Source organism: Theobroma cacao, chromosome 1, assembly GCF_053813885.1.
Source record: "Theobroma cacao isolate CCN51 chromosome 1, ASM5381388v1, whole genome shotgun sequence".
Taxonomy (NCBI): Eukaryota; Viridiplantae; Streptophyta; class Magnoliopsida; order Malvales; family Malvaceae; genus Theobroma; species Theobroma cacao.
The window spans coordinates 18259746-18331834 of NC_142639.1; the positions used below are offsets into that span (position 1 = coordinate 18259746).

A 72089-nucleotide genomic window follows, 5' to 3' on the forward strand; every position below is an offset into this window, starting at 1 on the left:
AGGGTTTACTCTAGTGGTGGTTTTCCGTGTCAATGATTGTCTGCCGTAATAAGTATGTCCTCCCATAAGTGGTATGGGGTGTTTTTTTTTTTAAATGTTGGGGGTTGGTACATGTAATCATTATTGCTTAAGGTTTGTTGGTTGGTTTGGTTGGGAGGTTCTTCAACCATTGTTTTCCCTTTGCTAATGTTCATAATCAACTCCATCATCTTAGCCAATTACTCTTTCATCTCTTCTTGAACCTTTTCCATTTCGTCCATTCACACAGATTGCTCATTTTCCATAATCCTAATTTACAAATGGGTATTGTATGAGTGACGAGTAGGTGGCTTTGGTGGTCGAGCTATCTTGAGGACCCCTTTTCACCATAAATATGAATTATGCTTCTTATGTAATTGTGCAAATGTATGTTCATATGAAAAAAAATCTGGGTTATGCAAATGCATGTTCTAAATATGTTCTGGATACTTGCCACATGGTGATAAATAACGAAGGGAGATTCTCTTTTGTCATATGACACGTGGCAAATATCCTTATGTGATGGATGTATAATGCAAGTGTATGATCATAAAAAAACAAAAATTAAACAAGTTAATATAAATATAAAACAACATTTGGCAAATATCCCTATATGATTGATGCATGATGCAAATGTAAAAATTAAACAAGTTAGTATAAACACAAATAATACAAAGCTAAGGTTCAATATATGTAGGGCTTAGATTAGACACAAAGCTAAGGTTCCCAAATTGTTCCTTACTATTGTCCACTTTGAACTAGTAAGGCACCTGAATCCTCAACCATTGTAGGCTACCAACAGAAATGATTCAATCTGAGTGGAAGTATTTCACATGCCCACATGGAGCTTATCACCTCATGAGAACAGGGTACTCTATTTCCTCCTATAAAGGATAAAGCTTGGGTTGAAGGCTTATGCATACATGGAACTATTGTGTGTGAATAAATAAATTATTTACAAGGAATATGAACAAAATAATAGAAAAATAAATAAATAAATAAATTTAAATTACAATGAATTAAAAAGCTTAAGATAACGAATAACTAGTTATAGACTCGACTCTCTTGCTTCCTAAGTGGAGTTGCCAAGCTATCATAAAGTGCTGAGTCTTGAAACTCAACAGTTCAACTTTAAAGGAGTCACCATCAATCCTTTTTGCTTAGGTGTGATTGATCACTTAGGTGAATCTATTTTTCGAATGAAATCCTAGGCTTGACTTAGGCTCATTTAAAAAAAAATAGGTCCTGGACTACAAGATAGATTTAGGTTTGGGAGTACAATTACGTGTGAGGAAAGTATTAGCACCCTCATAATACCCATCTAATTGGTACCTAATTAATTATTCATTATATATTAACCTTAATCAATACTTAATTTTATTCTATTCCTAAAATAAATAAAAACTCTTTTATATTGAAATTTTCCTTGAAAACTCCAATAATTATTACAAAATTCAAGAAAAATCTCTCACCTAGAAATTTTCAAGAAGCTATTAATCATAACCTCCTTGAAATTCCATCATTAGGGAGTTTTTATTTACATGATGTAAACCCCTAATTTTTAATGTCCCAAAAAATAAAAATAAAAATAAAATAAATTAGAATCATATAAAAAGAAATTTACCTAATTGGGCTAAAAAACTCTAAAAGAAAACCAAACTGCAAATCCAGATACCAAAAATCAAATCTAGATACCAAGCATGCACTGTCAGGAATGAAGAACACTCTCTAAACCTTATTCAAGAAGTTAGGACACTTTTTTTACTTTTCTTGTTTATCTCTCCCTTTAAATTAAAATAGTTTCTTTAGAAATTAAATTGATTCTCTTACATCTATAAGAAATTGAAACCCAAGAACCTAAGAATTCAAGAACTATTTTCTCTTCTTAGTTTTCCTTCCTAATTCTTTTCTCTCCCTATTCTTTTTATCTCTTCCTTTAATCAAAATAGTTTCTTTAGAAACTAAATTGATTCTTCTAGATCTAAAGAAATTGAAACCCAAGAACTATTTTTTCTCTTCTGCCAATTGTTTCTTCTCAGTTTTCCTTCCCTAATTCTCTTTTCTTCCTATTTTTTTTCTCTCTATGTGTTCTTTGACCTTGATGCTTGGATATATTTATAGCCAATGTGTCTTATTTCTTCTCGAACTGGTTTCTTGAGTTTTAATTTAATCTAAGTTAATCTCCCTTTAAATTTTCAATTTGATTAGGAATGGTACAAACATATCCTTTTTTTTTTTTTTCATATTTATCTTCCTTCACTTTTTTTATTTTTTATTTTCAAAATTCAATACCTTGGACAAAATAAGGTGTCCACATCCTTAATTATGTACCTAATAAATCTCAAATTTTTATCACTTCCTAATTCCAAATGCATATATTGCTTTTAGAATAATATTAACAATTCCATTAAGTGTGCTTCAGGTAAAATAAGTTTTTCAAAACTAAAATTAATAAAATCTTATTTAAGATCAATAATATCTCAAGAAAAATTAAATAAATTGGCTATATTATTAATTGAAAAAGAAATATTAGAAGAACTTAATTATAAAAGTTTAATTAGAAATTTTACATCTCTAAAAACTAAAAGAATAAATTTTTTTTTCTTAATTTCAATAAAGAAAAGCCTCATTTGAATATTTTGCGTTAGGACCTTCAGGTTATTAAGTTGTCTTTGGTGGAGGTGGGAACATGTTTAACTTGAAGTTGATCTTGGCTAACTTTTTCTTGAATAAAAAAATAAGTTAAATGCTAATTGTTTCATTTTTGTATGAAACACTAGAATAACACAGGTGTATATTACACTCAAGTTATCACATTAAATAGTTAGAACAGACTTATCTTTAAGCTGTAATCAAAGACATAGAGCAAAGATTGAATCTAAGTTATTTTAGAAATTGTTGCTACAATAGCTCGATACTCAGCTTTCGTTGATGACCAAGCTACAATTTTTTGCTTCTTAGAATTGTATATGATTGGTGTGCTACCAAGATAAACAATGCAGGCTAAACTTGAGGTTTTATCATTAGGATTCCTTACTTCATTGGAGTCTGAAAAGGTAAAGAGTGTAACTTGAGATTCTTTGTTGATAAAAAGGTCATGAAATAAAGTAGCCTTCAAATATCTGAGGACTTGTATTGTTGAGTTAATACACATACAAACACACGTATCGCACAAGTAATATAGTAATAAGAAAAGTATCGTCTCCAAAGGGAGTTAGCTTAATAATTATTGCTAAGTAGTAATATTAAAACAAATCAATTTTATCCAAGCATACTGAGATTTAAGAATTGAAGTAAAAATAAAATTTTAAATAGCTAAAACTAAACTAAGAATTGCAACAAAAATTAAATGAAGAAGCAGTGGAATAAAGCTTAGGATTATAGGTTTAGCTAATGCTTCATTTGGATGCTAGATTGGTTAATTATCTACTTTTTATGAAAACCAATGTTAGTCTAGGATTCTCTGACATATATGATTCTCCGTTGAGCTATCATATAATTGCCTAACTTAATTAACCCTTTATATGTCTATAGGGAATTAATTTAAGCTAAGTTCATTAAGCCTAGGTCCTAACAATTGACTATATATGGTTAATATGTGTACGTTTACCATATTAACTAATCACCCACTCAATCAATTAAATGGAATTAACATATATTATCCAAATCTTGGTTTATTTAGACTATCTTTGTCAAGCATCACCTAAAAACCCAAACTCATCTTGTTGGTGATCAAGCAACAGAAGAGGAAATGAATACGGATTTCAATAAACATCGATAATTCCATAAAGACTACGTAAAAACAAATCCAAATATCTAAACTACATAATAGCATCCACCATAATCCTAGATAAAGAAAACTAGCACAAAATATCCATAATACAAACTAGCATCTCAGCAAAATCAAACATTTCAACAAACAGAGCTAGAAAAAAATAAAATCTAGAGTGAGAAAGTAGCAGTAGTAGCTTTTCCAAGCTTGATCTTCAAGATTCCCTTTCTTCTTTTCCTTCTTTGTTTTCAGCCTTTTTTCCCAAAAATGAGGTCTACTCTTCTTTTATTTTTCAGACTCAAAAGCCCATTTTTAAACCCCTGAAAATAACCCTTTAATTTAAAAGATTAGATGGTGCAGATTAAAACACTACATGTCAGTATCGTGATGCCAAGCTTGTTGTCCCGTGGTGTTGTTTGGCTGATAGGGGTAGCACCGCGGCATTGGGTGCATGGTGTCATGGAGCCAAAGCTATTTTGTTGGTGCCTTGTGCATTCTAGCCTTTACGCTATCCCTCATGACGTTTAGTCACTTCCCATATGATTTGGACCATGATCTGATCAAAACTAGGTGAAGTGATAAACATAAAAGTTGTACGCCTTTTGCTTAGATTTCTAGTGGTCCACAAATCAAGGCAATTAGACTTCAATAGCTCAAGTTGTGCTTAAAAACCGCAACATATTCAGAGTCTTTTAAAACCAACTTGCATCATCTATTGCCATTTAAGCTCCATGTTTTTGCACCCCTTCAACAATTAAAGACTAAATAAGTAACGACTGAAATTAGGACTTTTTGATCAGAAATTAACTAAAATTACTTAAATGAAAATGCTATTGTGAGACCTCAACCTCTATAGGCTTGTAACTAAGCATAAATGTAATAATACGAGCCAAAGGTAGTTTCATCATTTTCTCTAATAAGCTCCCAAAAGAAAGTTTTATGATATTTTAAGGTCTAAATAGGCATAAGACTACATAAATGACGTGTAATGATGAAAACACGAAGAAAATTAGAAATGACAATAATTTTCACAACAGGGGCAAAATGGTCATTTTGCACCTGAGTCAAAACTTTTAAAAGTTTCATAAACCTGAACGTGTCTAGACAATTATGGACTTGGTCCTAGTGTTAAAGAGTGAAAAGATTGCACAAAAGGTTGCATGAGAACAAGCTAACTAGTCAAGGGCATTTTCGTAATTTTAAGAGAATGGATAAGTTTGGTCTATAAATATCCTTCTTCTAGCAGCTTCTTCTCCCATTTTTCCAGTAGCTTTGTCTTCTTCTTCTTCTTCCCTCTCACGTTTCTTTAAAACCTCCATGGAAACTTGATATTTAGCTTGCATGATTTTCTCTCTCTAGCTTTAATTTTCATACCTTTGTGCCCTTTTGACTAGAACCCTTATATTCTTCTACTCTCTCACTTCAAAACCCTTGATAAATCTTATTTTCATACTTTGTCTCACTAGTTGGGCGTTTTAGAGAGAGAAAGAGATAATTACTCCATTGATTTGGAAGCTATTAGAAGAGAATTCGATTACAAAGGAGCCCTAGGGTGAGTGATGAACTAAACTTGGTTTTTTAGTTATGGATAATGGCTAGAAATTTAGATTATGAGTTGTTTTATTGTTGAGGATGTTCATTTATTTTATAGTGATTTAGATAGTGAACATAGATAGCCATTTGAAGGGACAAGTGAAAGTTAGCTAAGAGATAGCTTTTAGGGTTTATAGTATGTGAATTAACATAATGGTGATATTAATGTGATGGTAGGTTCCAAGGAAGCCTCATCATTCCATTTGAACAATTAAGCGAATTAGAGTTAGCAAAAAGCTCAACAATATACCGGTGAGTGGACTTGCATTTCAAACTTGTTTTGGGGAATAGGAATGATTTTATCCAACTTGTCTTTGAAAATGTATCTTGGGAACAAGCCTTTGGTGAAATGATTTTATATTGTGAAATTGTGATATATAATGGATTATGTGTTATCAAAATATGATATTATGCATGATATGTATTGGGTGCTTATTTGTATGTTGATGTGGACCCGGCTATGTGCGAGTAGAAGTGCACATAAGCCGTTGCTGACCCGGCTATGTGCGAGTGGGAGTGTGCATAAGCCGTTGCATATGAAATGATGATGATGGGAGGGTGTACTATATATATATACATATATGGTATATGGTTGTAAATGCGAAAATGTGAACATTTGATTTGTTGAAATTTGGGAGTTTGCATGTGTTATAGGCTACTTTTGTTATTTAGTAGGATGGCTTTGTTTGAAGGGAAAAAGAGACTTTTTTTCTTGATGTTCTGATTTTTGCTGCAGCGATAAACTCTCGGATTTGAGAGCCTTCACCAGAAGTGGTTCTCGTTGCAGCGAGAATGAATCTCGCTACAGCGAGATAGTCATTGTAGCTTCTCGCTACAGCGAAAATGAATCTCGCTGCAGCGAGGAACTCTCTGTTTCATGAACTGAATTTCGCTGCAGCGAGAAACCTTCTATTTCTGGGTTGTAATTTCGCTGCAGCGAGATTTAGAGAAAAACTTTCTGTTTTGGTCTCCTATCTTGTCTAACTGCTGCCCTATCTTTCACTTCTTTGCTACCATATCGGAGCATGGACTTCCAACATTAAGGATTAAATGAGTTAAGTTTAAAATGGGGAGGTTTAGTGAAAACCCTCGTTCGGCTAATAACTAAATCCCAATGTCGCTGCAACGAAAATTCGTTGTCGTATTTGACTTGCTTGCGTATCATTGAAGCTTTCATTCTTCAAATGGTTCGTTATGTATGGGTTCATGATTTTCAAATGATCAATCATTTAAAGACTTGATGAGGGGTTTTTAATATGAATGGAACTAAATTGCATTGTTTTAAAACAAGTGCATCATGATTTTAAATTCTCCCTTGTTGTTGCTTGTTTCCTTCCTTGTTCACTCACTGGGTTTATACTCACTGTTTTCAACTTCATGTTTTCAGATCACGAGACAGTCGGTAACTAGGACGAGGTGTCCTTGTAGACTTGTATCCATATTTTGGTAGGTGTCTCGGTATTCAGTAGTTGTACATTCGTCCGAGTCCTTCCGCTGGAAGTCGAGTATTCTTTTGTTGTATATAGACAAACTTAATGTAAATTATTAAGATACATGTTGTAAATAATGTTTATACACTTGTTTGGTATGCTAATATAAGGTGGCAGTGTTTAATATTATTTTGATTCTAAGTTGTGAAATATGACTTAGCAGTTTATGATGGAATGATGAATATGTCAGATTAATAGGCTTGCTTGGGCTTAATGGACTACGTCTATTGGGCCCTTGCGCCGGTCATGGCCCGAAATTTGGGTCGTGACAGCTATAACATAGATTAAGCTATTACAAAGAAAACATATAAAAACTACCTATAAATTACTTAAAAACTAAAGGACTTGCTTTATTTAGTTCCAAAAATGTGCAAGATAACTTTATATAATAGATTTGTCACACCCCTAAACTTAATATTTTTCTAGTCCTCGAGCAAAACTTAAAAACGATAAAAGAACATGAAAATAAAAAACATTTGACTACAAAATGGTTGCACCAATCCAAAGATCACTTTTAATTCCTCATAAGTTACCTTATTTCCTCAGCTCAAAGCAAAGCATAAATATTATTCAAATTCACATATCCCCAAATTGTAAGATCATTTTCAAATGGAATCCCATGTGTGTGTAGTTTCTTGCAATGAAAATTATATCATTTAGATAAGTTTATGCTTATGCAAAATTCAAATTAGTCAAGAGTTTCTTATGTTTGCTTTTCATCTCTCTTTCCATTAATGTAGACTAACATTTACTCAAGGATCCTTAGGACTTTATCAAGCTTGTAACGTATAGCCAAGGTCAAGGTAGGATATAGGATATTATGTGGCTCAAATCACCCTAAATACATAATCATTCTAGGACTTAAATGAGCTTTATTCTTCACTTCTCCTAGTCACCCTTCTTCTTCCTTTTCTTTACCCTTTTCCATTCATCAAACAGTTTATTCTTTTTTCTGAATTCACAATTTAACACCCCCAAAATTTTTTTTTTGTGGTAGATAATAAGGTGATTATTTTCACAAATTTTGAATATTTCCTCAAACCTCACCTTTTCTACCTTTTTCTTCATTACATAGCTTAATTACACTCTTAAAATGATCTATATACTTATGAGTGATGGATGTTAAAGTGGACATTTATTTAAAGGCTAAAGCTATTTGACTATTCGTTTAACAAAGAAAGGGAATAATTAGGCTAATGAAAGGGTAACTAAGGATAAGATATAGTACAATAAGCTCAAAAAGCTCAAACAATCAAAAGATGGCCTAAGTCATTTCCCTAACTAAGTGTAGCTTAGGATTTCACCTTGAGAAAAACTCAAACAAATTCTAGAACTTAAGACATTATTCAAAAATTAACACTTATATAAACATTCTCAGAATATACGCAATTATTCAAAACAAGAAACATGTGCTCAATATGGTGGAAATTCACATTCTACAATGATGCTTAATTACAAAGTTCAACATAATACTCAAAAAATATTCACACTTACTCAGAACACAAGGATAACAAGATAATTATTTTTCTTCATTGGATAAGTAAATTAAAGCAATTGGTGAAACTAATCATCGTGGTCAACATTTCAAAGAAAACAAACTTGCTAAAATTAAACCTTAAACAATTTACTGAAATTGACACTAAAAACATGCAATGTAAACATAAAAAAAAATAAAGTTTAAAATTTTAAACTCCCCACCCCTAAACTTAAAGCTAACATTTTCCTTAATGTTAGTAAAAGTTAAGGAAATAAAACTCTTTTGATCTTACTCTTCTTCCTCCTCCAAATCATTATCATCAGTCATGGGATCCTTTGGTAAGGATAGAAATGTGGCCATGTCTATGCCCATGTGTAGTGCACAAGTTCGTAACGTTTGCTCCATCGCTTTCACACACTTTCCTCTGTACATTACTTTACATTCCAAACACTCCAATCTTTGAGGTATGGTAAAGTGTGTTGGGTGTGGTAAAGGTCTTGGTGCACCGGATAAACTCCCACAAGTAGCCAAGTGCTTATAGAGTCTATGAAAAATGCTGGGATCCAATGGTGCCTTTAGGTGCAAAAGTTCTTCACTGGACCACTGCATTCCCGCTTGCTTGCAAAGTGCTGTGATGAGTGATGGGTATCAAATGCCATCCCTAGTTGAACTAGCAGAGTGAGAATGTTATAAAAAAAAAGCTTGCCAACATTAATGGATTTACCAGTGACCATGGCATAAAGCGAGATTGCTTTATCCTTTGTGACATCACTCAAATGTTTCACCGAAAGCATTTTGGCTATGAGGAAGTGGTACCAAACCTTGAAGAACTTGTTCAAGGCACTAACCTTGAATGAAAACGAGACCTCTTTGGATAGTTTCTATTGTGTGCTAGGGTTACAAAGGAAGGTGATGACCTCATCAAAATTCACATTGCCATCCATGTATTAGGCATACTCATCATTCTCAATCTCCAGTATATTATAAAATTGATTAACGGTGAGGCTATTGAAAGGCACTCTCTTACCCCTATAAAATGTCATTCCATTTTCATGCTTATATGCGTTAGCATAAAACTCTCTAACGACTAGCATCACTGCCACCTTAGGTTGAGCGCAAAAATTCTCTCGATGTCTCACTTCAATGCTACTCATAATATTTGCATAACGTATATTGGGTATATCAAAGACTTTCTCAAGTACTAGTGATTTTTGAATTAATGATTAAGTATGGTGTGTAAATGCCTCAACTGACACAAATTCAGGCTTACACATCCACTGCCACTAGTTCTAGCATGCCATTATTCAATTTCAATTGGCCATAAAATTCAAATCACCCAACTAACTTCAAATATGTCCTCAATCATTTTCACTTATTCAATTCTCTCAAAAGTCTAAACTAACAACAAGAATACCACCAATAATCACCAAATCAATAGAAATCCTTTAAATGTGCATAAAATTAGTACTATTCACAATGACTAACTAATCCAATTCTCACAATCCACCATAGAATTTCACAAAACTTCAAGCATAATTCCAATAGTATCAATAATATGCAAAGCCCATCAAGATTAAACTAGCATATAAGTAGTAATATTATTTTAATGAAACACAAATAATGAAGTATCAATAATATAATTGTGAAAACCAAAGGCAATTAGGAAAGGTTAAGTGCTTGTTACTAGGCCATTAGCGCTTGTTGAAGACCATAAATGACCTTTTTTAATTTGTAGGCATAATTTAGATAAGATTTATCTAGAAAGACTTGGGGTTGTTTAATGTATACTTTTTTTATAAGATTATCTTGAAGAAAAGCTTTATTTTACATCTAGCTAATGTAGAGACTAGTTGTTAAAGATTGCTAAGCATAACACAAGTCTAATAGTAACAAGCTTAACAACTGGATTGAAAGTTTCATTACATCAAGTCTTGACCTCTGATTATAACCCTTAACAACAAGTCTATCTGTATACTTTGACACTAAGTCATCTAAATTTCTCTTAATTCTAAACACTCATTTACATCCTACCATAATTTTCTTGTTAGGTTTAGGCACAAATGTTCAAGTATCTTTTTTATGCAACATATTAAGTTTATTACGCATAGCTTGTTTACAGCTAGAGTCTTTTTATTGTGTGGGTAACATAAGAAGGTTCGATGGATAAAGGCAAGGGATGTTTTAGTAACTAGTTTAAGTTGTTTTGGTTTAAAGATTTTATTTTATGATCTAGTTACACTATAGGGTGAGTTCTTCAAGAAACAATTTTAAAATTAATGAGGTCTAAACTTTTATCAAAATGTCAAGGTAAAGAAGATTCTTAAATTGGTGTGAATTTTGTTTAATGAACAAGCAAAGAAGAACTTTGTTTAGTGGTGGATGCATGATGTGCTGAAGGTTTAGTGGAAGACTATTTCGGCTTGATTTTGAAATAGGTTTTGTTGAATGATTAGTTTTGTCATAGAATTGATAGATGACATATTACAAGAAAATAGACTTTTACCAACAAAATTAAATTTGTCGATACTATTCTATTGAAAAATCTAGACGGATCATCAATACAATACCAATGGAGATAAGCATTGCAATATGCCAACAGAACACTAATAGAATGTTGACAAAACTTACTGAGGGTATAGATTCCATCAGTATGCGGTCGATAATTCTTTGGTGTGCTATAAAAGCAAAAGGCATGAAGAATATGAATCGAAATACTCCATTGGTATATATTATACTGACAAAATTTATCGACAAAAATGTTGATGGGTTAAGTGTTCAGAATATGGATTAACGTACTGACAGAAATATCAACGAAATATCTATCAAAGATGGCTATATAAAATGTTAAGGGAGTATCGAGGGAAATATTGATGGAATATCCGTCGGTGATGGCTACATAAAATGTCAGGGGAATACCAATGGAAATACTCATGGAATATCCATTGGTGATGGCTTCATAAAACATCAAGGTATTACAAATGAAAATACCCATGGAATATTTGTCGATAATGTCTACATAAAACATCAAGGTTGATGACGAAATATCCATCAGGGATGGTTAACAACATGTGATTTTATGTCAAAAATTTTCGTTAGAAATTTCGTTGATACTTTAAATTAAATGACCCAATCGATTTCCTTTCCTCCCTCTCCCCTAATTTCTCCTTTTGTTTTCAAACTTTTCACTCTCTCATTTCTCTTTCCTTTGCCTAATCAAGCCTCACCACCCCCTTCGCCATCAATTAAAGCTTCCTCAAACGTCACATATTACTGACTCAACTCCTCTATCGTCGAACCCAGATAGCTCATTATTGAATTCGCGATTTGCATGACATGTCTACCTTATGCATGCCGAATCCACCACTAGAGTTTCGAGCCACCATTGTTGATGTCACATCAAAGTATGTGACATTCTATTCTTATTTATAATACAAGATTGCTTTTATTTTCTTTAATCACATATTTGATTGTTATGTCTATTACTTTTATTGCTAATAATTACCAAGATTATGCAAACTAGAGAAGACAGATTATGGTGATTGGTTTGGAGAAATTATAAATTTTCTTTGGTGTTGAGGGGATTGTGCTTTGTTGTAAGAGAATTACCCTTTATTCTCATGCTTGACGTAAGCATACTTCATTAAAATCTAGTAATTGTATTTTTTGAATATAGTGAATTATAGGGGTGATGTATATGAGTGGGGGGAAAATATTATTGTTTTGCATATGCGAACTTGTTTGTTGAGATTAGAAGTACAATACTAGTGAATTTGGAAATGCTATAAGAACTTAGTTTCAAGTGGAAATGCTATAAAAACTTAGGCATTTTTTTCCATGTGATGAAGTATGTCAAAATGTAAATATTTATAGAACCATCACTTAGATGATTTATATGCATAATATGGTGAAAATATTAAACTAAAGTAAAAAATTAAAATGGGAAACAAAACTTTGACGCATTAAATAAAATATGTTGTTTTGAATTATATATTATAATTCTAGTAATTACTTAAGTAGTTTTTTTTTCATCTTATAATGGACAACATCATCTATCCGTTATAATTATCAAAATGGAACAACATAGGAGTTAGATGTATTCTTGAGTAGGTTTAAGTGGATTCTGCAAGCCAAAATTTGTGAAAGATGTAGAAGAATTTATTTCATTTGCCGTTAGTCAACATAGATATGTGAGTGGGAATAAGATTAGATGTCTTTACTCTTGGTGTATGAATAGCAAGCTGTTAATTGTAGATAAGGTTCGGGAGTACCTATTTTGTAAAGGTTTTAGCAGTGCATTCATAATATGGAATTCACATAGTGAATCATTCAATGTCGGACAATCATCGAGAAATTTTGTTGTTGATAATGTCGAAAAAGTAATGTATGAAGCTAAAGTGGAAAATTCATATATTGAAATGGTTATGGACATTTTACATTTGGAGTTTCAATTCAATGTTGAGAATGAAAATGAATAGGTGATTAATAAAGATCCGAATCCTAATGTTGAAACCTTCTTTTCATTGTTAAATAATGCTAATGCATCTTTGTGGTTCGAATGCACTAAGCACACAAAACTATCAATTATGTCTTAATTATTAAATGTCAAATTAGAGTTTAACATGAGTGAGGCATGCTTTAATCATTTGATGTATCTAATGAAGGAGACATTGCCATTAGATGAAGCATCTTTGGAAAACTTCTATAGAACAAAGACAAAATTAAAGGAACTTAGGCTCAATTATACGAAAATTGATGCATGTAAGAATAATTGCATGTTATTTATAACGAAAATTTTGCATTGTCTTATTTTTCATGTTATGGTCATATTTGGTGTAAACTACATAAACCAAAGGGAGGAAGGGAGAAGAAAATTCCTTATAAGATTCTACAGTACTTTCCACTCATACCAAGGTTATAGAGGCTTTACATGTCAGAAAAAACCATAAAACATATGACATGGCATGCCACACACCAATTTAATGATGGAGTACTTAGGCATCTTGTTGATGGTAAGGCTTGGCAATACTTTAATCGCACCCATTAGTCTTTTACTGTAGAGCCTCACAACATCGTACTTTGTTTATGTTAAGATGGTTTTAGTTTATTCAGTCTAGCAACAAAAATATATTTTGCATTGCTGGTTATGCTCACTATCTATAACTTACCTCCATGAATGTTCATGAAGCAACCATACATATTTCTTAATATGATAATCTTGGGGAAGACAAGTCCGAGACAAAACATTGATGTTTTACTGTGACCTTTGATAAATAATGTGAGACCTTGATCTTTATAGACTCGTAGCTAGAAGTAGACGTGATATCATAAACTAGAGGTAATTTCATCATTTCCTTAGTGAGCCCCTAGAAGTATGCTTTCAAACAATATTAAGGCCTAAGTAGGCCTAAGGCATAAATGAATGATGAAAATAAGGATAAAATGATGAAGAAAATAGAAATAATGATGATTTTAAAGATAGGGCAAAATGGTCATTTTTAATCTCTAGTCGAAATTTTAAGTTTTTGTGAACCTGAGTATTTCTAGACTATTATAGACTTTGTCCCAGTGTCAAAAGAGTAAAAAGATTGCACAAAGGATTGGAGGAGAACAAACCAACTTGTTAAGGGCATTTTCATAATTTAAGTAGAGTTTGGATAAGCTTTAGCTATAAATATCATTTTTCCAGCAGCTTCTTCATTTCTTCAGTAGCTTCTTCTTTTTCTCATCCCAACTCACCTTTCTTTTATCCTCCATGAAAGCTTCTCTCAAAGCTTTGATCACCCTATCAAGTTAACCTTAAATTTCATGCTTTTACACACCTTGTTTTAGAGTTTTTCATACTCTTTTACTCTCTCACCTTAAAAAAACCCTCAAAAGTCTTATTCTTATACTTTCTCTCACTAGTTAGGTGTTTTAGAGAGAGAAAAAGAGAGAGCTTCTACAATAACTTGAAAACTCTTAGAAAAGGATTCAATTATAAAGCTACCAAGGTGAGTAGTGAAGTAGAGTTGATTTTTAAGTGTTGAGAATGGCTAGTGATTAGACTTGTGAGTGTTTTGGTCAAGCCCGACCTTATAAAATACTTGCCATGTCATTCATGTGATTGATAATATGCTTGCATACTTGGAAAGCCTCGAAAAAAAAATCGTCAAAAGACGGTAGTGTACTGAATGGTACAACTAAGTTGAATTAAGCCTCGAACTAGACCAAATAGAGATTTTAAGATGAAATTGAGAATTTTAAAACCCCAGAATGACTTAAAATGGTGATTCGGAGTTCGAGGACCGATTTGGAGTCAAATTGGAATTTTCATGACTTGAGGCAAAATGGTCATTTTGCCACCCGAGGTTAAGATGTGAGTGTTGGATGAAATTTTTGACTACGATTGATCATTTGGAGTATAATTTAAGTTTGAGAAGTGAAGAATTTTAATTCTGGTATTTTTTCGAGCATACGGGCAAAATGGTAATTTTACACACCCAACACTTGTCCAGCACATGAATTTTACCCAATATTGTCATGGATAATTGAGGAAATTGAAGTGGTAGAGAGAGATTGCTTAATGGATAAGTATGACACATGGACCAATGGAATGGTGACATGTGTCAAATTTTCATCTATTTATATTTGACTTTAAAAATCAGCACATAAACTCTCCAACTCATTTCTCTTGGCCGGCCAAAGGAAGAAAAGGGAAGAAAAGAAGAAGAACAAAACCCTAGGTGGAAAAATTCAAGGGAAAAGTGTGAAAATTCAAAGAATTAAGTGACAAAAGGTAAGATTTTTCAATTCTAGCATGTGATCTACCTTTCCTATGCATTCTTTTTCATTTTCCATGGTTGAGAATCAAGATTGCATGAGGATACCCTTGCTGGCCGGACATGGGGGGAGGAGTTTTGATGCTTGATTTGGTTAGATTTCAATGTATTTTAGTGTTTTTAGACAGTTAGTGATGTGTAGCATGAAAAATCAATAAGAAAAATTCATTTCCTCCCATTACCCATCATTGGCCGAATTTTCCATGTAGAGTGTGGATGGTGGATTTGATTTTATTTCAAGTGAATTGGTTAGGAAATGATGAATTACGGTGAGAAAATCAAGTAGGAAAAATTATAGTGTTGATGCACCCACCATGGCCGAAATTTCCAAGAGAAACTGTGAGGATGATTTTGCCATATTTCAAGTTATTTAATTTGTGTTTGATGATTTGGAGTATTGGGAGAAAAATGGAATTATTTGGAGTTGAATTGGATGTATTGGCCAATTAATCGAGTGATAGATCGAATTAGGCCAATGCCATTTTATTTAGGTACACAATTGAATTTGTGTAGAACACCGTGTTTAGACGATAATCCGAACAATTTGCATTCCATTTCATGCATCCATATAGTTTTATAACGGTTTAGCACCAATGTGGTAAATTGCTTGATTGTGCATTATGTTTAGGTGGTGAATCCTCCGATAAGGGCAAAGAAATTGTACCTGAGGATCGATAGTCGGAGTACTTTAAAATTCGACTCCCGAAATAGTGAGTAACCTTATCATCATTTTAATTATCTAAAGTGGTCTTTTTATTCGATTTTGTGAATGCTATGGAAAATGAGTTTAAATGGTTAATTTTTAGGTTTTATAAACAAAATGTGTTTAAATGAAATGATTTTATAAATTGTCTTGAAATTAAATGATGGCTTTGAAAATAGAGTAATTGGAGACCATATGATGTATTATGAATTTATGATTCTAATTGATTGGCTTATGGCAATATTGGCATGAATAGCTGAATTGGTATTTGTGTTGAAAATGTATAAACTATTGTTTGCCTTGATAGGCTAGATAATGATAAAATTGCCATGTCATGCTATTGAATTTTTATTGTATGGTGGGTTTAGCTTGCTGTAGTAGGCGGGTTCTGTGGACCGGCCTATTAGAGGGACATGAAATTCGATTATATACGTACCTCGATCGGAGAGAAGCGTAGGGTATCTCCTGAGGTATGGTTAGAATTCACGTCACGTCGAACCACCTCGTTATGATGAACTCCTCTAACGCCAAGGAACGGTTGTGTTTTTCAAACTAAAAATATGTTTACGTGTATACGAAATTTTTAATAGCCTTGGAGGACTCGGTTAAATGCCTCAGCCAAGGTATTCCCGAGAATGATTTTGGCAGGAGCCAAGCTTTTAAGATACTCATAAGCCATGTTGATTATTTAAATGAAATGAATATTTATGTTATGAATTACATATTGAGATGGAATATTTTAATCGTCTTCATTTACTCGACTTTGATATTTTGGATGGTGTCTGGTTACTCATTGGGATTATATAATCTCACCACCCTCTTTTTCACCCATTTCAGGCTCAGAATAGGCTGTAGATAGCTGATTTCATCGAGGGCTACCATTGGATTTGCATCCTCCAAACTGTAGGTTCACAGTCTTCCTTACTTTTGGTTATTCGGGGGCTCACTTGTTATTGTAAATTAAATTAAACACTATGGCTTACTGTATTATAGTATGTATGAATTTATTTTGCTTTTACGTTGCAAAAAATTATTTACGTATAACTTTAAAAATATTGTTTTATAAGAAAATAGAATATTTTAGTAAATATTTTTATTTTATTCAAATAGTTATAATTCCACTTTAAATGAATGTTTTAGATATCTAAACTTATTTTTGATTATGAAATATGTGTTTTCCACTTGCATACTACATTTTTAGCTAGTTTCGAGATTTTTAAGGAAAAATAATCAAAATACCCTTGTGAGTCAGAAATTATTTTTTTATTGTTTTAAGTTGAAAATAGTTTAAAATCTTTTAGAACATGATATTTGGCAACAGTTACTCGCAGGGGAAATGAGAAACTGATATTAAAGCCTTGCGGGGTTTCGGTGGTATTCCGGGTAATGAGTGTCTGTCGAGACACCGCGGCGGTTGTCAAGGGCTCGAGGGGAGTACCGGGTCGTGACAGTTTTGTAGTTGAGGTTTTTTATTCATTTTAGAGTGATTAGGATAGTGAAAATAGATAGCTACTTAATGGCAATTAGAAGCTAGTTAGGAGATAGCTTTTAGAATTTATAGTTATGTGAATTGAGTTAATTTTGATGCTAATGTGATGATAGGTTTCAACAAAGCCCCACCATCCCATTTAGACCATTAGAGGAAGTTGGAGTTGGGTAAAAATTTAACAAATACCGGTGAGTGAACTTGCATTTCAAAATGTTTTGAGAAGTGCCTACATGTTTAAATAAATCATTTAAAAGTTCATTTGTTTTTGTTTTAAAAATATACTTGGGGAACAAGCCATTGATGAAATGTTTCTATCTTGTGAAATGTGCAATATGAATAGTTCATGCGTTCTCACATTATATTGATATGTATATATGCTTTGGATACTCCTTTTGTATGATAATGAGGACCCAACTATGTGCGATGTGGGAGTGCACATGAGCTAATGATGACCCAACTATGTGCAGTGTGGGAGTGCACATGAGCTGATGATGATGATATTGCATTGTGCGTGTAGGGAGTGCACATGAGCTGAGTGTGGCGGGATGGTATGCATGATGATGTATGTATATATATATGTTATAGAAAGTTTATGAAAATAATTGTGATTGTGTTGTATGTTGGCATTGTTAATTGCTCCTAAATTGCTTTTCATTTCAGCAAGAAAATGGCTTTTTGATGTAACAATACCCTTTTTAACTAAATTGCTCTGTTTCTCACAATAGTAAGAAACTCTCGAGTTGGGGGGGGTTACACTGGCCTGATTTTCGCTGCAACGAGAAACTCTCAGGTCGTTCCAAAATTCTAGTGCAGTGCTTTCAATTTGACAAAGATTTTGACCATTTTTCGATCTGAACTGGGCAAAGTGGTAAACATCAAAGTTGTAGCCCAACCTCTTAGCTTTCTAATGACAAAAACATCATGTCAATTGGAATTCTTTAGTGGGAGATATGCTTGAAAAACCAAAGCATATGCAAACTAAGAATGCCTTTTCACTGCAGCGAGAAAACCCTTTGTTTGTTTGTCTTGCTTGGTCATTGCTGAAATTTTCATTCTATTCAACTTTATGGTTCATCATGGGTGTAACATTAAGGGATTAAACATTTAAAGTTTGAAATGAGGGGTTTTAACCAAAAATTTTGACTAAATTGCATGGTTTATCGTAAGTGCATCATGTTTTTTAAAACATTCCTTGACATTGGTTGTTCCCTTCTTATGTTCACTCACTGAGTTTATACTCACTCTTTTAAATTGCATGTTTTCAGATTCGTAAATAGTTGGGACTGAGACTAAGGCGTCCACTTGCATTCACTCTTGGTATGTATCATGGCATTCGATAGCCGTACCCTCACCAAAGTCATTTCGCTAGTCGTCGAAGTCTTTTATATGAATACATGTGCATTAAATGTAAATTGCTAGGAATCACTTTGCTAACGATGCATGTATAGTTTGGAATGATGGTGCCATTATGAGATGGCTATGAATAACCTTATTTTGAGATCATAAAAAATGTAAATTTTTTGTATCTATGTTGTATTATGAAAATACATCTAGTTGCAAATTACAAATTGTGGTTTAGTAATGGTGATGAAAATTGATCGGATAGTGAATGGGATTACATAAAGAGGCTTGCTTGGGCTTAGTGGGCTACGTCCACTAGGCCCATGTGTCAGTCATGGCTCAAAATTTGGGTCGTGACAGATAAGTTAAACATTTTGTGAGATGAAGGTGTTGTCACGTACAATGCTTTAACGAAACAAAATTTTATTTAATGGGCAACACTCATATGGACCATGAATGACTTCCCTGCATATGATATGTCGTTCCGATGGAGTACTCACAAACGTTTACCATGCCCTTATTACATGGAACATGAGAAGAGTTTCATACTAAAGTACAGGAAAAAGCCCTATTTTTTTTAATTGTCATCGCCAAGTTTTACCAACGTATCATTTTTTTAGTTTCCAAAAAGATTAATTTAAAAAGCATGTTGAACAGAACCCTCTAATTCCGTGGTTATTAGGAGCCAAGATCTTAGAATGATTGGATTCAATTCTTAATCTCAAATGTGGGACAAAGGTTGGTGACCAAAAGCTATCAGGCTTCGGTCAAACTCATAATTGGACAAGCAAAAACATTTTTTAGGGGTTGCCATATTGGCATCTTATTCATCACAGCTTGAATGTGAGCGTAATATTTTTGAAAATATATTCAACACGATGGTGGATGTTTCGGGGAAGACGAAAGGCTATATCAAGGCTTGTTAGGATTTGGAGGTGTGTTGCAGGCAATTGGAATTGCTTTTAATTGCAAATAATGGTAAACTCTATAAATCGAAAGCCTCCTACACTTTGACTAATGAGCAAAAGTTCTATTTTCACCATATTATCGAACATTCTAAAAATTGGAGGAACATGTAGTGAGTTCATTAGTATCACCGTTCTCTTTTGCACCATATATATCATCATTTTCTAAGCTTAGAATTAAACTTAAACTGACTCAATGTATAGTAAAATCTCCTCGTAGTTCATTAGTACATATAGTTCTACAACATTGAACTAATCCTCCTCTAAGAATTGATATTTCTAGAATTGACCTAAGGGTCGGCCGGGATGGGTGAAAATCGAAATACATCGAGAAAACCATGATATTTTCTCAATGATATATGCTTTGCAAGTGAATCTTTCCACAAATGCTTGATTTTTCAACTTTTTTTTTTCAGATGATGCAAAAAACTACAGATCAAAATGATTTTTGGTTTCTAATACCTATGAACGGGATATTTATAGCTAAACCTAGAATAAATTGTAAACTGAAATGGCCCATAATATCTTTCAAAAATAGACATCCATCAATAATGGATCAGTCTTCCAACCTTAGCTTTGTATGCCAAGTGGATTGGCAAATGCTCCATTGAGTCAGAAAAGACCAAGGGAAAATTGTTTCCAATTTGCACATGGTTTCCACAATTTTTCCTTCCCATGCATCATATGAACAACATGCAATTCATTTGCACATAAATCATAGAAGAAATGTGACACGTCAACAATTGTGCTTCAAATAACGTGAGGAACCATATCATAAAAAACAATTGGGACTAAATGTTGCATGAAAACGTGACAATCATGACTTTTCATCTCATAAAATTTACAGCCCTACTCATTCATACATATCGTTATGTTATAGGCGAAACCATTTGAAAGTCGTAATTGTTTCACCCAAGAAAGAATTGGAGAAAATCCATGACACAACATTCCGAAATTCGTTCAAAAAATGTGTAAGTTATCTTTAATCAATATATTTAAATGTGTTAAAGTGACACTTTATATAATTATATGGCATGTCACTTTTTCATAAATCATCGATCATGCGAATCAAATGGATTCTTATCTGGTCTACATGTCTCACAACTGTAGTCTTATGGGGAAGTGTTATAATGATAACTATAGATATGGGGTGCACTTGTGTTGTTTGTGAAAAAGAAAGACGGTTTGATGAGATTATGTATCTACTATAGATAGTTGAACAAGGTCACGGTGTAGAACAAGTATCCTTTCCTGCCTATAGATGACTTGTATGATCAGTTACAATAAGCCAAGCGCTTCTCTTAGATTGACCTACGATTGAGTTATCATCAATTTAGAATTAAAGATGGAGACAACCCATGACTGCATTTTACACAAGATATGGAAATTATGAGTTTTTTGTGTTGTCATTTGGATTGACTAATGCCTTTGCGGCTTTCATGGATATGATGAACCGAGTATTTAGGTCGTACTTGGACAAGTTTGTAATGGTGTTTATCAATGACATATTGATATACTTGAAGAGTTAAAAGGAACATAAACAACACTTGAGAATTGTGCTACAGACTTTGAGGGAGCACGGGTTGTACGTCAGGTTGTCCAAGTGTGAGATTTGACTCGATTGCATTAGCTTCTTGGGTCACATAGTGTCTATGGAATGAGTACAAGTAGATCCAAAGAAGATAGAGATGGTGGAGAAATGGTCGAGATTGATGTTAGTGATAAAGATTCACAGTTTCTTAGGATTGGTCAGCTATTATCACAAGTTCGTTAAGGATTTCTTTAAAATCGTAACTCTTATGACCAAGTTAATGCAGAAGAGTGTGAAGTTCATTTGCTTGAAAGCTTATGAAGAGAGTTTTAAGAAGCTCAAGACTTGCCTTACCACGGCTTCGATTTTGAGTTTACCATGTGGTACAAGATGATATATGGTTTACTATGATGCATCACAAGTAAGATTGGGTTGTGTGTTGATGCAAAATGGGAAGGTGGGAGCGTAACATCTAGACAACTTAAAAGGCATAAGTAGAATTACCTCATCCATAATTTAAAGATGACCACTATGGTGTTTGTCTTAAAGATTTGGAGGCATTATCTTTATAGAGAGACTTGTGAGATCTACATAGACCATAAAAGCCTTAAGTACAATTTTCAACAATGTAATCTCAACTTTAGGCAACATAGATGGATGGAATTGCCTAAGGAATATGACTATACCATTTTTTATCATCCTAGCAAGGCCAATGCAGTGATGGATCCTTGAGCCAAAAGTTTATGGGAAGTTTAGCTCACGTATCAGTCAATAAGAGATTCTAATTGCAAGGTATGCACGACTTGGACGATATGGGAGTAAGGTTTGAGATTGATGATACGAAGGCATTGTTAGCCCATTTTAGAGTAAGGCCAATTTTGATTGATTGGATTAAAGACACCCAAGACAAGGATTATTTTGTTGTTAAAGCTCTAAAAGATCCTCAAGGGAGGAAAAGGTAAATCTTTACTAGAGGTATGGATGGATTGTTGCGATATGGATCCAAAGTATATGTCTTTAACAGTGATGATTTGAGACGAGAGATCTTGGAATAGGTACATATGGCAGCTTCTATGGTTCATTTAGGGACCACTAAGATGTATCATAATTATAGAGAGTTGTACAAGTGGGAAGGATTGAAAAGAGATGTGGTAGAGTTTGTAGTTAAGTGCTTAATGTGCCAGCAAGTTAAGGTAGAGCATCAATGGCCTGCTGGATTATTGTAGCCTTTACTTGTTCTCAAGTGGAAGTAGGAGCATATTTTTTTAGACTTTGTGACAAGACTACCCTGAATGAATAAAATGTACAATTCTTTTTGGGTAGTAATTAATAGATTGAGGAAGTCAACTTATTTCTACTAGTGAGGACCATTTATAAAGTGGCACAACATGCTAGATATATGTGGATGAGATAGTGCGATTGCATGGAGTCTTTATCACTATAGTGTTAGAAAGAGACACATAGTTTACTAGTTGATATTGGGGGAAAGTTCAAGAGGCATTGGGAACTAAGTTGAATTTTATCATTACTTTCCACCCATTGACAGAAAGACAATCCAATAAGACTATTTAGACCTTAGAGGACATGTTGCGGGCTTGTGTTGTAAACTTTGAAGTCACTTGGGATCGATACTTACCTTTAGTGGAATTTGTCTACAACAACAGTTTTCAATTTAGGATTTAGATGGCGTTTTATGAGGCTTTATATGAGCAAAAGTGTAGATCATCCATTTGCTGGTTTGAACTTGGTGAGAGGAGGCTATTTGGATTAGAGATGGTTTAAGAAACCACCAACAAGATTTAATTGATTATATACAGGATGTTGGCAGCATAAAGTTGTTAGAAGTCATATGTTGACCAAAAACATTGGGACTTGGAGTTTGAGGTTGGCGTTATGAGGTTTGGCAAAAAAGGCCAGTTGAGCCCAAGGTAAATCACACTGTTCAAGATTCTAGAGAGAGTTGGCACAAAGGCATAACATCTAGCACTTCCATCGAATCTTTCTAGCATTCACTTGGTATTCCACGTTTCAATACTTCGAAAGTACAATGCCAATCTATCTCATGTGATCTAGCATGAGTCCTTATTTTCAATTTCGTCCAATGGAATGTCATTTGATTGAACTTATTGTAGTGGTTGTAATTGTCTTGAAATAGATTTGAATCTATTTTAATAAAAAATTGCATCTTTTGATTTAAAAATAGTGTTGACCGAAATTGAATTATTTGATTCAATTATCATGAACCTATATGCTTTATTGTATTATGCATATCCTATGTCTATGCATTTTTTTCTCTTTCACCCAATTTCTTTCTTTTGGGTTTCGATAGTTTAACTATAGCTCTATATCCCCAAACCTTCAAATAATTAAGGTTATTCACCTTTAAAAAAAATTAAGGTTTGGTCTCCCTTTCTTCCACTGCTCATATTGGTTATTTTAGTTTCCTTTTTAGAAACTGTATTTAATATATGTGACATATTGTTAATAAAGTTTCATTCTAAAATCCTTGTCAAAGACTAGAATATGATAGCATTGCATTTACCATTTTGGTCAACACCCTATATTTCCTTTTTGCCACACCATTATATTGTGGTGTATAAGACGCTGAAGTTTGATGGACTATCCTAGCGGAGTCAAAATAATTTAAATTACTATATTCTACCTCTATTAGATTTTAAGCACTTGATGAAATATTCATAATGTAATTCAACTTCTAATTTGTAAATCTTAAATTTATCAAGTACTTTAGCTTTAGAATGTAGCAAATATACATAGCAAAATCTTGAATAATCATTATTAAATATCACATAATTCCTCCTATTGAAAGTGAACTATGTAAATCACATTTAATATTATGGACCAATTTGAGTATTTAGAGTAATTTCAACATTAAAAATGAATTTCTAATGATCACAATAAGTATGCAAGTTTTATGATTTTCTATAATTTTATCAATATTTGGAATAATTCTGAATTAGACATAGCAAGCATTCTTTATAATTAACATGCTGTAAATTATGATGCCATAAATCAACAAAATCATATAATAAAAAATATTTTATTATTGTAATTACTAATAAAATGATTATAAAGATGCTTTTATTCTTATAACCCTTTTCCACAATATGTGTTTGTTGGACAAAACAAACTTTTCTTTGCAATCATACTTCGCAGCATCTGAAGCAATCCACCATGCCTCATTATATTTCAAGATATTAATTTCAAAAGTTGTTGTAACAAAATTTCATCTTGTTGCTACCGGTGCATTTTTCTTCTTCTTGAAGAAGTAATAATCTTTCTTAAAGAGACCTTGTTTTCCATAATGGAAACATGCACCCTTTTCTTTATTGAACTTTTAGGCTTTAGTAGAAATTTCTTTCTTTTTTGTGGATTTGTTGGACTATCCTTCTAACATCTCATGAACATTTGACACATGACTCATTCTCATGTTCCTTGTGGTACTGTTCTTCAATTCAAAGATGACTCACAAACTTTTCAAGAGAAAGATCTTTTATTTTTTATGTATTGAGGTTTTCTTAAAGTTTTTCCATAATGATGGCAATTTATCGAAGTTCAAGGACATAACAATATATTCATGAATATTCATTTTATAAAGTTTAAACATATCAAGAATCTAGCAAATTGATCAATTATAGGTTTACTATCAACCATCTTATACTTAATAGATACATAGTTGTAACCGTATAACTCTATTCAATTATGCAATAATTATGAATTCACACAATTCATGCAAATCAAATCAATTAAGAAAAGAAAACTTATCTAGTAATCTAATGAAAAATCATTTTATCATTTTCTCTGACAACATCAAACCAATCCAATTTTATAAAAGTCAGGAATTAGTTCCCTTAGTGTTCCACTTGCAGCAACCATTCTTGAAACGAAATAAAATCTTAAAATTGTTAGAACACAGGATTGGAAAACCAAAAATATTAGGAAATGGTTTCAAGACATGTATCTTTGCTGGTCAAATTATGCAATTAGTCCATGTACTTTACTAAAGTAGTGGATTTAGTCCCTATACAATAATTTGTAAAAATTAAGTCCTTATACTTTCCAAAATTGACAATGTTAGTCCAATGTGTTAAAACTTTTTGTTATCTATGCTGATATCAAGTTTGGTTATGTTGACGTGGCATTTCTTACTTATGTGATATTAAATTTGATAATATGGTAATGATGATGTGGCATTTCACGAATGATGCAATAGTAGTATTGATATAATGTGACCAAACAATGACATGGATTTTATAAGTGCTAATGTGAAATTATTCAATGTAAGCTAATGGTTTTAAATAGGATTGGAAAAGAAACATATCAAAAATATGATTTAGGGAAAGAGTGTTGTGAGACAAAACAATTTTATTTCCTTGTTCCATAATTTAAAGTAGTGAAAAAATATTGTGAAATAGGTAAAAATGCCACATCATCATTAACACATTATCATATTCAATGTCACATCAGTAGAGAAATGCCATGTCAACATAAATAACAAAAAAAATTTTAACATTGTAACAATTGATTGACATTGTCAATTTTAGAAAGTATATGGACTCAATTTTCACAAATTATTGTACACTGACTAAACCAACCACTTTGGTAGACTAGAGGGACTAATTGCATAATTTAACCTATCTTTGCCACTTTCCTTAAGGTTTTATTTATCACACTTAATAGTGTGCAAAAAGGATACAAGCGATAAACCTTTAAGATACAATGAAATTCAATGATTGATTGTGTTTTACACTGACAAAATCAATTGATTGAACACTCACCAACGTATGATAAGATAATCAAACTCTTATAGAGTTTTGTTGCAGCAAAGCAATATAGAAGTAATTTAACAAGAATTTAAAAAAGCCGGAGAGAATGATTGCAAATTGTTTTTGTTCTTGCATCTTAATTTAGAAAGCTAGAGAGTTATATTTATAAACAAAGATGAGTCTTTTTGTAAAGACACACCTTTTGAGCAAACATAACTGTTTGGACAAACATAATTATTTAAACAAATATAGTTGTTTGAATAAACTTAATTATTTGAGCAAACATAACTTCTAAATATGCATAATTGGTTGAAAGACTTTTTTCCATTCATTCTTCTACTATTATTATTTAAAATGCCCGACAATTATTAGCCGGACCACAAAATTTAAAACACACAAATTCTCTTTTCCTTACTACTTTGAGAAAACAGATTTGATATTTTTCTACTTTACACGGAAAAGTAGAAAGCCATATCTCCCAATCTAAAGCCAGTCGAATCTAAAAAATAATGCTGGCGCAGTAGTCATTGTCTATTTGTCTTTCCTTCTTGGTGACGCCAGGGACAAATTCAAAGAAAAAGACCGAAAGAAAGTAGCCAATTAAGAATAATTAGCAATACCCAAGGCCCGAGTACGGTTAAAAAAGGAAAGCCAGATAAGATGAGTCTGTGGACGCGGGAGAATCCCATTTGTTCAAACGTGCAAAACGTTGCTTTGTTACCCTTATAAATGAGCAAATCCAAAATTTCCAAAACAATGGACATCAGACCCTCAGATTCAATTCTCGTCTCTATGTGTTAGCCGTTTTTGGACTAAATCTTACTTTCACCAATATATCTACGCACCTAACTTCACATTTCAATCACAAGCGGGGAAGAGCCGGTAGTAGTTTTGATACTACTTCTTTAATAAATAGGCCAATAAAAACCAAGCAAAAAATTAGCAGTATCTGTGTACGTACGTATAAATATGAATCATATGCAGAAAGCTTTGACAGTTCTTTCTAAAACGGTGAACGCCAAGTGTTTTGATGCTCGTTGGTTCTCTTACAAATCTCCTTGTCCTGCACTGCAAACAAGGCTATTTTCTAACGTCGGTTCGTCAGCTAAATCTGCCATGTCCAGTACTGCGGGTCTTGTTATTCCCTGCAAAGGTAAATTAATTTCATTCTTCCGAAAGCGAGGCTTTGCTGCTTTTGCAGGTTAATTAATATCTCTCCTCATTTTGAGTATGAGTTTCTGATTCAATTTATCTGTTTCTTAAGCTATGTAACTTGCGGGTAAATGTTATCTGAGAGATGGCTAGTGAATTTAAATGATCATTACCATGAGTTTTAAGATCACTGGATGTGGATTAATTTCTCCAATTACCCTGTACTGTATCCTGGAATGGGCATGATTTAGTGTTTTTTTTTTCCCTTAAATTCTAATCTAGCGAGGTTTTTGTGTTTGCAGCGGCTGTTGCATGGGAAGCAGGGAAGCCATTGGTGATTCAGCAAGTGGAAGTTGCTCCACCACAGGCCATGGAAGTGAGGATCAAAATCAAGTATACCTCACTTTGTCACACTGATCTCTACTTTTGGGAAGCCAAGGTGTGTAACACATAATTTTTTATGTTTTTTAACCGATTGATTTATAGGATGCATATGTTAAATAATGTCTTGTTAATTATTGGCCTTTTTTTCCCTTTCATTTCTCAGATAGATTTTACACTCTGAAAATGTACTTACATGTTTTAGGTTTAAAATTTAGCATGAAGAAGTTTACTCTCTCAGTTTGCTATGTGGGAAAACCATATGAGACTTTTTAGTTTCTTGATTTCAATGGTCGTGACTGAGGAAACCTTTGGTTTGGAAGGCTGTTTCTTGGTTGGGTGTCATCATGAATGCATGTTGTCTCCGTGTGTAAAATATCTCGACCAGTTGGCATCGAATATCACAAATTCAACAATTCGGGACCCTACATTGCTAACATGTCTTTTCAGATTTTACTCTTACCTCTTTGGCAATTTAGTTTTAAAAATAAAATCTGCCTAGTGGCAATCTGTGCTGATTCAGTTTTCTTTTCTTTCTTAGTTTCTCGAGTATATTTAATTAGTGCAAAAGATTCTTGATTTGGACTTTTACAGGGCCAGACGCCATTGTTTCCTCGAATATTTGGCCATGAAGCAGCTGGGTATGTTGTTGATTTTTACTTTGTATAATAAACTGAATGTTCACAAATCATTACACAATACGAACTGCAATATTGGAGTATATATTTGGCTCTTAACGAAACATTTGAAAGTACAATCAAAACTACAATGAGGAGTGAACAAAGTCCACCTAATATTAGTACAATCTGGGACAATTTGATTGATATTTTTCTTGCAATTGCTTATTTGAACTTAATTTCATGCTGCAAGGATTGTGGAGAGTCTAGGGGAAGGTGTAAAAGGCCTCGAGGTCGGGGATCATGTGCTTCCAGTGTTCACAGGAGAGTGTGGAGAATGTGCTCACTGCAAGTCCGAGGAAAGCAATATGTGTGACCTGCTGAGGATTAACACAGAGAGAGGCGTCATGCTCAGCGACGGAAAGTCTAGGTTTTCAATCAACGGATCACCAATAAATCACTTCGTTGGCACATCAACCTTTAGTGAGTACACAGTTGTTCATTCAGGCTGTCTTGCAAAGATCAATCCTCTGGCACCTTTGGATAAAGTCTGTGTCCTCAGTTGTGGCATCTCAACAGGTTGCTTTCACTATAGCAACTGCTCATTTCTTCATCAATGATAAATTTTCTATTGAATGAAATTGATTACTTGTTTTTTCCATGTTTCAGGATTGGGTGCTACTTTAAATGTGGCAAAACCCCAAAAAGGTTCCTTGGTGGCTATCTTTGGATTGGGAGCTGTTGGACTGGCTGTAAAGTTTCATACAAATTTTTACAAGTTCATTTTCTCACCAAGTTTAAATAAACTTGAAGTGAAAGAAGTTGGTGAAAAAAAAAAAGAAAAAGAAATAAAAATTTTGCATTTTATTTTCTTCTCTAGGCTGCAGAAGGTGCAAGAATTGCAGGAGCATCAAGGATTATAGGGGTGGATTTCAATCCTGGAAGGTTTGAGCAAGGTTGTACATTTTTCTTTTGGTAATTCAGCTTAATCTGTTCTGTATCTAAACTTAAACGTGTAAATAGTCAGTGGAACAATGGCTCTTATCTTTTTTATTTACTTCTTTCTCTATGTCACATCCTGTGGGTGTTAGCCAAGAAGTTTGGAATCACAGAATTTGTGAACCCCATGGACTATGACAGGCCAGTTCAAGAGGTCAAATTTTCATCCCTGCTCTGTTAGTTTCACCTTGGTTCATTTCAATTTACACACGCTCAGATATCATCAATGTCAGTCCGCGGTAACAGGGTTTTTATTTATTTTATTTTTTATCTTTTCAGGTTATTGCTGAGATGACAAACGGTGGGGTGGACAGGAGCGTAGAATGCACTGGCAGCATTAACGCCATGATTTCAGCTTTTGAATGTGTTCATGACGTATGTTTCTAGAACTTGCAACCCCTAATTGTCGATGTCTAGTAATGCAGCTTGTCTAAATGACATTAGCTCGATCCTAGGTTGACAGAAGTTGTCATCAGTCTTAGGCTTGAACTTGGCTAATGTATATGTTGATGCCTTGGCCCCCTAGCTTTTTGGTTTACTTTGGATATCAAAACGATTTCTAGTATCCAATTCATGTATCATATGTTTTCTGTGATTTCTTGATTATGCAGGGATGGGGTGTGGCTGTTCTTGTTGGAGTGCCTAGCAAGGAAGCAATGTTCGTGACCAAGCCCATCAATTTGCTTAATGAAAGAACATTGAAAGGAACTTTCTTTGGAAACTACAAGCCACGGACTGATCTCCCATCTGTTGTTGATATGTACATGAACAAGGTAACACTATCATATCCTTCTGTTATTACAAGTTAATTTATTTGCTTCTGACATTCAATTGCCATTACTACAAATTAATGAGGTTTGTGGTGCAGAAGCTGGAGTTGGATAAATTTATAACTCATCGAGTCCCTTTCTCTGAGATCAACAAGGCCTTTGAGCTCATGGTTAAGGGGGAGGGTTTACGGTGCATTATTAGCATGGAAGACTAAGATTCTGGAAACAAGAGTAAAAGCTGGTTTTGATCTTGTCTTGCTCATTCGCAATAAGAATGTGTTGTCCTCACTTTTACATGTACCTTAAACCAATTCTGTTCAACACCAGTTTCTATAAAAACTAGCTTTTCTATACCATCATTTACATGGAAATAATATGTCATTCTGCCTTCTGTAGGAACTGTACCAAACTGATGAAATGATTAATTCCATTCCTTCTCGACTTTGAATATTCTTGTTCAGCTTAGTTCATTCCTTCTTTACAGTGCATACCCACAAATTTGCATAGGACAGGTGTAATACAAAATTTGGATGATCGCGAATTATCTTGATATTGCTGTTGTCATTTGTACTTTTCCATTATTTTTCTTGCTTCCTCCACAGGGTCTTCCATGGATTCAGTGCCACTGCCTCCTCTTGGCCCTCGATCTTTATTCAGGGCAATAAATATGAAATACACGAGTCCCATTGTGGCCTGTTCATCCAGAAGAATGCATTATTCATCATGGTTAGTGATTACAATAAAATGCTGCTTTGCTCATTGAATATCAGTGGCTGCCACCACCTTTGCAACAGGGAGGGGAGATGAATAAGGGACTTCCCGCCGATCGTGTATAATGAACAACTGATTTTCATGTATTAAACGCAATGGAGATAAAAGATTCTTAAGCTTAAAGTTCAGATTAATTGTCTACACATCAATATGCTTTTATTTGTAGTGTCATAACTACAATTTCAACAAGTATACTAAAAAGACAAGAGGAAGAACAAAGTAAAACTTAGATGCATAGACATGCAGTTATAATCTTCTAGCAAAAGAAAAGGCGCAAAGAAGATAATGATGTGGCATATTCCTTGAGCAAAATTGCAGGAAAAGTCAGATTAGATATGAAATGATTTTTCAAATCAGTAAGCGCAACCAAAGCAGCCACCCTAAATTATTCTAATTTCAAAAAGGTAAATGCTAAATGGTACCTGATTCAAGCACTGCATAAATAAATATTAGGTGTAACTTGCACCACGTGCAAGCATCCAAGAAAACTAAAAAGTGAAGGCTAACACCTCCTATGTTGGACATATTTCCTCTTGTGATTTACAAGGATGTTTTCCGGGTTCATAACTGTGAACAGCAATCAGCCATTGTCTAACAGATGAGAATCAAGTAGACAGCTGTATGAAGCTGCCAAATCATATTTATATTTTTCAAGTTACCATGAAAAGATGGGTTCACTTTTGTTGAACTATTAGCACAGGGAGGATGTACCTCTATTACATGGTTTTAATTACGTGACAGCACTTGCCATTTTCCACAGTTGGAAGAAATGCATTAATCGAAAGAGAGGCCTTAAATGTAACCGAACAACTAAGTCTTTAAGGGAGTGTGGATTCTTTATATCAAATCTAGATTAACATGTTGGATGGCTCACATCCTTGCAGGTTACACTTTTATCCAATAATTGGAAGAATTGCACAAACTTGCATACAATCACCAGACAAACTATGTTAAAAACAGCAGCAGTATTTTTCTTTCTTTCTTTTCTCTTCTTTTTTTTCTTTCGATTTTATACATAATAGCGGTAAACAAATTCGGCAGTAACTACCAACTATGAAGCTGTCATAAATAGAAATCATATACAGAATATGCACAAGCAAAACCAATACGGAATCCTCAATTCTATCTACCTATAGGCGGAAAAAAAGAAACTCAACATACCAGTGCAAAGAAAGCTGTTGACAGGAATGACTTGAGGACAAAAAGTGTAACAGTCAAAGCAACTATTGTCACAGAGACCCTTGCTATTGGCCTTGGTACAGCGTCCTAAACTCAAAAACATATGAAAGAATATCTTCACTATATCTTTCATATTACACGTTAGAGGCACAAAAGCAACAAGATAAACTTACTGGCACCAGATTGGTTCCAGCTTCAATTCCATCTTTCCCAACCTTCCATGCTGTTTGAAGAACTATTCATAAAGTTCAAAATGGCTGTTAGGACAAAATCATAACAAGAAATTGAACCTTATTCGCTTGAATTAGCATGAACCCTTCAGCTCATCACTGAAAGCAGTATGTTAGCTTGATTGTGTACTTCCAGCACATTAAGCAAGCGACATATAGGAATGGAAAATGCACAAAAAGAACTTACTAACGAAAAGACCCACATTAGATTAAACAGTTTAGTGATAAAATCCACATAATTCAATTGTTTTATGTTACTAACAGTTCTGTTTGTTTCACATACACCAAGCTCAATTGAATTAAAATATACGGATAGATATTAAAAAAAAAATCCCCATTCTCAACCACATCATTTTTAAACATCCAGCAAAATACCAAAGACTAAAAAGAAAGAGAAAGTAAAAGCAAACCCTTAAAGAAGTTGGACTGCAGCGCATAAACCAGGGGTTTTGGTGACAAAGGCTTATTGAATTTGATACTTGAGGAAAGGGTTTTTCTCTTTAACCCTAAAAAGGATGTGGAAGACAGGAACTGAGAGTGGGTGAGAGCTGGGGTTTGGTTCATGTAGTAACATTTTGGGGAGTGTGGTGATAGAGAGCACTGGTTATGAACCATAGCTGATGAAGCCATGAAAAAAAAATTACTAAATCTATGTTTATTAAGATACTAATGACTCTGAAAAATATAAGAATTCTGTAGTAGAAAATGAAATAAACTTGCCTTTTGCCCGTTGTAAGTAATCTGACTGTTAAAAATTGTTGGGAGGTTGAAAATTGCTTCAGTTGTCTCTGCTGTAAGAAACTTCCTCTCCACCTCACAAGAAATGGGGGGAAAGGGCCCACAGACAGATTAGCCCAACCCAGATAAGGTAAACTTTGGGTGGACTTGGAGAGCCCCAGTTTGACCTGTGGGCTCTTGCCTTCTTGATTTTACTATTAAACAGACGGAGTTGGTTGGTTTTATTTTAATCAGGGCTTCGAGAGAAAACAGAACCAAACGTGTATAGATTCCTTGAAGGGGAGGATTCCAAGGTCACCACCTTGAGCTCTGGGCTATGCCCCAGCATTTTGAATCCTTAAGCGTTAATGCTATTTAGTAGGATCAATATGATATATATATATATATATATATATATAGATAATCTAAATATATTTTTTCTCTTTCTTTTTTAACACTAAAGTTAAAAGTTTGCAGTAAGGGCAGTTGTTGAGTCAGGCTAATGGTTGACATTGTGTTCATTCACATGGGTTTAGCCTTAAAGTCAGGGACATTATTCAGGTTTTAAACATTTCTTGGCTTGTTTCACTTTCCTTTTATCTGCCACCGGGATGCTGAAATAATGGGTGTGTTGGTGAGGAGAGAAAAAGAGTCTTCTCTTTGAAGAATGTGTTGCTCAGACTTGTGTGTCTCATGTGCCCATTAGAACTTTCTCTTTGCTAATCAACATACTTTGCTAATACCATGAAATTTTCTATCTACTTGCTAGGATTTTATCATAAAATTTCCTGGTATTGATAATGGTCTTTGCTTTTCAACTACTGAGCATTGTGCTTTGGGCTTGTTAGTAGCTTTTGTTCCTTCATCAAGAAAGCAAAAGAAGAATGAATCACCTATTGGGCATGAAGCAGTAATTGCCTCACAAAGTTAGCACGGATTTAATCATTTAAACCTTCAGACGATCTTATAAAAGAAATTAGATGGAAAAAAAATATTCATGAATATGTGAAGACGAGCTGAACTGGTTGAGTTGGAGTAACTAAAACCTAGTAGGACCCTGACCATTTGCTCCTGAAGCTGGACATATCCCCGGCACATGGGTTTAGGTGGCCAGCCAAGTGAGGAAACCATAAGTACTGTAGCAACTAGCAAGTTGAAGTTTAAAGGAAAACAACATAAAATTAAACACAGTAATTTATTTGAAAAAACAAGACAGTGAACAGAGCAAATGCCAAAGGTTGGAACCCGACCCCATTGTGTGTTGCATTTGTATGGACTTCTTGCTCTGATTATAGTAATTAAATACAGCCTATGCTTTGCATGCATTTTTCCGAAAACAAAAGATGATGCTTATCTTGTTAATCGTGTACCATCAAATTGCTTTATGTATACTATAATTTTTGCCATAGCCACCTGTTTTGAGGAATGAGAAATCCCAGGTTAAGGTTGGAGAGGGGGATAAAAGGAGCGAACAGCTAGCTGAAAAAAATGTACTAATTAACTCCACAGTAGTATGACAGTTAGTTGGGTGATTTATTTTAGCATTGCTGTGAAGGGATTAGATAATCTCTCTCACAAAAATTTTATGGAGATTTTCCTTGTGGGATGCTGCTACTGCGGTAGGAATCCAATGATGGTAAACACAATGGAAGCATCATTCAAGAAATTTTGAAATCAAATTTCTTCTTTGAGAAAAAAGGGAAAAAAAAATCAAAGGTGCTTGACTGCCCCCAAGGGCTTGGCTCAACTACCAAAAATAAACCAGCCCATTCTACTAAATTTTTTGAGGAAACCAATGCAAAAACACATGGCGTATCTGCTTATGAGTAATCTAACAGAACATATTCAAATGTAAAAGATTACAAGCAAAGAACGGAACCCCGAGGCCAAGATAGTGATGGTGGTGTGGTTCCAAATCTTTAATGCTTTCTTTATCAACCCTTTTCTTGCTTGCCGGCAAGGAAATATAGTAGTAGTAATAGACTAATTGCACTAGCAGCTCGTGTAGACTAAGTTTTGGAGAGCGTGAGAGAGATAGAGAGAACCATTGCCGATGCCGAGGCAGTCCAAAACTTACAAGCAGCAGCCAATGCCAAAGCAATCTTTTACCACTCAGCATCACTATCACCTTCTACCACTCTTCTTCCTTGTACTTTTACCATATGCAGTTTCTGCAGCAAATAATGAAGTCCTTGCCCTACTGTACTGGCTTCACAGCTCCCCTTCACCTCCTGATGCACTTTCCAACTGGCATCCTTCAGACCCATACCCTTGTAGCTGGTCTTACATCACTTGTTCTTCCAAAAACTCTGTTATTGAAATCAATATTCAGTTTATCGAGCTAGCTCTTCCCTTCCCTTCCAATCTTTCGTCTCTTCCTTCCCTTCAAAAGCTTGTCATTTCTGGTGCTAATCTCACTGGAACAATCCCACCTAATATTGGAGATTGCATCCAACTAACTGTTATTGATGTCAGCTCAAACAGTCTTGTTGGTGGTATTCCTTCAAGTATAGGGAAACTCCAAAATCTACAGGACTTGATTTTAAACTCCAACCAACTTACTGGGGAGATCCCTGCAGAGATTGGTGAATGCAGCAGCCTTATGAATCTCCTCATATTTGATAACTTTTTAAGTGGGAATCTTCCGGTTGAACTTGGTAAACTGTCAAATCTGGAAGTTATACGTGCAGGAGGGAACAAGGATATTGCAGGAAAAATCCCGGAAGAGATTGGAGACTGCCAGAACCTGAAGGTGTTGGGTCTTGCAGATACAAAAATTTCAGGTTTAATTCCTGTTTCATTAGGTAAGCTAAGTAAACTTCAAGTTCTATCTGTATATACTACTATGCTATCAGGTGAGGTTCCACCTCATATTGGCAACTGTTCAGAGCTTGTGAACGTATATCTGTATGAGAATGATCTCTCCGGATCAGTTCCACCGGAGTTGGGTAAGCTTCAGAAACTGGAGAAGTTGTTGCTGTGGCAGAACAACTTTGATGGGAGTATTCCTGAGGAAATAGGAAACTGCAAAAGCTTGATAACTATTGATCTTTCCTTAAATTATTTTTCTGGAAGCATACCTCGGTCATTTGGAAACCTCTCGAATCTTCAAGAGCTCATGCTTAGTAACAACAACATGACTGGCACTATTCCACCAGTTCTTTCTAATGCTACAAGCCTAGTACAGTTACAGCTTGATACTAATCAGATATCAGGCTTTATTCCAAAAGAGCTTGGGATGTGGACAAAGCTGGCAGTCTTCTTTGCATGGCAGAACAAACTTGAAGGAAGCATTCCAGCAGCATTGGCTGGTTGCAGGAGCCTCGAGGCTCTAGATTTGTCACACAATGCACTCACTGGGAGCTTGCCATCCAGTTTATTTCAGCTTCAAAATCTAACAAAGCTTCTCTTAACTTCTAATGACATCTCGGGCATCATACCTCCTGAGATTGGTAATTGCAGTTCTCTTATCAGAGTCCGGCTTGCTAATAACAGAATCAGTGGAGAGATCCCGAAAGATATTGGTTTCCTTGACAACCTCAGTTTCCTTGACCTGTCTAACAACCATCTTGGAGGCTCAGTGCCAGATGAGATAGGTAACTGCACTCAGTTGCAGATGTTGAACCTGAGCAATAACACCATTGGAGGTTCTTTGCCTTCCTCTTTATCTTCTCTTGCAAGACTTCAGGTATTGGATGTTTCCGTTAATCAGTTTAAGGGACAAATACCCCAGAGTTTTGGCCAACTTACTTCACTCAATAGACTTATTCTTAGCAGAAACTCTCTCTCGGGATCAATCCCCTCCACTCTTGGTCATTGTTTAAATCTCCTATTTCTTGATCTTGGCAGTAATGCACTATCCGGTACAATCCCAGAGGAACTGTTTGACATCCAAGCTCTTGATATTGCTCTGAATCTAAGTTGGAATGCACTATCTGGGGTAATCCCACCTCAAATTTCTACGCTGAACAAGCTATCCATATTGGACCTTTCACACAATAAGCTTGAAGGTGACTTGGTAGTGCTTTCTGGGCTTGAAAATCTTGTTTCTCTGAACATCTCCTACAACAATTTCACTGGCTATCTTCCAGATAGCAAGTTGTTCCAACAGTTATCAGCAACAGAAATGGCAGGAAACCAAGGGCTGTGTTCTAAGGGCCACGAGTCATGTTTCCTCAGCAATGCCACAGCAACTCGTTTGCAAAATGATAATGGTTTCAGACGGTCACAAAAACTTAAAATAGCTATTGCGTTGCTTATTACCTTGACCATTGCATTAACAATCTTTGGGGCTTTTGCAGTCTTAAGAGCTAGGAAGATTATAGGAGATTATAATGATTCTGAGATGGGAGGGGATTCATGGCCTTGGCAATTCACACCATTCCAGAAGTTAAATTTCTCAGTTGATCAAGTTTTGAAATGTTTAGTGGAAGCCAATGTTATTGGAAAGGGTTGTTCAGGGATGGTTTATCGTGCAGAACTTGGAAATGGGGAAATCATTGCTGTAAAGAAGCTTTGGCCAACGACAATGGCAGCTGGATATGATTGCCATAGTGACAAAATTGGAATAGGCGGAGTTCGTGATTCCTTTTCTGCTGAGGTAAAAACTCTTGGTTCAATCCGCCACAAAAACATAGTCAGGTTCTTAGGCTGCTGTTGGAACCGAAGCACAAGATTGCTTATGTATGATTACATGGAAAATGGAAGTTTGGGTAGTCTTCTTCATGAGCGCAGTGGCAGCTGCTTGGAATGGGAACTTAGGTATCGAATTGTCTTGGGGGCATCTCATGGTTTGGCTTATCTGCACCATGACTGCGTTCCTCCAATCGTTCACAGGGATATCAAGGCCAACAACATTCTCATTGGTCCTCAATTTGAACCTTACCTTGCTGATTTTGGACTTGCCAAGCTTGTCGATAGTGGAGATTTCGCTTGGTCTTCCAGCACGGTTGCTGGTTCCTATGGCTACATTGCTCCAGGTTAGTTCAAAATAGATCATGAGCAGAAAAATGGAAAATTTTCATTTCCTAAAGAACACTCAACAATTGTCAAAAGACATGAAAATCTAAATCTTTTCACTCATAAACTTTTAGAAGCACAAATTTTAGAAAGGAAGAATGTTTACTAATCTGTATCAATTGACGAAATCATCTAATGCTGGAATATTGTTTAGCACATTCTTATATACTGCAGAATATGGGTTGATGAAAAACATGTATGATTTCACTTTCTTTCTTCCTTTGTTACATTATTTTCCTATTTCATTCTAGGAATAAATTGACGAAATCATCTAATGCTGGAATATTGTTAGCACATTCTTATATACTGCAGAATATGGGTTGATGAAAAACATGTATGATTTCACTTTCTTTCTTCCTTTGTCACATTATTTTCCTATTTCATTCTAGGAATTGTACTATTTGTGATGTTTCACCAACTTATCATGTTCTAATTGGAGAATGGTAAGTCTGATATAGTTTTATATTTTGGTGGTTGTTATTATTGCAGAGTATGGCTATATGATGAAGATAACAGAGAAGAGTGATGTGTATAGCTATGGAGTTGTGGTGTTAGAAGTGCTAACAGGAAAGCAACCAATTGATCCAACCATACCAGATGGGCTCCACATTGTAGATTGGGTAAGACAGAAAAGAGGAAGGATTGAAGTCCTAGATCCCAGCTTACAAGCTAGGCCTGAATCTGAGATCGAGGAAATGTTGCAGACCTTAGGGGTGGGTTTGCTCTGTGTAAACCCTTCCCCTGATGATAGGCCTACCATGAAAGACATAGCAGCTATGCTAAAGGAAATAAGGCAAGAGAGGGAGTGCTAGAGTTAAAGCATGCATTGACTTAATAATGTATTTTGCTTCATTGTACTGATTGTTAAGTGTTGTACACCAGTGTTTATGAGGTGTCTTTATGCATGGTTAGCTTTATAACACTTGTCTCTTATGTTAACATGTGTTAATCTTGTGTAACTTGTTTAAATAGTTTGGTCATAGTTGAATGAAAAGTATGAACATCAACAAAGAATTTCCTCTCTTTTTTGTTTCTTTCTTCTCCAAACCAGAGCAATATATGATCTCATTTGCTCTGTTATTGTCACGACCCGATACTCCCCTCAAGCCCGTGACAACCGTCGCGGTGTCCCGATCGACACTCATTATCCGGAATATCAATCGGAACCCTGCAAGGCTTTAATATCAGTTTCTCATTTCCTCTGTGAGTAATCGTTGCCAAATATTATGTTCTAAAAAATTTTAAGCTATTTCCAACTTAAATCAATAAAAAAATGATTTCTGTCTCATAGGGGCATTTTGGTCATTTTTTCTTAAAAATTTCAAAACCAGCTAAAAATGTAATATGGGAGTATAAAACACATAATTCATAATAAAAAATAAGTTTAAACGTCTAAAACCTTCATTTAAAATGAAATTATGACTATTTGAATATAATAAAATATTCAATAAAATATTCTATTTTCTTATAAAACAATATTTATAGAGTTACCGATAAATAATTTTTGTAGCGTAAAAGCTAAATAAATTCATACATACTGTAATACAGATAACCAAAATATAAAATTTAATTTATAGTGACACGTGGGCCCATGAACGACCAAAAGTATCAAAAGTGGTAAACCTACAATTTTTGAGGGTGCAAGTCCAACTATAGCCCTCAACAAAGTGAGCTATCTACCGACTATCTTGAGCCTGAAATGGGTGGAAAAGAGGGTGGTGAGATTATATAATCCCAATGAGTAAACAAATATCATCTAAAATATCTAAAGTTGAGTAAATGGAGACAGATAAAATAGATTAACATAAAAATGATTCACAGCATTTCGAACTCGTTTTAATAAGATAAAATAGATTCATTTCACCCAAATAAACAACGAAGCTTATGATTTCCTGAAAAGTTTGGCTCGTGCCAAAATCATTCTCATACTCAGTTATTAGGGATTCCTTGGCCGAGGGCTATCCCAACCGAGTCCGCCAAGGTTGTTAAAAGTCATGTACGCATAAATCATGTTTTTATTTTGAAAACATAGCTGTTCCTTGGCGTTGGCTGAGTTCACTCTCACGTGGTGGTTTGACGTGAAGTGAACTCTAAAGTTTTAACCTCAGGAGTTATCCAACCGCACCTCTCATACTGAGGTATGAATAAAATAGGGTTACCGTGCCCCTCTAATAAGCTGGTCCACGAAACCCGTCCACTGCAGTGACCAATTTATAACCCACCAATTCAATAAAATTCAATAGCATGACATGGCAATTATTTTATTTTAAAGCCTCTCAAGGCAAATCAACAATTCATACTTTTTCAGCACATTTACCAAATCCAACCATTCATGCCAATATTATCATAAACCATTCAATTCAAACCATGATTTATAACACAGCAATTAGTCTCCAATTACTCCATTTTTAAAACCATCATTCAATTTCAAGACAATTTATAAAATCATTTCATTTAATCACGTTTAGCTTATAAAACATAAAGATTTACCATTTAAACTCATTTTCCATAAAATCACAAAAACGAATTAAAATTCACTTCAGATAATCAAGATGATGATAAGGTTACTCACTGTATCAAGAGTTTGAATTTTGGAGTACTCCGACTATTGATCATCGGGTGCAATTTCTTTGCCTTTTTTCGGAGGATTCACCACCTAAATATAATGCAAAATCAAGCAATTTGCCACATTGGTGCTAAACCGTTATAAAACTAATCTAAACTCTATATGAATGCATGATATGGAACGCGAATTGTTTCGGATTATCGTCTACATACAGTGTTGGCCTAACTCGATCTATTACCCGATTAATTGGCCAATACGTCCAATTCAACTCCAAATAATTCCATTTCTCTCCCAATACTTCAAATCACCAAACACAAGTCAAATAACATAAAATTTAGCAAAACCATCCTCATATTTCTTCTTGAGAATTTCGGCCATGGTGAGTGCATCAACACTATGATTTTTTCTACTTGATTTTCTCACCATAATTCATCATTTCCTAACCAATTCACTTGAAATAAAATCAAATACACCATCCACACTCTACATGGAAAATTAGGCCAATGATGGGTGATGGGAGGAAGTGAATTTTTCTTGCTTGATTTTCATGCTACACATCACCAATCAACTAAAAACACTAGAATATCTTAAAATCTAACCAAATCAACCATCAAAATCTCTCTCTAAGTGTTCGGCCAGCAAGAGACCCATCATGAAATCATGTGATTCAACCATGAAAAATGCAAAAGAATGTATGGAAAAAGTAGATCACAAGTCAAAATCAAGAAATTTTACCTTTGATTGCTTGATTACTTGAAATCCACCAATTTTCTCTTGAATTTTCACTCTAGGGTTTTTTGTTCTTCTTTTCTTCCTTTGTTCTTGCTATGGCCGGCCATAAGAATGAATGTGGAAGAGTTCAAATTGGCTTTATAACGGAAAATATTAAATGGACAAAAATTTACCTTGTGTCACCATTCCATTGGTTTATGTGTCATACTTACCCATTAAGGAATCTCTCTCCACCATATAAATTTCCTCAATTATCCATGATAATATTGGGTAAAATCTAAATGCTGGACAAGTGTTGGGTGATGTAAAATTACAATTTTGCCCTTAGGTGGTAAAATGACTATTTTACCCCCATGCTCGAAAAAATGTCAGAATTAAAATTTTTCATGTCTCAAACTCAAATTATGTTCTAAATAGTCAATCTTAATCAAAAACTTCTTCCAATATTCCAATTTTAACCTCGGATGGTAAAATGTCCATTTTGCCCCTAAGTCATGAAAATTTCAAATTGACTCCAAATCGGTCCTCGAACTCCGAATCATCATTTTAAGCCATTCTGGGGTTTTAAAATTCTCAATTTTATCTTAAAATCTCTATTTGGACTAGTTCGAGGCTTAAATCAACTTAGTTGTACCATTTGGTATAATACCATCCTTTAATGATTTCCAAAGTACCCAAGTAAGCAAACATGCATTCTTATGTAGGAATGGCATAATAAACATATTGTAGAGCTGGGCTTGACAGTTATAATTTCATTTTCTTCTCTCATAGTTTCCTTACATGGTATCAAAGCAAACAACTGATCTCTGTGCCAGTTAAAACTCCTTTTTACTCATCAAAAGCTCATTCCTTAGCATAATGTCAACCTTAACTGTCACACAGCAGACTGCACCCATTTTCGATGGCTCTAATTATCCTATTTGGGCCATTAGAATGGAAGCATTCCTGAAAGGTGTTAATCTATGGAATGCAATTGAAAATGAGATAGAAGTACCAGTATTGAGAGAAAATGCCACACCAACACAAGTGAAGCAATATGAAGGGGATATAGCAAAGAAATTCATAGCTTTATCCTTTATACATTTAGTTGTTATTGAGTCTATTTTTAGCCGGATTATGGGATGTGAGATGGCAAAACAAGCCTGGAATAAGCTTGAAGATGAGTTTTTAGGATCTACCAGAAACAAGCAGATTCGACTTCAGAATCTTAGAAGGCAATATGAATTGTTGAGGATGAAAGAAAGTCAAACTGTGCAGGAGTTCATTAATGCTGTGATGAAGGTGGTGAATCAAATTTGATTGTTGGGAGAGACTTTATCTGATGCTGAAGTTATGGAAAAAGTTCTTATAAGCTTACTTGAAAGGTTTGATGCCATAGTGTCATTTCTCGAACAGGTAAAACATATCTCACAACTTTCTATATCTGACTTGGTAAATATCTTAGAAGTCAATGAACAGAAGAAGAATGCATGGAAGAATGAGAAGTCTGATCTTGCCTTTATTGTTTGAATGAAAGGTAAGGCTCATGCAAAGGCTTCAACGAAGAGAAATATGAGTGAAGTTAAGGAGAAAAGAAGTACTCAAGGTAAAAAGGTTCAGAACATGAAAACAAAATTTCCAGTTTGCTCCTATTGCAAGAAAAAGAGTCACTTAGAATCATATTGTTGGTTTAGGCGTAATGTAAGATGCAATACATGTAAATAGTTAGGTCATGTTGAAAAGGTTTGTAAAAACAAACCTGAAACCAAAGAAGAAGTTCCTCATGCTGTTGAAAAGTGGAGACTTCAAAAGATCAGTTGTTGGTAGTTACTAGAGGCAAGCAAACAGATGATAAGCAATGGCTTCTCGATAGTGGAAGTTCAAACCATGTGATATCAAATCCTACTTTATTTACTGATCTGGATACAAATTATAGGTCAAAGGTAAAAATAAGAAATGGTGTTTATCTTGATGCTGTGGGGAGAGGCACAGTTAGTATTAATACATCTTCAGGCCAGAGTTATGCTCATGATGTTTTGTTAATACCAAAAATAGTTCAAAACCTACTGAGTGTAGGTCAAATGATGGAAAATAACTATGTGCTGGTATTTAAAAATGATGTTTGCACCATTTATGATCCTTCTTGTGATTTGTTGATAAATGTTCAAATGAAATACAGATGTTTTCACGTTAATTTAACTGAACTTTGCATGCAAGTAAACAGCACCAATGTTGATACATCATCACTTTGGCATAAAAGACTAGGTCATTGTAGTTATATCTATATGACTCTACTGCAATCTCAGAACCTAGTAGAGAATCTACCTAAGTTTCGTCAATCAACTTCAGTTTGTGGTGTTTGTAAACTTGGTAAACAAAGTTAAAAACCATTTCCATCAATCAGCCCAAGGAGAGCAAGAAATAAACTTGAATTAGTTCATTTTGATGTAGCAAGGCCTATGACTCAACAATCTTTGTATGGTAGCAGATACTTTATAGTCTTTATTGATGACTATAGCAGATATACATGGATTTATTTTCTTAAATCCAAGTCAGATGCCTTTGAGAAGTTTGTGATGTTCAAAGCTAAAGTTGAAAGAGAATTAAGTTACAAGTTGAAGTGTCTTAGGTCAGATAATGGTGGAGAATATACTTCCTTACAATTTGAAAAATTTCTTGCAGGTATTTATCATCAATTTACAATTCCTTACTCACCTTAACAAAATGGGGTGAGTGAAAGAAAAAATAGATCTATACTTGATATAAGAAGATGCTATTTGTTTGAGAAAAGTCTTCCAAAGAAATTCTGGGCAAAAACATGCAGTACAATAGTTTATCTGTTGAACAGATTACTAACAAAGACTTTTACAATACTAACCTCTGATGAAGTCTAGTATAATAAAAACCCTTCTGTTAATCATCTCAGAATATTTGGAAGTTTGTGTTATTATCAAGTACTTGAGAATTTTAGAGATAAGCTTGATCATAGGTCAGAAACTGGAGTGTTCATTGGCTACAGTGAGCAATCAAAAAGATATAGACTTTATCTTGTGAATTTAAACAAAAGTCATTGTATCTAGAAATGTCATCTTTGATGAAAATGCTAAATGGAACTGGAGCACACCTGACTTAGAAATGACAAAATCTCCACTCAGTATTAAGCTTCTTGAACCAACTGAAGTTGGAACAGATACCTCAAATCTGACTGCAGATGCAGATGATGATGAGCATTATGTTGTAAGAGGTTCTTGTAGTCTTGCTGATGTTTATCATAAAAGCCTGACAATTATATTTGAACAAGACTCATACTAAGCAGTAATTGAATCGAAAGAGTGGAATGTTGCAATGCAAGAAGAAATCAATGCAATCAATCAAAATAAGACTTGGACATTTGTTTACAGACCCAAGAAATAACATGTAATAGGAGTTAATTGGATCTTTAGAAGAAAGTTTAACTTTGATGGAACCTTGAACAAGTGTGAGGTAAGACTTGTTGCTAAGGGATATTCTCAACTTTCAGGTATTGATTTCCTGCATACCTTTGCTCCAATAGCTCGATATGAGACCATTCGATTGTTACTGGCTATTTCAACTGCATTTGGTTGGAAGGTATACCATTTTGATGTGAAATCAACTTTCCTGAATGGTACATTGCAAAAGGAGGTTTATGTTGAGCAACTAGAAGGATTCAAGGTTGAATCAAATCTTGACAAAGTCTACAGGTTGCATAAGGCTATCTATGGCTTGAAACAAGCTCCTCGCACTTGGAATAGTAAGATTGATTCTTATTTGATGAATCTTGGATTTGAAAAGAGCTTTAATGAAGCTACTTTATATGTGCTTAAGCATGAAAATCAAGCTTAGGTAATTATCTCCCTATATGTTGATGATTGCATGATCACAAGTTGTGACACAACAACAATTAATAGATTTAAATCTGAGATGGAGAAGAAATTCAAAATGTCAGACCTAGGCTTGATGAATTATTTCCTTGGAATGCAAATATGTTAAACAAACAAGGGTATTTTTTTGTCTCCAAGAAATTATATGAAAACCATTCTGAACAAGTTTCATATGAGTAGCTGCAATTTTGTTTCAACACCACTAGTTATGAATAAAAAATAGATAGTAATTGATGGTTCAAGGCTTGAAGATGCCACCAGCTATAAAAGTCTAATTGGAAGCTTGCTTTACATTTGCTCTAGTCGACCTGAATTGATGTATTCGATTAGTTTACTATCCAGATTTATGAGATAACCTACTAATATTCACTATGAAACTACTAAATGTATTCTTAGATACTTAAAAGGCAGCAGTCATCATGGTTTATGTGAGACCTTGATCTTTATAGACTCGTAGCTAGAAGTAGACGCAATATCATGGACTAGGTGTAATTTCGTTATTTCCTTAGTGAGCCCCTAGAAGTATACTTTCAAACAATATTAAGGCCTAAGTAAGCCTAAGGCTTAAATGAATGATGAAAATAAGGATAAAATGACAAAGGAAATAGAAATAATGATGATTTCCAAGATAGGGGCAAAATGGTCATTTTTCATCTCGGGTCAAAATTTTTAAGTTTTCATGAACCCGAGTATTTCTAGACTATTATGGACTTTATCTTAGTGTCAAAAGAGTAAAAAGATTGCACAAAGAATAAAAGGAAGACAAAGCCAACTTGTTAAGGGCATTTTCGTAATTTAAGTGGAGTTGGATAAGCTTTAGCTATAAATATCATTTTCCACCAGCTTCTTCTCATTTTTTTCAGCAGTTTCTTTTTCTTCTTCCTCCCATCTCACGTTTTTTTCATCCTCCATGGAAGCTTGTTTTGAAACCTCCATAACTTCTCTCAAGTTAGCTCTAATTTTCATATTTTTGTTCACCTTTTCATATAACCTTTTGTGCTCTTTCTCTCTCTCACTTTAAAACCCTTGAAAAGTCTTACTTCCATACTTCCTTTCACTAGGTAGGTGTCTTAGAGAGAGAAAGAGGGAGCTTCTATAGTAGCTTGAAAATTTTTCCATACTTCCAATGAAGCCCCACCGCCCCATTTGGACCCTTAGAGGAAGTTGAAGTTGGGTAAAGATTTAACAAATACCGATGAGTGAACTTGCATAAAAATAATTTGGGGTAAATGTGTAAATGTTTGAGTGAATTACATAAAAGGTTTTAATTGTCTTTTTCTTTAAAATGTATACGGGAACAAGCTTTTAATGAAACGTTTTACATTGTGAAATGTGACTGTGATGAGTCCATGTACCCCTTCATTTCATTGGCATACATACTTATGTGTGATGCCTTGATAGATAATATCGTGTAATAAGTATGACCGTGCGTGTGTGGTGTGGGAAAGCACATGCTGGTAGTGATGTGGGTGAGAGTACGTGCGGTGATATTGAAATGTGCGAGTAGGGAGTGCACATGATGATGATATTGAAATGTGAGAGTAGGGAGTGCAAATGATGATGATATTGCCTTGTGCGTGTAGGGAGTGCACATGAGCTGAGTTTGGTAGGATGGTATGCATGATGATGTATGTATATACAAATATATATATGTTATAGAAAGTTTTATGAAAATAATTGTGATTGTGTTGTATATTGGCATTGTTAATTGCTCCCAAATTGCTTTTCATTTCAGCAAGAAAATGGCTTTTGATGTAACAAGACCTTTTCAACTAAGTTGCTCTGTTTCTCGCTGTAGCGAGAAACTCTCGGGTTGGAGGGGGTTGCACTGGCCTAATTCTCACAGTAGCGAGAAATTTGCTGAAGCTTCTCGTTGCAGCGAGAAACTCTTGGGTAGTTCTAAAATCTTGGTGCAGTGCTTTAACTTTGACAATGATTTTGACCACTTTCCAATCAAAACTGAGCAATAGGTAAACATCAAAGTTGTATCCCAGTCTCTTAGCTTTCTAATGACTAAAAATCATGTCAATTGGACTTCTGTAGTGGGAGTTATGCTTGAAAAACAGAAGCATATGCAAACTAAGACTGACTCTTCGCTGCAGTGAGAAAACCCTTTGTTTGCTTGTCTTGCTTGGTCATTGCTGAAATTTTCATTCTATTCAACTTCATGGTTTATCATGGATCTTGTAACATTAAGGGATTAAACATTCAAAGTTTGGAATGAGGGGTTTTAACCAAAAATTAGACTAAATTGCATGGTTTTATTGTAAGTGCATCATGTTTTCTAAAACATTTCTTATCGTTGCTTGTTCCCTTCTTATGTTCACTCACTGAGTTTACACTCACTCTTTTAAATTGCATGTTTTCAGATCTATAGATAGTTGGGACTGAGACTAAGGCGTCCACTTGCAATCATTCTTGGTAGGTATCATGGCATTCGATACTAGTACCCTCACCAAAGTCACTTCCCTGGTCGTCAGAAGTCTTTTATATGAGTACATGTACGTTAAATGTAAATTGCTAGGAATCACTTGCTAAAGATGCATGTATAGTTTGGAATGGTGGTGCCATTATGAGATGGCTATGAATAACCTTATTTTGAGATCATACAAATGTAAATTTTTGGTATCGATGTAGCATTATGAAAATATGTTTGGTTACAAATTACAAATGTTGGTCTAGTAATGGTGATGAAAAATTGAAAGGATGGTGAACGGGATTACGTAAAGAGGCTTGTTTGGGCTTAGTGTGTCACAACCTAATTTTTGAGCCATGACCGACGCATGGGGCCAATGGGCATAGCCCACCAAGCCCAAGCAGGCCTATTATATAATCTTGCTCAACATTCTATCAACTATTCTCAAGTCACCTTTCATAAGTCCAACTTATAATCACTTTAATAATGGGCTATAGCAATCAAGAATTTCATTAATATAAACCCAAAATGATGTTAACATTTCAACTCATGGTGGCATTAACAGTTAAAATATACATATTTTGTCTAAGACACGTATCTTAGTACTTTACATCACATGAACGTATTCATAAAACAAAATGACTCTTGACTTCTAGCGGAGTGACCACAGTGAAGGTGCGGCTACTGAATGCCAAAATACTTACCAAGGAGATGAAACTACGTGGACACCTCGACCTAGGTTCCAACTGCCTCCTGATCTAAAAACATGAAATTGAAAATAGTGAGTACAAACTTAGTGAGTGAACATAAGAAGGGAACAAGCAATTTATACGAAGAATTTGGAAATCATGATGCACTTGTTTCAAAAACAATGCAATTGATTTAATTTCTTACTAAAAACCCCTCTTTTCAAACTTTGATTAATAACCTCATAGTGTTGCAAAAACCCATGATCAATCCATGAAGTTAAATGGGTGAAAAATATGTCAAAATCGAGCAAGGTAGCAAGCATGGCAGCAAGTTTCTCGCTGTAACGAGAAATAGTGCTAGTTTGCATATGTTTTAGTTTTTCTAGCATATCTTCCACTACAAAAGTTCAATTGACCTGATATTTTGACTATTAGAAAGATAAGAGGTAGGGCTACAACTTTTGTGTTTACTACATTTCTCAGTTAAGACGAGGAAGCTATCAAAATCTTCATCAAAGTGAAAGTACTGCACTAGAACCTAAGAGTTTCTCACTGCAATGAGTTGCTGGAGGCCAAAACAGAATGTTTCTCGCTGCAGCGAGAATGCTTTCTCGTTGTAGCGAGAAACAGGGACCTAAATGTAAAAAGGACCTCCTTTGCATAAAAAATCCATTTGGTGCTGCAATAAAATCAATTTGCAAGAAAATGGGAAATTTTCAATGATCATCATGCCAATTTCAACATGCCATACAATCACATTTTACAATCACACACATTCTATTACATATCTATAGATATAATCATATATAACACCTACACCACCCCGCCTTCCTCAACTATTGTGCACTCCCTACACGCACAAAGGCAATACCACCATATGTGCATTCTTAACTCGCACATTTCAATGTCATCATGTGTGCACTCCCTACTCGCACACCTCATTATCATCATACAACATTATTTATCACTGTAGAACATACATTCAAATATGTATACCAACACAATATAAGAGCACATGAATTCATCCTCTTTACACATTTCACACCTTTTACAGCATCAAAGCATTTATCAAGGGCTTGTTCCCAAGCACCCATTTTTAATGAAAAGTTGGATCAAATCATGCAAATAATTCATCTCAACACAATTTTATTTTCCAAAACAATTTTGCAATGCAAGTTCACTCACCGGTATTGTTGAACCTCTAATCGACTCTTACCTCCACTAATGGTTCAAATGGGGTTGTGGGGCCTCGTTGGAACCTATCACGCACAAAAACATCACAACCAATCCAATTTACATTAAGATCACTCCAAAAGCTAGTTTCTAATTCAAGTTCTACTAGTCATTCCTAATTGGCTTCCAACTATATTAAATGGCTATTCCTTGCACTACTATAATCACACTAAAAATGAATAAACAACCTCAACAATAAAACAGCTCATAATCCCAATTACTAGCCATTATCAATAACTTATAACCAAGCCTAGTTCATGACTCACCTTAGGGTTTCGTTGTAGCTAAATTCTCTTCCAATAGCTTTCAAACAAATGTGGAAAGTCTCTCTTTCTCTCTCTCTAGAACGTGCAGCTAGTGAAAGAGTGTAATAAGGAAATGTTTTTGAGGGTTTTATGGTGAAAAAGTAAAAAAGCATAAAGAACTTTGTGAAAGGGTGCATAAAAACATAAAAATCGGGGTTAACTCGAGGAAATATATGGAAGTTTCAAAGCAAGCTTCCATGGAGGGTGCAAAAACGTGGGAAAGGAAAAAGAAGAAGAAGAAGAAGTGCTAGAAATTTGAAGAACCTCCTAAAAACTTTGATATTTATGCTTTATGTTTATCCATTTTCTCATGAAATTACCAAAATGCCCTTAACAAGGTCATTTTGTCTTTCCATTGCCTTTAGGCAATCTTTTTACTTCTTTGACACTGAGCCAAGGTCCATAAGGGTCTAAAAATGCTCGGGTTCATGAAAATTTAAAAATTTCAACTCGAGATGCAAAATGACCGTTTTACCTCTACCGTGAAAGTTATCGTTATTTCTATCTTCTTCATTATCTTACCCTTTTTTATTCATTCATTAGGCCTACTTGGACCTTAATAACATTAGAAAACTACTTTAAGGGGCTCACTAGGAGAAATGATGAAATTACCCCTGGTCCGTGTTATCGCATCTACTTCTAGTTACGGGTCTCTAAAGGTTGAAATCTCACATTTTCCCCCACTAAAAGAAATTCGGTCCCCGAATTTAAATCTAACTATAAAATAGCTTACCTTTATACATTAAAGAGGTGTGGATACTTTGTCCGCATCTCATCTTCGGTTTACCACGTTACCTCTTCACTGGTATGGTTTCGCTATAACACTTTCACTAAGGCTACATCCTTTGAACGGAGCTTTTTGACTTGCTGATCAAGGATAGCTACCAGTTGCTCCTCATAGGTCAAATCATCTTTTGGCTGGATGGTCTCATACTGTATTACATAAGATGGATCCGAGTTATACTTCCTAAGCATTGACACATGAAACACGGGGTGAATATTCAAAAGGTCTGGCGGTAATGCCAACTGATATGCTATTGCTCCAACCTTTTCTAAGATCTTGAAGGGTTTTATATACCGAGGGCTCAATTTTCCTTTCTTGTCGAACCTCATTACCCCTTTTGTTGGTGAGACCTTAAAAAATACATGATCCCTTACCTGAAACTCCAAGTCTCTCCATCTGTTATCAGCATATGATTTTTGTCTACTTTATGCTAACAACATCCTCTGTTGAATCGCATGTATCTTCTCTGTGGCGTCCTGCACCAACTCAGGCCCTAAGAGTTTCCTTTCCCCCACCTTTAGCTTCAAATGGGTGACCTACATCTCCGTCCATATAATGCTTCAAATGGTGCCATTTGGATACTAGTTTGGAAACTGTTGTTGTAGGCAAACTCCATTAAGGGTAGATATCGATCCCACCTGACCCCAAGGTCTATTACACAGGCCCTCAACATATCTTCCAATGTTTTTATCGTCCGTTCAGATTGGCCATCGGTTTGCGAGTGGAAAGCCGTGCTAAAATCCAACTTAGTGCCCAATGCTTCCTGCAACTTTTTCCAGAGCCTACTAGTGAATTGTGCCCCCCTGTCAGATACTATAGAAATAGGAATGCCATGTAGTCGTATTATCTCATCCACATAAAGCTGGGCGTACTGGGTGGCCCCGTATGTGGTTTTAACCAGAAAAAAATGAGCTGATTTCGTTAATCGGTCCACTATGACCCAGATAGAGTCATAGCCCCCACTAGTTTGAGGCAAACCCGTTGCAAAGTCCATTGCAATATGCTCCTACTTCCATTCGGGAACTAGTAACGACTGTAGTAGTCCTGCGAGCCTTTGATGTTTCGCCTTCACTTGTTGACAAACTAGGCACTTGGAGACAAACTCAGCTACATCTTTCTTGAGTCTTTCCCACCAATACACCTCCCTCAAATCTTGATACATCTTTGTAGCTCCTGGATGTACTACATAGGCTGCCATGTGCACTTCTTTCAATATTTCTTTCCTTAATCCATCACTAGCAAGCACATAAAGTTTGGCTTCATACCTCAATACTCCATTTGTGCTTTTAGTAAACATCTTTCCTTTCCTTCCTTGAAGGTTTTCTAAGGCCTTAGCTATGAACTCATATTTACTTTGTGCTTCTTTGATCCGGTTCATTAAGATAGGCATCACTCTAAAATGTGCTAGCAATGCATTTGCCTCTGAAACTTCTAAATGAACACCCATGTCTCCCAAGCTATGCATCTCTTTAATCAAAGGTCTCCTGTCTGTAGAGATATGTGCCAGACTCCCCATTGATTTTTGACTCAAGGCATCCGCCACCACATTTGCCTTACCAGGATGGTAAAAAATAGTACAATCATAATCCTTTAGCAACTCCATCCACCTACGTTGCCGTAAGTTAAGATCTCTCTACTAGAATATATACTTCAAGCTTTTGTGATCCGTATATATCTTGCAAGTCTCACCATACAAGTAATGTCTCCAAATCTTTAAGGCAAACACGATTGCTGTCATCTCCAAATCGTGTGTGGGGTAATTTTGCTCATGCCTTTTAAGTAGTCTTTATGCATATGCGATCACCTTCCCATGCTGCATTAATACACACTCTAAACCAACTCGTGATGCATCACAAAATACTATATAACCCCTTGTGCCTTGTGGTAGGCTTAATGCTGGAGCTGTGGTGAGACATGCCTTAAGCTTCTTAAAGCTATCCTCACAAGCATCTGACCACTCAAATTTTGTATCTTTACGTGTCAACTTAGTCAGAGGGGCAACTATTTTGGAGAAGTCCTTCACAAAACGACGATAATAGCTAGCCAAACCCAAAAAGCTTCTAATCTTCGTAACTGATGTTGGCCTTGGCCACTTTTCCATTGCCTCGACTTTCTTTGGATCGACTTGTACCCCATCTTTGGGTACCACATGTCCTAAGAATGCAACATTTTCAAGCCAGAACTCACACTTGGAGAACTTGGCATACAATCGATGTTCTCTCAAAGTTTGGAGCACTATCTTAAGATGTTGCTCGAGTTCCTTTCTGCTCCTCGAGTAGATCAAGATGTCATCAATAAACACCACCACGAACTTGTCACGACCCAAATTCTGGGCCATGATCGACTTATGGGCCCAATGGACATAACCCACTAAGCCCAAGCGCCTATTTACATGATCTATTCATTACTCCATCAAAATTACTAAAGTCATGTTTCATAACTTTGAATCAAAATAATACTAAACATTGCCAACTCATAGTGGCATATCGATCAAGTTTACATATATACATTGTCTATAACATGTATCTTAATAATTTACATCAGGGTTGTTTATACATCTCAAAAAGAAGACTCAATTTCCAACGAAGAGACTTAGGGCAAATGTACAACTACTGAATGTCGAGACACCTACCAATAGTCGAATCTACGAGGTCACCTCGACCTAATTACCGACTGCCTTCTGATCTGAAAACATGAAGTTGAAAACGGTGAGTATAAACCTAGTAAGTGAACAAGAAGGGAACAAGCAAACATTAAGGAATGTTTAACGAGATCATGATGCATTCATTTTTTTCAAAATAATGCAATTTGTTTTAGTTCTTATTAAAACCCCTCATGTAAACCCCACATGAGTAAATCACTTTATGAAAAGGGTCCATGCTCAACAAAGGATTTGGAGAGTGAAAACTTTAATAGCATTCATGCGAATTAGGTCAAATAAACGACAGGTCCTCGCTGTAGCGGAAAGGCATTCTCGCTGCAGCGACACTTGACTTAAATTATCAACTAGTTGAGGGTTTCTTAATTGGACAAGGGTTTCTCACCAAACCTCCTCATTTTAAACTTAATTCATTTATTCCTTAAATGTTGGAAGTCCATGCTCAACTATGGTATCAAAGAAATGGAAAATAGGGTAGCAACCGAACCAAATGAGGAGCAAAACAGAAAGTTTTTCACTGCAGCGAGATTCAATCTCGTTGCAGTGAAATTTTTGGTCACAAAACAAAAAGTTTCTCGCTGCAACGAGAAGCTACAACAACATTCTTGCTGTAGCGAGATTTCAGGCCAGCCTTACCCCTATAACCCAAGAGTTTCTCACTGCAGCGAGAAACAGAGCAGTGAGAAAAAAGTTTCCTTCATTTCAAGAAAAAGCCATCTTGCTGAAATGACAAAATCAACATAAAACACATAAAGGTTTCCAAAGTTTAACATGCCAAATTCATATGCATTTCAACCATAACCATATACATGAGTTTTCATTCTCTAAACATATATACATATACATACATGGATAAATACCAATACCACTATCATCACATCCAGCTCATGTGCATCCCCCCACATCGTGCACACGGGCAATATCATCATCCATCTCCCTCACCACCACCATTACCGGCATGTGCATCCCCCCACATCGTGTACACACACGGTTATAATCATCACACAATATCAACCATCATGTACAACATATATATATCTCTATATATACCAACATAATGTAGTAGTGCATGAATCCATAACAATCGCATGTCACAACATAAAATCAATTTATCAAAGGCTTGTTCCCAAAGCACTCATTTTTAAGGAAAGTTGGATAAAATCATTCAAGTATATTGTGTAAATAAGTTTACATTCTCAAAACAAATTTTGAAATGCAAGTCCACTCACTTGTATCTTGTTGAACCTTTTGTTGACTCTACTTCTCTAATTGTCCAAATGGGGCGATGGGGCTTCATTGGAACCTATTATCACATTAGCATCACCATTAATTCAAGCCACATACTTATAAATTCTAAAAGCTTTCTCTTAGATAGCTTTCAATGGCCATTTAAATGGCTATCTATTCTCACTACCCTTATCACTCTAAAATGAATGAACAACCCCAACTACCAATTCACCCCCAAATCTAAACACTAATCATTCTCAACACCAAAACTCAATTCTAATGTACTACTCACCTTGGTAGCTTGTATTTGAAATTCTTTCCAAAACTTTTAAGCTATTTTTGAAGCTTTCTCTTTTTCTCTCTAAAATGCCTAACTAGTGAGAGAGAGTATGAAAATAAGATTTTTTCAAGGGTTTTAAGGAGAGAAAGTGGAAGAGCACAAGGGTTTATGGAAAGGGTGCACCAAAAGCATGAAATTTGGAGTTTTTTGATGAAGGTTGTGGAGCTTTCTTATCAAGCTTTCATGGGGGATGAAAGCAACATGAGATGAGAAGAAGAAGAATGAGAAAAGCTGTTGGAGAATGAAGAGGCTGCTGGAAGAACAAGATATTTATAACCCATGCTTATCCACTTCACTTAAATTACGAAAATGCCCCTCCACAAATTAGCTTGTTCTTTTCCAATCCTTTATGTAATCTTGTTACTCTTTTGACACTAGAACAAGGTCCATTATGGTCTAGAAATGCTCGAGTTCATGAAAACTAAAAAATTCTAACTCAAGGTGAAAAATGACCATTTTGCCCCTACCATGAAAATCATCAAAATTTTTGTTTTCTTGTCATTTTACCCATATTTTTATCATTCATTTATGCCTTAGGCCTACTTAGGCCATAATATTGTTTAACATCTTACTTTTATGAGCTTACTAAGGAAATAACGAAATTACCCCTGATTAGGGATGTCGCATCTACTTCTATCTATGAGTCTATAAAGGTCAAGGTCTCACAAAATTTATCCAAATAGGGCTTGAGCACTCAATTCATCAAATCCATAAAGGTCGCACGTGCATTCGTAAGCCCAAATGACATCACCAAGAACTCATAATGCCCATATCTTGTTCGAAATGCGGTCTTGGGTATATCGTTATTCCGAATCCTTAACTAATGGGGCCCAGATCACAGATCTATCTTAAAAAAACATTGTGCTTCTTGTAGTTGATCAAATAAATAATCTATTCTTGGAAGGGGGTACTTATTCTTCATTGTTACCTTATTAAGTTGTCGGTAGTCAATACATAATCTAAGTGACCCATTTTTCTTCTTTACAAATAGTATCGGTGCTCCCTATGGTTAGACGCTGGGGTGAATGAAGCCTTTATCTAACAAATCCTTCAACTGATCCTTAAGTTCCTTAAGCTTTGTCGGTGCCATTCTATATGGGGGTATGGATATAGGTTTAGTGTCAGGAATCAAATCTATGCAAAATTCAATCTTTCGTTCGGGAGGCAAACTTGGTAGTTCCTCAAGAAATACATCCATGAACTCATTCACCACCTACACTTGGCTTATATTTTCAACCTTCGCCTGAGTATCCCTTACCACAGCCAAGTAACCTAAACAACCCTGTCTTAACAACCTTTTGGTAGACATGATCGATATCAAATTGGTTAGAGCATTACTCCTATCCCCCTGAATACTAAATGATGGTTCACCGAAAAAATCAAATCTAACCAATTTATGATAACAATCCACACTGGCATGGCAGGGTGATATCACATCAAAGTCTAAGGTGTCTAACACCACTAGATTCACCAAAGTGTCCTTGTTCTTGACTCGAGCTACATAGGACTTATATTCCCATTAGGCCACAAATACCTCCTTTAAAGAAGTAGACACCACTAATTATTCTTCTCTCCTAACAAAATCCTTACCCAAACGAGATGCAAAGCATGGAGAAATAAAAGAGTGGGTAACACCAGGATCAAACAATACTCGAGCATTCATATTACAAACGAAAGAGTACTTGAGACCACTACATTGGATGTTTGGGACTCCTGGGGTATTAAAGCATATACCCTCGCTTGACATCTATTGGCGAAACTCTGACGTCCAGACCCAGAAGGCTTGCCTTGAGAGGAAGTGACAGCACCTCTACCTCTTGATCTGCTAGCCTCCCGATGAAAAAGGGCGACAATTGAAGGAGTAGACGAAGCTGGCTGGGTGGAGCTGCAAGTAGAACCTTGTGATTGATGAGTCATCGGGTAATTCCTCATAATATTTATAGGTTCACCACACCTAAACCAAACTCTTGTAGTAAGAAAACATCGTCCTTTATGTCGTACCCCACAAGTACTGCAAGGGTTGATAACTTGACTACTCTGACTTGAATCTTGCTGCCTTCCCCCACCAAAGGTTTTCTGCTTTGATCCAACATTGGAATTAGCCACATCACTCCCCCGTTAGGGTAACCATTATTTCCTCTATGGGCCATGATGGCTAGAAGACGAAATACAACTATTGAAATCCCTGTGACCTCGATAGCCTTCTGTCTTGGCTCTTTTTGCTCTATCCCTCATAGCCCTACTCTCACTGGTTCTCATTTCAATTTGCTGAGCGCAATCCACTGCTATGGAGTAAGTACTGAAATCTCAGGATGCCACAGCCCTAAACAATGGCTCCACTAGCCCATCCACAAACCTTTGTATCTTCATCTCCTCTGTAGAAACTAAATAAGGCACATACCAAGACAACTGTGTGAATTTTATGTCGTAATCAGACATCATCATACTCGAGGTTTGTACCAAAGCCTCAAACTCCCTAGCTTTGGCATTACGTACACTGAGTGATAAAAATTGATCTAAAAAGGCTGTACTGAACTCACTTTAAGTCAACGATGCTGCATCCATTGGTCTGCCTCTACATAAGGAACTATACCACTCTTGCACCACGTCCTCTAATCGGAAGGCTGCTAGCTCGACTGATCGGACGTTAGAACATCCCAAGGCTTTACAAATCTTCTCCATCTTATCTAAGAAAATTTAGGGTTTCTTCGATGCATGAGACCCTGAAAATAACGGAGGCTTAAGCTTGAGAAAATCAGGAAGAGAAATCTCTAAATGACCCCTCTTAACCTCAAGATGTTGGCATTCGGCCTGCCCTTAGGAACTAAGAGATTCTTGTACTATAGGTCTCCCCTCCACTACTATTTGTATGTCGTCCATACGGGTTGCCATCATCTCTACAAACTGATTAACTCCTTACAGGTCTACTGCCAAGTCCTTGATGGTAATGCCCCCAGTTGGTTGTTTATCCACATCAGTCGATGACTGTCCTTCATCTTATCTACTCACAGGCATATCTGCCCTCACCGACCTAGTGGCCTCGCCACGTCTACCTCGCCCTCTAAGGGTAGATGCCCGTGGCCTATCTGTCATCTCATTAAGAGCATCTTGCTCCCCTATCCGTCTTGAGGTGGCTCGTCTTTTAGGCGGCATTCTTACCTAGACAAGAGCAAACACCTATTATTGAACACATTTCACTATAATCATATATAAAGGAAAAGGTGGTTTCTAAGATAAAGAATATATGCGGTCCCTTGGTTGTAAAATGTGCTGTGGTTCACACTTCACAACCGAAGTTTCCACATAAAGATCCAACACTCTGCTAGACCAACAAAAGGGAAGTCCTAGGACCTAAACAACCTAGGGCTTTGATACAAAATCTGTCACGACCCAATTTTTGGGCCATGACCGATGCATGGGCCCAATGGGCATAACCCACCAAGCCCAAACAAGCCTATTATATAATCTTGCTCAACATTCCATCAACTATTCTCAAGTCACCTTTCATAAGTCCAACTTATAATCACTTTAATAATGGGCTATAGCAATCAAGAATTTCATTAATATAAACCCAAAATGATGTTAAAATTTCAACTCGTGGTGGCATTAACAATTAAAATATACATATTTAGTCTAAGACATGTATCTTAGTATTTTACTTCACATGAACGTATTCATAAAACAAAATGACTCTTGACTTCCAACGGAGTGACCACAGTGAAGGTGCGGCTACTGAATGCCAAAATACCTACCAAAAAAATGAAACTACCTGGACACCTCAACCTAGGTTTCAATTGCCTCTTGATTTGAAAACATGAAATTGAAAACAGTGAGTACAAACTCAGTGAGTGAACATAAAAGGGAACAAGCAATCAATAGGAAGAATTTATAAATCATGATGCACTTGTTTCAAAAACAGTGCAATTGATTTAATTTTTTTCTAAAAACCCTCATTTCAAACTTTGATTAATAACCTCATAGTGTTGCAAAAACCCATGATCAATCCATGAAGTTAAATGGGTGAGAAATATGTCAAAATCAAGCAAGGTAGCAAGCATGGCAACAAGTTTCTTGTTGCAACAAGAAACAGTGTTAGTTTGCATGTGTTTTAGTTTTTCTATCATATCTCCCACTACAGATGTTCAATTGCCCTGATATTATAACCATTAGAAATATAAGAGGCAGGGGTACAACTTTTATGTTTATCACATTTCTCAGTTAGGATAGGAACGTGGTCAAAATCTTCATCAAAGTAAAAGCACTGCACTAAAACCCGAGAGTTTCTCGCTGTAGCGAGTTGCTGGAGGCCAAAATAGAATGTTTCTCGTGGCAGCGAGAAGCAGGGCACCTAAATGTAAAAAGAACCTCATTTGCATAAAAAATCTATTTGGTGCTGCAATAAAATCAATTTGCAAGAAAATGGGAAATTCTCAAGGATCATCATGCTAATTTCAACATGCCATACAATCACATTTTACAATCACACACATTCTATCACATATCTATAGATATAATCATATATAACACCTACACCACCCCGCCTTCCTCAGCTCTTGTGCACTCCCTACAAGCACAAAGGCAATACCACCATATGTGCATTCCCTAATCGTACATTTCAATGTCATCATGTGTGCACTCCCTACTCGCACACCTCATTATCATCATACAACATTGTTTATCATTGCACAACACATGAATTCATCCTCTTTACACATTTCACACCTTTTACAACATCAAAGCATTTATCAAGAGCTTGTTCCCAAGCACCCATTTTTAATGAAAAGTTGGATAAAATCATGCAAATAATTCATCTCAACACAATTTTATTTTCCAAAACAATTTTGCAATGCAAGTTCACTCACCGGTATTGTTGAACCTCTAATCGACTCTAACCTCCACTAATGGTTCAAATGGGGTTGTGGGGCCTCGTTGGAACCTATCACGCACAAAAACATCACAACCAATCCAATTTACATTAAGATCACTCCAAAAGCTAGTTTCTAATTCAAGTTCTACTAGTCATTCCTAATTGGATTCCAACTATATCAAATGGCTATTCCTTGCACTACTCTAATCACACTAAAAATAAATAAACAACCTCAACCATAAAATAGCTCATAATCCCAATTACTAGCCATTATCAACAACTTAAAACCAAGCCTAGTTCATCACTCACCTTAGGGTTTCTTTCTAGTTGAATTCTCTTCCAATAGCTTCCAAAAAAATGTGAAAAGTCTCTCTCTCTCTAGAATGTCAAGCTAGTAAGAGAGTGTAATAAGGAAAGGTTTTTGAGGGTTTTAAGGTGAAAAAGTAAAAGAGCACAAAGAACTTTGTGAAAGGGTGCACAAAAACATGAAAATCGAGGTTAACTCGAGGAAATATATGGAAGTTTCAAAGCAAGCTTCCATGGGGGGTGCAAAAACATGGGAAAGGAAGAAGAAGAAGAAGAAGTGCTAGAAATTTGAAGAATCTCCTAGAAACTTAGATATTTATGTTTTATGTCTATCCATTTGCTCATGAAATTACCAAAATGCCTTTCACAAGGTCATTTTGTCTTTCCATTACCTTCATACAATCTTTTTACTTCTTTGACACTGAGACAAGGTCCATATGGGTCTAGAAATGCTCGAGTTCATGAAAACTTAAAAATTTCAACTCGAGATGCAAAATGACCGTTTTACCCTTACAATGAAAGTTATCGTTATTTCTATCTTCTTCATTATCTTACCCTTATTCATTCATTCGTTAGGCCTACTTGGATCTTAATAACATTAGAAAACTACTTTCAGGGGCTCACCAGGAGAAATGACAAAATTACCCCTGGTCCGTGTTATCGCATCTACTTCTAGTTATGGGTCTCTAGAGGTCGAGATCTCACATTCTCCCCTATTAAAAGAAATTCGGTCCCCAAATTTAAACCCAACTATAAGGTAGCTTACCTCTATACATTAAAGACGTGTGGATACTTTGTCCGCATCTCGTCCTCGGTTTCCCACGTTACCTTTTCACTGGTGTGGTTTCGCCATAACACTTTCACTAAGGCCAGATCCTTTGAACGGAGCTTTTTGACTTGCCGATCAAGGATAGCTACCAGTTGCTTCTCATAGGTCAAATCATCTTTTAGTTGGATGGTCTCATACCGTATTACATGAGATGGATCCGGGTTATACTTTCTAAGCATTGACACATGAAACATGAGGTGAATATTTTGACCATTTCTAAACTTAGAAATTTTCTACTTCAAAAGTGACAGACAATCTAAGGTGTTAATGAATTCTTTTAACAGTTAAAACTAAATTTGATGTTGAAAATATGTAATCTACGTGCTTACCTAAGGATTTCTTAACTTACCCTTTTACTTAAGGTGGGATTTCTTAGTTTCAGGGGATGAGGGTGCAGTTTTAGGAGATGTCTTAAGGTGTGATATAACTATCTTGGTAGACTTCCTTTTTTTAATGACTTTTGGTTTTAGTATCCTATCATGACCCAAAACTTGGGCCATGACCGACGCATGGGCCCAGTGGGCATAGCCCACTCAGCCCAAGCAAGCCTATTTATGCAATTCTGATCAGTAATCCTAATCATAATTTCTAAAACCACATATTGAACTTCTCAACTAAAAATATTTTAATAACATTTTATTATGTCAAAATAATGTCACCCGTTTGCCAACTCATGTGGCATTAGTAATCAAATATACATAGTTGACTTATAACATGGATCCTAGCAGATTACATTACATATACATGTTCATAGGTAACAGACTCGTGACCGTCAGCGGTGTGACCGTGGGTGAAGGTACGACTATTGAGATGCCATAGTACTTACCAAGAGGACGAGCATACGTGGACACTCAATCTAGGTCTCAACTGCCTTCGAATATGAAAACATGAAGTTTAAAAACATGAGTATAAAACTCAGTGAGTGAACATAAGAAGGGAACAAGCAATCGATAAGAAGAATTTGGAAATCATGATGCACTTGTTTCAAAAATAATGCAATTGATTTAATTTCTTACTAAAAACCCCTCATTTCAAACTTTGATTAATAACCTCATAGTGTTGCAACAACCCATGATCAATCCATGAAGTTAAATGGGTGAAAAATATGTCAAAAATTGAATAAGGTAGCATGCAGAACAAAATGTTTCTCGCTGCAGTGAAGTTCATTCTCGCTGTAGCGAGAAATAGTATCAGTTTACATGTGATTCAGTTTTTCTAGTATATCTTCCACTAAACAAGTTCAATTGAATTAATTTTTAGACCATTAGAAAGATAAGAGGTAGGGCTACAACTTTTATGTTTACCACTTTTCCCCGTTCAAATGGGAAGGTGGTCAAAATATTCATCAAATTAAAAGCACTGCACCAGAACCTGAGAGTTTCTCGCTGCAGCGAGATTTATTTTCGCTACAGCGAAAAACAGGGCTGGTTTATGCCTCCACCCCCAGAGAGTTTCTCGCTGCAGCGCGATTCATGCCAAATGACCAATAAGGGGTTTTCACATGCCGCAAAATACATCCCTACCAAATTGCGCATCAAAGTGAACACATTGACAATAATCAAGTTATCAACATTCAAAACAATCACATATTATAATCATAAACTTGCTATCACATATACATATATAAACATATATCCACAAGTACACCACCCCACTTCATTCATCATCATAGTTGGCTTAGGTGCACTCCCTTCTCGTACATAGCTAGGTTATCATCATCATCGGCTTATGCGCACTCCCTACTCGCACATAGCCGGGTCAATATTATCACACAACATTATTCATCAATGCACAACATATATTCATATATATATACATACCAACATAATATAGGAGCACATGGATTCATCCTTTTGCACTTTTCACATTTTAGAAAACATCAAAACATTTATCAGAGGCTTGTTCCCAAGCACCCATTTTTAATGAAAGGTTGGATAAAATCATGCAAATAATTCATCTCAACACAATTATATTTTCCAAAACAATTTTGAACTGCAAGTTCACTCACCGGGATTGTTGAACCTCTAATTGACTCTAACTTTGATTATTACTTCAAATGGGCATGTGAGGCCTTGTTGGAACCTATCGCCCACAATATAACTATAAAAAATATAACAGCCCATAAATCAAATTTTTAAGCATCTTTAACACCTTAAAATCAAATTCTAACTCATTTCTCACATTGGTGGGTTTTTGTAGTTGAATTCCTTTACAAAAGCTTCCAAGCTACTATGGTAAGTCTCTCTTTCTCTCTCTAAAACTTTTAACTAGTGAGAGAAAGTGCTGAACAAAGACTTTTTGAGGGTTTTAAGGTGTAAAAGTGGAAGAGCATGAAAAACCCCATGAAGAGGTGGGCAAAAGCATGAAATTTGGACTTTCCATGAGGGATTTATGGAGGATTCAAGGTTTTCCCCCCATGGAGAATGAAAAAAATGTGAAATGAAGAGAAGGGTTGGGCTGAAGAAGGAGAAGCTGTTGGAGCATAAATATTTACGCTTCAAGTAAATCCAAATTTCCACTAAAATTACCAAAATGCCCTCAATATGGTGGCTTTGTCTTCCTCCCATCCTTTGTGCAACATTTTTGCTCTTTTGACATCGAAACAAAGTCCATAATAGTCTAAAGGTACTTGGGTTCACGAAACTTAAAAATTTAAACCCAAGATGCAAAATGACCATTTTGTCCCTACCGTCAAAATTATCATTATTTTTATCTTCCTCATTTATTTACCATCATCAACATCATTCATTCATTCCTTAGGCCTATTTAGATCTTAATAGCATCAAAAAAACCCACTCGTAGGAGCTCACAAAAAAAAATTACAAAATTACCCCTGGTTTGCATTATCGCGTCTACTTCTACTTACGTGTCTATAGAGGTCGAGATTTCACAGGTTCATTTCTAAATTACCCTTTTAACTCGGTACTTAACCTAAATTGGTATTCGTAAACTTTATTGGCCATCGTATCAAAATAAGGGGTACTACATATCCATCCTTTTTACCCCCTTGCTACTAGGTTTTTCTTATGTGACGATAGGTGCCATTACTTTTCCTCTATCTTAACCTTCCTCATTTTCAATGTTTTTTGCCTTTTTCTTTACAAATTCAATTTTCTCTTCCATCTTTTCCTTTACCTTTTCCTTTTTAGCTCGATGTCTTTTCACAAGTTGATCAATGAAATTAGTCATAAATATCTCTTCAGAAGATTGAACTAAAGGTTTGCTATAGTTGCTGGTTTCATAATTTCTAAAAGGGTGTTATCCTTATTCTTTTGTTTTGCCTCAGCTTCATTTTTTTTCTCTAGTTCAATTTCTATTTCCTTTTTCCTGTTCTGGTTTATGATCATGATCTTTTTCCATTTTAGCCTCAGTTTCTAGTCCCGCATCTTTTTTATTCTTTTTAGATTTTGGTGTTTGTTCCTTTTGAAAGTTTACATTAGCACTTTCTTTTGCAACAAAAACATGTTTTCATTGCCTAATTCTCAGGCCATGACCGGTGCAAGGGCCTAATAGGCATAGCCCACTAGGCCCAAGTAAGCCTCTCTTTCTTTAAGATCTAATACTCATAATTTCTAATGAATGTTCTTTCGAAATTAGACTGTGAGAATCAAATCTATGTATATAAATAACGTTCCCAAAATAGGGTTATCATTCATCAACCCTAACTGACATAGGTAATCAATCAACATACAGAGTGCACAACAATCTCATAATTTACATTTAAGTAACTATATACACATGCAAGAGACCTTGACTATCAGCAGAGTGACTCTTGCCGTGGGTGTCGCTACAGGATGCCATGGTACCTACCAAATGGTGAATACAAATGGACACTTCTATCTAGGTCCCAACTACCTCCGAATCTAAAAACATGAAGTTAAAAAAAGTAAGTATAAACCCAATGAGTGAACATAGGAAGGGAACAACCAAATGATAAGGAAAGTGTAGAAATCATGATGCACTTATGTTAAAAACATTGCAATTTAGTTAATTTCTTGCTAAAACCCCTGATTTCAAACTTTGATTATTTAATCCCTTAGTGTTAAAGGATCCATGGTCAACCATGAAGTTGAAAGGAGTGAAAACTATAACAGAATCCAAGCAAGGCAAGCATGGCAGAGGGAATCTCGCTGCAGCAAAATCCAGGGCCAAAGTTTTGAACCAACCACCCGAGAGTTTCTAGCTGCAGGGAGAATGCATTTTCGCTGCAGCGAGAATGCATTTTGGCTATAGCGAAAATTTGGGCTAGTCAAGCCCCAGCACCCGAGAGTTTCTCACTATAGCGAGAATGAATTTCACTGTAGTGAAAATTCAGACAATTAAGTTAGAAGAATTCTTGTCATAATGAAAATCCATTTTTGTTGCAATGAAAATCAATTTGAATGTATTTAACAATTTTTTTTACATTCAACATTCAATACAATCACATTTTATTTCTGTAACCTCTATATAACATATATAAACATATATACAACTATTGGCATCACCCCAGCTCTCCCTCGGCTCATGTACACTCCCACACCGCACATTACAATATCATAATCAAGTGCACTCCCACACCGCACCTCACCATCACCATCATGTGCACTCTCACATCACACATGGCATGTATCATCATCATGTGCTCTCCCACACCACACATGGCATATTTCATCGGCGTGTGCTCTCCCATAACACACACTACTGGCACCGTCATGTGCACTGCCACATTGCACACACACCATTATAATTATTACACAACATTATCATTCAGGGCATAACATACATATCATCATAATAGAGGAACACATGAATACATCACACTACACATTTCACATCATAAAAATGTTTCATCAAGGGCTTGTTCCCATGCATATTTAGAGAAAAGTTCAATAAAATATTTCAAGTGATTCAACCAAATACATATGCATTTATCTCAAAACATTTTATTGCAAGTTCACTCACCTTAAGATAGCGGAATATTACATCGCTATTAGTTCAGAGGCGTATCTAGCTACTATTTACCGATCGCTCGTTATTTCCTTCGGCACGCCACCACAGTACACTATCTTTACTTTTGCACTTCCTAGCAATAATCCAAATTCAATATTTTTAGTGTACATCATTTCTACTTCTCTTTTTCCTTCAACCATGAATCCTTATTCAACTAACTTATATCTTGACACATTTTTTTTCTAAAGTTGCCTTTATCCTTTACTTGCGTAATTCTTTAAATTATAATTGCTAGCAACTTATTTATAACTCTAGCACCCATATTAACCTTTTCTAGCCATTTTCAATCAAATTCATCTTATATTTTCACACATAATCCACATATTTGGTAGCAACAATCATTCTCACTTTCACTCAATTATTTCCAAGCTTACATGCATCATCATCTATCTAACTTTCAATACTTTGCTTCTCAATTCTCCATCCACATTCTTCCTTTTTCATTTCTTTCAAACAACATGCCATACCAACTTAACTATTTTTCAACTACACAACAATAACTATTTCTCAAGATTTTTCAACTATACTTAAAACATCATTCGTTTTTACCTTTATGGTTCCTTGACCCATACATGCACTCCACTGTTCCTTCAAAACATTAATCATCAAGCTACCAAAATGATTCACACATTATTTCTCCAAAGATTTAACCAACTGTGATCTTAAAACACAAAAATCCTTACCTTTCCTTACTTAAATCACAAAACCAAGCTTTTTTCTTCCTTTCTTTCTTTTTCTTTCTCCTTTATTTCTTTCCTTTCTCCTTTCTTCCAACTAATTTCATCTATTTTTTTTCCAAGAGTATGGTTTTCCTTACGAAACAAAGCCATTTTTCTTTTCAAATCACGGTGGCAAGGTGAAATGGTGTGGGAGCATGAAGGAGAAGAAGAAAAATCTTTTGGGTGGGTAAGAACCAGCCATGGGATAAGGATGAAGAGTCAAAGCTTTCTTTGGAAGCTTTGACCAAACTAATGGTAAAATTACCATTTTGCCCTCCAAGGTTTTCACCCTTTTTAATTGTATCCTCCCACAATATTTTAATTCCAATTTCTTTCCATTTTTTTCTTCCTTAACACTTGTATCAATAAAATATCGAGTTTATGCTTCAACACGGTATCACTGTAATATTTAAATATTTACTTACCTGTGCTAGCTTTATTTAATAAAGACACGCAGGTCCCATTACCTTCATTTTTCTCTGAAATTTCCTTGTTCCCCTTTTTCTCCACTTAGATTGACCATATACTTTTTCTTCATAGAAAAATTCTGACACTAAATAAAATATTAATATTTTTATAATATTTTATTAATAAAATATTATTTTATTTCAAAAAATTTCACTTGTCTCCTTGGCGCCCAAAATGTCTTATTATGCTCCGATCCACTTCTGGCTCACTTTTTATCTTGCTAATTCATCCTCAATAAAAATATAATTATTCAATTGTTATTTCCTCACGTGCAAGATATTTTATTCCAAACTATTCCTTTCACCCTTCATCACTTTTAAACATTCTAAACAACCTCAATTGGCATCTGATAAACTTTATTAGCCGCCATATTGTTGGTCCTAAGTAAATGTGCTAGAGGGAGGTGAATAGCACAATTTGGCTCTTTAAAAAATTTGCTCTAAGTTGGAACAAATGCAAGTGAAGATAAGGAATGAAAATAAGAACAAAAACAGAGTAGACAACACAACAAAATTTAGAGTGGTTCAGTCCAAGACCTATATCCATTACCTTGATTGTTCAACCAAGGATTTTCCAATCAATCCATTAAGAACGGTGAAATTCCCAAGCTTTCACCAAGCTTTTACAATGGCTTTTACCAGGCTTAGCCAAAACCTTTTGCAATAGTTTTTATCGGGATCAACTAAAACCCAACACCTAACTTTTCAAGGCTAAGTTAGAACCTATACTCAATCAAGCAATCCTAGCTTGAATCAATCCCTTAGAGTACTCCCTCGCTCTAAGAATACAAGGAGAGAAGTGATAAGATTGTACCTATGATTAAGTGCTTGATCTAAGTGGTACAAAGTGAAGTGCAGATCATAATTACAAAGATAGGAGTTGAGTGCAGTAAATGAACAGAGAGTATTTGTTGGTTTTTTAGCTCTATTGGACTCGAAAGCCTTGATTACATTTCTAGCCATTGGAAGCCTCTTAATTACTTGAAAAATCAGCTCTGATAGGGGTTAGGCAGTTATTGACCTTTGGAAACAGTTTTGTTACAGTTCTGGATGTTAATCTATTTTCTAGTGCACAATTCAAATTTTTTAGCAGAATGCTCTTAGTCGACTAAGTTGCTTCTGTTTTTTGTTCTCTACTTTTGGCAGTGAGCACTTAGTCGACTAACTTCCTTCTTAGTTGATGAAGTTGGTTCTGTCTTGAAGTCCAAATTTTTGGCAGTAGACTCTTAGTTGACTAATTCACTTTTTGGTTACTAAGTCTTTTTTGTTTCTCAATACTCTTGTGTCTGCCAACTTCTTATTTAAATTTTAGCTGACTAACCCTTCATTATTCAACTAAGGAGCTTCTGAATTGTTGATTAGTTGTGGCTTCTTATTCATATACCTTTTTGATATGTCCCATGGAATTTTTATTTATCATTGGCATGCAATTCTTGTCCTGCACACTTAAGTAGAATTATTAGACACAGATGAATGAGAATATTTTATTATCATCAAAAACTAATGGAGCCAACAATCTCCCCCTTTTTAATGATGACAAAACATTCCTTGATTAATCGTACAGTGTCCATTTAATCTTTTTAATTCTTCATAGAAATGAGGATTTCTCCCCTTAAGTGAGTGCTCCCCCTTAGTGTGTGCATATTTTTCTTATTCATTTCAGCAAGTTTTTATTTATGTTGTACAGATAATGACATTATATATTCAGAATATATATATATATACAGATATATAGGGTAATTGACAGTAGGTGACTGATGACAAATTATCATCAATATTTCAATAGTGTTTGTCAACAGTGTATTGTTACCAGATTTTATTTATGCCATTAATTATTCAACAAATATAGGATAAATAACATCCACATACATTCACAGACACAATCCATTCACATTCCATATTAAAAATCAATCAGCAGCATGACAGCCCAATATCAGCACCAAAGCAGCAGCAGAAACTCAATGGTAGAAACTTTAATAAAAAATTTAAATATTCAACCATCAACTTGTCAACATCCAAAAACATAAATAGTAATTTCTATCATCATCTAAAGACATCTATTAGCAAAGTCAAATTTAATTGTTCAACTTTCAAAGCAAAAATAGCATGAAAATAAAAACAGTAGTCAATATTCCTAAATTACCCCTAATTATCCCTAGTTCTCCCCTAGACTCTGTACAGTAATTGTACCCTAATTCTTTCCCTTTTTGTCATTATCAAATCTTAAGGATGATTAAGCATTTTCTAAAGAGGATAAGGGAGAGGATTCATCAGTAAAATATCGTACATTAAGGGCTTCAGGAGATGGTTCTGGAGGTGATTTCTGTGGTGAGGGTTCAGGGGATGATTTATTAGGAATTTTAAGGGGGTATTGAGAAGAAGAGATGGATGATGGTCTAGCTTTTTCAGCTATTTTAGAGGATTTGCGTCTCTTGAGGAATTTGGTCTTGGTTGCCATTGTCTTCATGCTTCTACCAGATGGTTTAGACTTGGCTTGTGGAGTAGCAGCAGTTTTTTCTTTTCCTTTACCCGATTGCTCATCTACTATGGGAGCTGGTTTAGTGGATATAGATTTCTATGCTCTCGCTTCAATTGCTTCTTTTTTTGCTTACTTTTTTTTGACCATCTGATAGAAAATGTCCATGATGGATACTTCCTCAGAATCAGAAGGAGAAGGTTGCTCTTTCTGAGGTTCAAGAGAGGATAGAGGATTTTTATCTAGTGAGCTAAATACCTCAGTTCCTTGTTCTTATTCAACTTCTTTTTGTGGTTTAGGTGAGGGGGTTTTCCTTAGTTGATCTACTTCAGGTTGGAAGGCAGAGCCTTCAGTATCTTGTCCTGCTAGTGTAGGGCTTGGAGTGGCAGAGGTGTCTACAGTTGCAGGTTCAGTAGGCATTTTTCCTTTTTTCTTCAACACCTTTTCCAATTCTGCCAATTTCTCTTAAATTTTCAGCATCTTTGCTCCTTGGTCAGTCAACTTTCCAACCATCCTCATGAGCATGTTGAAAAGTATTTCATTTGAGAACTATGAGGGAGCTGTTTCTGGTTGAGCAGGGAGAGAAGACTCTTTTCCAGAAATGGCCTTGAGGGTTTTAACATATTTCTATCCATCAAGCTTATACCCCATTTTTGGTAGACTCCCAAGGTAAATAGCTTGGTCCCTACTTTTCACTAAACCCATTTGATACCTTGAGCTCCATATTCCCTTTTTCTGAACCAAGGAAGTAATGACATTTTCATAAGGCAAATTTATTTTGTCTCCTTGACAGGCTCCTCTCATCCTTTCAATCATAAATCTGCCTAGATTGAGTAGAGTACCACTGAAGGCATGCTCCATTAGGCATAAGTCCTAAAGGCTAATGTAGCTAAAATTGTCACTTTGGCCATGAATGTTTGTTGTAATAAAGTAGTGCAAAATTTTGATTTGAGGACTTGTAATTAGACCGGCATTACTTTTGGATGAATATCTTTCTTTCCTCCCTGTAATGATCTCCCACAAAGAAGTGGGATCATAGTTTTCAAGCATCTCATAGTCACCATCTTCACTTTCAATTTTAAGCAAATTTCCTAAATTAGCAATAGTTACCATAAATTCTTTTCCATTCAAATAGACATTCAGACCATCATCAATATAATCATCAGAATGCTCAAGTTCATCCCTATCTATGGCTATGTTGGCATAAAATTCTTTCACCAAACTAGCACTATAGGTTTGATTCTTAAAGGTGCTAAAATCCTTTAGTTTCATCTCTTCAAAATAATCTGATAGAACTACTTGAAATTCAAGTGACTCCTCAAAACTACTCCAATTAATAAATTTCTCATAAATAATAGAGGCATTTTTGATCTTTTTGAACCTATCCTCATGAAATTTATTTCTAAGTTTTGAGGATGAAGTCTTACTTTTCTTGAAGGATTTTTCTTTCTTTTTCTTTTTCTCAGCTTTGTATTCCTTCTCTGTTTGAGTTTTTCTAGATTTTTTGATCCCAGAACTAGACAAAATCTTCTTCTTCTTCTTTTGCATTTCAACTTGTGAACTTTTCTCTAATGGTCAGTTCCCTTTTTTCTTTTCCAAAGTTTCTTTATATTGTCTCGATTTTGCCATTTGGTTTGTGAGATTTTTGACTCAGGGTTTCAAGAGTTTGAGAGGAGAGGGTTTCAGTTTTTGGTGAGTCAGTTTCAAAAGAGGGAAAATGTAAAGAAGAAGAGTTAAGAGCAATTTAATTTTCTCAAAAACCATTTGTCTCCCCCTTAAATATTGTTAGTTTTTCTCTTATTCAAAATTTGAATCTTGCTTCTTATTTTTATTTTTCAGCTAGGCGGTATTTTCTGCCCATTTTCTTCACCCGATATACTGTTCATTTTTACTATTTTATTCATTCTTTTTTGACTGACTGAGTTTTATTGTTTAAAGTGACAGAACACCCTTAGTTGATTAAGATTCTCTTAATCGACTAAGTGCCTTCTGTTTTATGTGTAAAAACTAAAAAATTTCCTACAGCTCCTACATATTAATCATCCCTAAATTTCTTCTAATCTCACAAAATATATCCTCATTTACGAGTTTGGTGAAGATGTTTGCTAATTGATGCAAAGTATTTACAAACTTAATTTTAATGTCACCTTTCACTACATGATCTCTAACAAAGTGATGTCTAATCTCAATATGCTTAGTCCTAGAATGCTGTACAGGATTTTTTGAAATGTTGATTGCACTTGTATTATCACAATGTATTGGAATGTTATGCATTGATATTCCATAGTCTTTTAGTTGTTATTTAATCCATAAGATTTGAGCACAGTAGCTACCTAGAGATACATATTCAGCTTTAGTTGTAGAGAGAGCAACTGAATTCTACTTTTTGGTTGACCATGACACAAGCATACTACCTAGAAATTGACGGGTTTTGCTAGTACTTTTTCTATCTATTTTGCTGCCAGCAAAATCTGCATCTGAATATCCAACTAGATTAAAGGATGATTCTCTAGGATACCATATCCCTAAGGTTTGTGTATCTATGAGGTATCTAAAAATTCTCTTAATAGCTGTCAAGTGTGATTCCTTGGGTTGAGATTGAAAACAAGCACACACATATACACTAAATTGGATATCAGGCCTGTTGGCTGTTAAAACCTCTATAGAGCTTTTGATTGATATCCTTTCCCTTTTCATCAACTTCAGGTTTGGTGGATGGACTCATTGGTGTGCTAATTGACTTCAGCTTCAACATGTCTTGAATGTATCTTTCTTGGCTGATAAA

At 35.3% G+C, this 72089-nt stretch overlaps 3 protein-coding genes across 4 annotated transcripts; 2 read left to right on the forward strand and 1 right to left on the reverse strand.

Annotated features, from left to right (window-relative positions):
- Window positions 1-26797: 26797 nt before the first annotated feature.
- LOC18612833 (alcohol dehydrogenase 1-like) lies at window positions 26798-30348 on the forward strand. 2 transcript variants are annotated; one of them, XM_088804727.1, is made up of 10 exons: window positions 26798-27182; window positions 27436-27572; window positions 28109-28155; window positions 28385-28710; window positions 28801-28883; window positions 29012-29087; window positions 29223-29284; window positions 29410-29505; window positions 29742-29903; window positions 29999-30348. In XM_088804727.1, exons 1-10 carry the CDS (start codon window positions 26951-26953, stop codon window positions 30113-30115), a joined length of 1338 nt encoding a protein of 445 aa, XP_088660853.1. In that variant the 5' UTR covers window positions 26798-26950; the 3' UTR covers window positions 30116-30348. The 2 variants fall into 2 exon arrangements, with proteins under 2 accessions (XP_088660853.1, XP_088660854.1); XM_088804728.1 differs by having other exon boundaries at window positions 26804-27134.
- On the reverse strand, window positions 30125-32784 carry LOC18612834 (uncharacterized). The gene is made up of 4 exons (XM_007049789.3): window positions 32491-32784; window positions 32024-32085; window positions 31833-31937; window positions 30125-30593 (listed from the first exon to the last, which is right to left on the reverse strand). Exons 1-4 carry the CDS (start codon window positions 32708-32710, stop codon window positions 30462-30464), a joined length of 519 nt encoding a protein of 172 aa, XP_007049851.1. The 5' UTR covers window positions 32711-32784; the 3' UTR covers window positions 30125-30461.
- Window positions 32785-34692: 1908 nt separating this feature from the next.
- On the forward strand, window positions 34693-38813 carry LOC18612835 (Leucine-rich repeat transmembrane protein kinase family protein). Its single transcript, XM_007049790.3, has 2 exons — window positions 34693-37776; window positions 38306-38813. Exons 1-2 carry the CDS (start codon window positions 34851-34853, stop codon window positions 38626-38628), a joined length of 3249 nt encoding a protein of 1082 aa, XP_007049852.3. The 5' UTR covers window positions 34693-34850; the 3' UTR covers window positions 38629-38813.
- The last annotated feature ends 33276 nt before the right edge of the window (window positions 38814-72089 follow it).

What these genes read in the sequence shown, in the direction of transcription:
- LOC18612834 (XM_007049789.3), bottom strand. Translation starts at nt 32,710, where the DNA reads ATGGCTTCATCAGCTATGGTTCATAACCAGTGCTCTCTATCACCACAC. An exon ending in GCAGTCCAACTTCTTTAAGG is followed by an intron (nt 32,086 to 32,490) that starts GTTTGCTTTTAC and finishes CTTTATGAATAG; the next exon opens with TTCTTCAAACAGCATGGAAG. An exon ending in CTGGAACCAATCTGGTGCCA is followed by an intron (nt 31,938 to 32,023) that starts GTAAGTTTATCT and finishes TTTTGAGTTTAG; the next exon opens with GACGCTGTACCAAGGCCAAT.
- LOC18612833 (XM_088804727.1), top strand. Translation starts at nt 26,951, where the DNA reads ATGAATCATATGCAGAAAGCTTTGACAGTTCTTTCTAAAACGGTGAAC. An exon ending in CAGTTGTGGCATCTCAACAG is followed by an intron (nt 28,711 to 28,800) that starts GTTGCTTTCACT and finishes TCCATGTTTCAG; the next exon opens with GATTGGGTGCTACTTTAAAT. An exon ending in TTGATATGTACATGAACAAG is followed by an intron (nt 29,904 to 29,998) that starts GTAACACTATCA and finishes TTTGTGGTGCAG; the next exon opens with AAGCTGGAGTTGGATAAATT.
- LOC18612835 (XM_007049790.3), top strand. Translation starts at nt 34,851, where the DNA reads ATGCCGAGGCAGTCCAAAACTTACAAGCAGCAGCCAATGCCAAAGCAA. An exon ending in CTATGGCTACATTGCTCCAG is followed by an intron (nt 37,777 to 38,305) that starts GTTAGTTCAAAA and finishes TTATTATTGCAG; the next exon opens with AGTATGGCTATATGATGAAG.